The following is a 71,664-nucleotide window of genomic DNA, read 5'->3' as shown; positions in this document are numbered from 1 at the left end:
AAGCGTCAATGCACATTAACACCAGGCTGGCATTGTGTGGCAGAACAAGCCTTACACGGGTCAATGGCTCGAGGTGATAATGTTTCACGTGTATTTTAAGCCGCCTCTTCAATAGCATTTTCACACTTGTATTCTTAGATTGGATTGGATTAGCCTTTATTAGTCATGCACGGGAGAAATGTACATTTCACAGAGGCAAGGTTATATTCCATGATTGATTATTGACAAGTACATATGCAGTCTTTTTTTCTTAACTCATTCACTGCCAGACCATGTGCGAAAATGTGTCCACCCCAGTGCCAGGGTTTTTCAGGGTCATTGTCACTCAAATTGCAGGACCCACAGAATATTGGACTGCGTAAACATTCAATGCATTTTAAGAAGCATTCTTCTTTCGTCAGAAATAAGTTACTTCCTAAATGATAGGGGTCTGGAGTTATATGAGCTTGAAAGATCATGCATACATACTAATTTGAGCATAGCGCTGTATGTCATATTTTTAATTCCCGAATAAATTTCTGAATTGCAGTGAATGAGTTAAAAATATGGTGTAACGATGTTCTTTTATTGAAGATGTTTTTATTCAGGTCACATTTGATCAGCACGCCTGTCTCACTCTTCTGTCAGTGAGGAGGTTTCATGTTCTGTCCCCATGCTTCGGTAGGTTTATTGCAGGTACGCCAATTGAAGGCAAATATCATTCAACTGAAGAGTCCAAAGCTTTCTCCTCACTAACTGGAGCCTAGGCTGGGGACACCCTGAACTGGTTGACAGGCAATTGCAGAGCACACTCGAATAAGCAATCGGGGCAATTTGGAGTGTCCAATCGGCCGGCCATGCCTGTGTTTGCAATATGTGAGGTCACCGCAGTACTCAGAAAGAAATCCACACAAGCCTCGGGAGGACATGCAAACTCCACGCAGGGAAACATGAGCTAAAATTGAAGTCGGACCCTCTGCACCGTGAGGTTGACGCGCTAACCACTGGGGCATGGTGGTCCGCTACAAATATGGACATCAAAAATAATATGCCGGAAATTATTATCATTTACCCACAGAAAGGAATCAAAAATGTATCACCTAAAACTTTGTGGGGGAAATTAAATAAAACATTCTTTCAAAAAAAAAAAAAAACAAATAAAGATGATATGCAAGATTTCATATGAATGTCCAACGTGCATCCAGTCAGACCCAAATTCAGTTTTCCGTTTTCATATGAAATGTTTTGTCAATCTTATGATGTGTAGTTGCTTTGTTTTACATTTTACTGTATTGCGAACGGCTTTTGTAATGCTTTTCGGCATTACAAAAGCTGAGAGTTAGTTAATGCACCGTTAAGAAACAATGTTGGATGGGATGATTAGCATTTATTCTTTGCGGACAAGGGACTCGCTGAACAATCACTGACAGGAGCCTTAGTTTGTGTTTCTTTGGCCTTTTCTCCTTGTTGAGATTTTTCTATGCTTATCTCGGCTTGTACACTGCACACAGATTTATACACCACCCCAAAGAATTCTTTCAATGCAGCCGTCCGTTCCCGTGACAGTACAATGGGTGCCTGCCCATTCCCTATAGACACCGAACAGTTGTTTAATTCATTTCTTTTTTGGAGGAGGTTAAGGAGACCTTCTCATTGTCAGACGCCAGCAGGACTGCAAGTGTCAGCATTCTTGTCTGTCACTGCTTAATGAAAACCAGCGTGATGCGATCTTCTGCCGCTACGCAAGATCCTAAACTCAAGTGAGACAACCATACTTTTAAATTGACCCAGAAGTGGGTTGTTGGGTTTCATTTTAAAATAAGACGATCCCAACTGTGTGGGTGTTTGTGTAGGTTATCAAATATTTCTATCCATCCATCCGTCCATTTCGAATCTGCTTATCCTCCTCACAAGGTTCGGAGGGGTGCTGGAGCCTATTCCAGTTGTCTTTGAGCAGTTGGCAAAGTACACCCTGAACCGATTGGCAGTTAATCGCAGATATAAAATGTGTATAGACTCAGTTCAATCATGTCATGTATTTGCAAGAGCTGAGCTAAAAACTTCACAATGAGTAGTTCAGTACTCTGCTGGAAGAAATTGTAACTATTCAGACGGTATTCATCCCTCACTTCAGATTTCCATTTGTCAGAAGACCACATGGTTCGCATAGTAGAGTCATATCTGCGCGTGTTCACATGTCTTGGGACAGGTTGCAAATGCTTTAGAACATCTATGCACATTATCATGGCAAATTCTCAGCTATTTTCCACATTATCAATTGCTTCAGTCATCATCGCAGATGATCAAAATGCAGCAAACATTTTCGTTTTTACGTTTTTAGGCCCAGAAAAGTGAAACGTTACACCTGCCAATTCTCTTGCATACACTTTTTGACATAAACAAAGTTGCAATTTTCAACTTAGAATATTGAATCTGTAATCAAAACGTAAGCGGCAATTTACAATATTTGGATTTTGGATTGGATTTGCCTTCATTAGTCTCGCAGTGGAGAATTTTACATTTCACAGCAGCAAAGTGATGAAAGGAATGAAAGTGGAAAAACAAAATACACGAGCTGCTGGAAAGGCAGCCACTCGCGCGGCGCCGTCTTCAAGCCAAAAGAACAAAAAAATAAATAAATAACTAAATAACACATAAGATGACAACACAACACAACACCGTGTATTACAATGGCAACACGACAAAGCAAATTGACTTCCACAATGGCACAAACACTTCACATTCTGATGGCAAAGACCTGTTGCAGTGACACAAATATTTACTTTTGAGAGATGTACTCGAGGTTGGAGCCTCATGGTGGCCAAGGGTGGTGTCCAGGAAAACATGCAAACTCCACACAGGAAGAATCGCATAGTTCTGGAATGTGAGCGGATCCAGTCTCCGCTGTGTCACCCTCTTAGAGTTCTATGAAGCTCTGACGAAGGGTGGTATAGCACACGCATGCATGCACAGGGACCCCCGTGGCCACACATAAATCTCAGTATTGTACTGTATTTTTGACAAAGAAAATGACTTTTGCAGAATTGTTTTGAGAAATGCCCTTTTTTCGTGTTTGCAAATTCCCATCCTGGTACGACAAAAGCAATTGAGAGCAACTGTAACGCTCAAGAACGGAGGGCAAAGAAGCTCCTATTTTACGAACATGAAACCAAGAACTCTATTGTTTTGTGCTGGAATGTTTTCATCAAAGCTTTAATCAGTCTGAGTGACACAAATAAGTCCTGACGGAGAAAAAGAAATCCCATGTTTGATTGACAGCTTTAATGAACTAAAGCAGCGCAGGCCTTCTATATTTGATGTGACAGACCCTCGGGGCCAAGCTGTGAGGAGCGGGGAAATGCCAGTAAACAGTAGCTGACAAACAAACGGTGTGTTCTCTAAATGGTTGCATTCATGAATGTTCATATCAGATTTTTTTTTTTTTAGATTCTCTGCGGACTGATTTTAAACCTACAGTAAGTGCTCCAAATATTCACGTGGAAATCTGACACCACGGATGGAAGTTTAGAACTCTCATTGGAAGGAGCAAACGGTAAGGCTAAACAGACTTGGTTTGAAATTGAGCCAAAGTGTGTGGTAAATTGTGATACAGCGCCAGTCAAATTGTATTCCGACCAAGACTTCACTGCTTCAAATGAATGCACAGTATCGCTTACACATTATTAATTTAATTATAAAATTATGTATTACAGTGTGTTCATTATAATTGATTTCACACAGGAATTCCCACTTGGTAAATTGTTCCCTGTATTAGAATCATTATATGCAGTGTTCGGAGGTGGCAAAGAGTTGCTGATTATGGTGAGAGCGGAAACAGCAATCAGTCATTATAGCATTGAACAGATCTGTTCGTCGTGGTGACTTTTAATGAGCGATCCTACATTCGGTAAATGAATGAAACCGCAATGGTCCCACAACAAGATTGAAGAGGGGCATGCCAAAATAAAACTTTCCTTCTCTGAATAAAGAAAGGATGACTGCAAATGAGATCTATTGTGTAAAAATTGGACATTTTTTTAAACTGGAGCTATTTCACCAGCCTGTTCATGCAATTCGATTTCTATTAATCCCGAGTGGTGATAATAACACTCACCCCCTGACTTTACGAACCAGCTCCGAGTCACCACAGCTTCAACCGTCACCATGCAACGATAAGATAATACCTAATTCATTTCAGCTTTTTAATTGGTTTCGTCTTCTCCGCACCTTTTCTTTTTAAATTTGCACATGAGCATTACTAATATTCAGACGAAAACGCCCCATTCTTTCTGTAAAGATTATGCCTTCTAATCTTATTGCGGCTGTGCTGTGAGACTTGGCTTGATGAAATAAAAATGTTTTCTAGCGCATGTGCAACGCTAAAGTAAATCAACACTCTGGCATTACCAGCAGACTTTCACACTGCTACCAGATGTACATTAACAGACAATCGATGAAAAGGTTTCTTCAGTCGTCATCTGTACTTTTTTGAAGGTGTCGGATGTTTCGCTTCTTATCCAAAATGCTTCTTCAGCGAACTAAAGTCTTACTGGTAGTTTAGGCCATATATATATAACCCTACTGTCCAGACATGGCGGTGCCGGACTCTGCTATGATAGGTCCTTGCTCTCAGGTTGGGGGAGCAGAGGACTATTCCACCGATTGTTTCTATTGCCCTGAGTAACGACTGGCCTGATTGCCCTATTTGCTCTGGTATCATTTCATTGGCATTATTAATCCTATGTTGCCTAAGCAGGCTGTTGTATGAACGGTCCAAATTGAACCTCACACCACCATATCGGTTTAGTGAAGGATTTAGCTGTATTATGAAAAGCGCTTCTTTTACTCCCCTTTCAAAGCATCTATGTTATTTCGCTGAGATTTTAACCTCATTGTCGTCAAATGAGTGGTTGCTAGCTTTTAGGTGCAAATGTACTGCCGATTGAGGCCCACTAGTATTATCCCTGCGATGTTGATAAAGTCTTTTTTTGAGAATTTGTTGAGTCTCCCCAATGTACTGCTATTTACAATTTTCATTCTTACAATGTATTGAATAAACTACATGACTTTGTTTTTCATTTGGCAGCCTATCTTTTGGATGCACAAATTTTTGCAGAAAGTGTTTATCGGTTTGAAATAAGTAGGAATTTTGTGTTGCCAAAGGACTCCTGCAATGTAAGGTACTGCTACTCCTCTCCTTTTTGTATCTTCAGAATTTTTGGTTTCATTCCCTATTCAAAGAAGTACAGATGACGGCTGAAGAAACCTTTTCATCGATGGACCACTCCTGTACGAGTGAGAGCTTCCACAGAAGTAACGGACAATGATTCACTTTCATAAACTGTACTAGCAATTTAGAGTCAACAGTAAACCAGACATAGAATACAGTTCAGTTTTTGAAATGTGAGAAGAAGCTCGCATACGCTGAGAGAATCATCTTGCCGACAACATACAAACACAACGTAGGCCAGACCCAGAACAGATTCAATGAACTTTTTTTCTGTGAGGCTACTTTGACAACTATTGAAATGAGTATCCCGTGCCATCAAGGATCTTTATGAAGGCATAAGATTCCCCACATTGGAGAAAATGTGTCCAATACTTTGAAGTTCAATATATTTATTTATTTCGTTCCGAAAAAATATGGTGGGGCTGTTGTCTGGTGCACAATACAATACACGTGCTCATCTACAGATGTTAGAAGCTATAACTTTGAAATCCTTTTGAATGAAATAGCTCCACGGTGCACGAATGCGATCTTTCCCTCATGAGCCAGCGCCACGTTAACATTCTCAAGTCACAACATCTTTGAAAAAGTCATGAGTGTAGTCGCCGTGAAGCCTCATTGACTGTGACAGCTTTGTGATTTCAAATGGAAGATCTGTGTACCTGTGACGTTTTACCAACATCAAATATAAAACAAAACAAAACCTCATTCCAGCGAGACCATTTCACCACTAAATATTTATAAACAAAGAAAGAAAAGAAATATTCCCTTTCTTTCCTCTTGCCGGCAATCAGGAAACAATCTCTCCTTGTCTGCGCCCACCATCTTCGGGGACTCGGGGAACAGAGTGTGAGGGAAGACAACTGAATGTAAAATGACTGCTCCAGATCCGATGGCAGAGAGCCGGGGTCGTTGGAGGGAGTATAATTGGACATGTGGCTGCCTTCGTCTGCTAAGGTGCAATTGGAATACGAGTGGCTCCCAGTGGCGCAGCGCATCGCATAACCATTGACCTAGAAAGGGAACACTGATCACTCCGTGGAGTTGACGGCAAAGGAGTATTGCTCCGAATCAACGTGCACGGCTGACGGCTTCTCTTGCTCAGAGAAAGAAAAGGCTTTGTGACGATGTGTGATTTGTGGCAGGTCATTTGACCCTGGCTTCTTAGAGATGTACTGCGTTTATTCAAAATGAGTATTTAAACTTTGCTCGCTCTGATTAAAGAACTATAAAAATAAATGCCTGCATGTTTGTATTCATTCATTTCTACATTTAGAGGTGGCAAAGAGTTGCTGATTATGTGAGAGCGGAAACAGCAATCAGTCATTATAGCATTGAACAGATCTGTTCGTCGTGGTGACTTTTAATGAGCGATCCTGCATTCGGTAAATGAATGAAACCGCAATGGTCCCACAACAAGATTGAAGAGGGGCATGCAAAAACAAAACTTTACTTCTCTGAATAAAGAAAGGATGACTGCAAATGAGATCTATTGTGTAAAAATTGGACATTTTTTTTAAACTGGAGCTATTTCACCAGCCTGTTCATGCAATTTGATTTCTATTAATCCCGAGTGGTGATAATAACACTCACCCCCTGACTTTACGAACCAGCTCCGAGTCACCACAGCTTCAACCGTCACCATGCAACGATAAGATAATACCTAATTCATTTCAGCTTTTTAATTGGTTTCGTCTTCTCCGCACCTTTTCTTTTTAAATTTGCACATGAGCATTACTAATATTCAGACGAAAACGCCCCGTTCTTTCTGTAAAGATTATGCCTTCTAATCTTATTGCGGCTGTGCTGTGAGACTTGGCTTGATGAAATAAAAATGTTTTCTAGCGCATGTGCAACGCTAAAGTAAATCAACACTCTGGCATTACCAGCAGACTTTCACACTGCTACCAGATGTACATTAACAGACAATCGATGAAAAGGTTTCTTCAGTCGTCATCTGTACTTTTTTGAAGGTGTCGGATGTTTCGCTTCTTATCCAAAATGCTTCTTCAGCGAACTAAAGTCTTACTGGTAGTTTAGGCCATATATATATAACCCTACTGTCCAGACATGGCGGTGCCGGACTCTGCTATGATAGGTCCCTGCTCTCAGGTTGGGGGAGCAGAGGACTATTTCACCGATTGTTTCTATTGCCCTGACTAACGACTGGCCTGATTGCCCTATTTGCTCTGGTATCATTTCATTGGCATTACTAATCCTATGTTGCCTAAGCAGGCTGTTGTATGAACGGTCCAAATTGAACCACACACCACCATATCGGTTTAGTGAAGGATTTAGCTGTATTATGAAAAGTGCTTCTTTTACTCCCCTTTCAAAGCATCTATGTTCTTTCGCTGAGATTTTAACCTCATTGTCGTCAAATGAGTGGTTGTTAGCTTTTAGGTGCAAATGTACTGCCGATTGAGGCCCACTAGTATTATCCCTGTGATGTTGATAAAGTCTTTTTTTGAGAATTTGTTGAGTCTCCCCAATGTACTGCTATTTACAATTTTCATTCTTACAATGTATTGAATAAACTACATGACTTTGTTTTTCATTTGGCAGTCTGTCTTTTGGATGCACACATTTTTGCAGAAAGTATTTATCGGTTTGAAATAAGTAGGAATTTTGTGTTGCCAAAGGACTCCTGCAATGTAAGGTACTGCTACTCCTCTCCTTTTTGTATCTTCAGAATTTTTGGTTTCATTCCCTATTCAAAGAAGTACAGATGACGGCTGAAGAAACCTTTTCATCGATGGACCACTCCTGTACCACTGAGAGCTTCCACAGAAGTAACGGACAATGATTCACTTTCATAAACTGTACTAGCAATTTAGAGTCAACAGTAAACCAGACATAGAATACAGTTCAGTTTTTGAAATGTGAGAAGAAGCTCGCATACGCTGAGAGAATCATCTTGCCGACAACATACAAACACAACGTAGGCCAGACCCAGAACAGATTCAATGAACTTTTTTTCTGTGAGGCAACTTTGACAACTATTGAAATGAGTATCCCGTGCCATCAAGGATCTTTATGAAGGCATAAGATTCCCCACATTGGAGAAAATGTGTCCAATACTTTGAAGTTCAATATATTTATTTATTTCTTTCCGAAAAAATATGGTGGGGCTGTTGTCTGGTGCACAATACAATACACATGCTCATCTACAGATGTTAGAAGCTACAACTTTGAAATCCTTTTGAATGAAATAGCTCCACGGTGCACGAATGCGATCTTTCCCTCATGAGCCAGCGCCACGTTAACATTCTCAAGTCACAACATCTTTGAAAAAGTCATGAGTGTAGTCGCCGTGAAGTCTCATTGACTGTGACAGCTTTGTGATTTCAAATGGAAGATCTGTGTACCTGTGACGTTTTACCAACATCAAATATAAAACAAAACAAAACCTCATTCCAGCGAGACCATTTCACCACTAAATATTTATAAACAAAGAAAGAAAAGAAATATTCCCTTTTTTTCCTCTTGCCGGCAATCAGGAAACAATCTCTCCTTGTCTGCGCCCACCATCTTCGGGGACTCGGGGAACAGAGTGTGAGGGAAGACAACTGAATGTAAAATGACTGCTCCAGATCCGATGGCAGAGAGCCGGGGTCGTTGGAGGGAGTATAATTGGACATGTGGCTGCCTTCGTCTGCTAAGGTGCAATTGGAATACGAGTGGCTCCCAGTGGCGCAGCGCATCGCATAACCATTGACCTAGAAAGGGAACACTGATCACTCCGTGGAGTTGACGGCAAAGGAGTATTGCTCCGAATCAACGTGCACGGCTGACGGCTTCTCTTGCTCAGAGAAAGAAAAGGCTTTGTGACGATGTGTGATTTGTGGCAGGTCGTTTGACCCTGGCTTCTTAGAGATGTACTGAGTTTATTCCGAATGAGTATTTAAACTTTGCTCGCTCTGATTAAAGAACTATAAAAATAAATGCCTGCATGTTTGTATTCATTCATTTCTACATTTAGTACGGTTTGTGTACAGATTCTTCTTCAAAATGTTAACGTTAGCTATATGGGCACTCAAATTGAAAGATAGCTGGAAAGAAATCAGGACCACTGTACACATATTTCCCCTGCAGAGCGACCCACTCTTTCATTTTGATTTCGTGAACATTGTGGTGTGTGAATGGGTGTGATGTGTTCTTGAACTAGGAGTGGTCCTCTTGTTTGGAAGGTCAATTGGACAAGAGTGTCGAGGATACAACAAAACCTCTGAAGACAACCAAGCGTGCAATACGGTTTATTCATATCTCCGTTGTGCCTCATTCTGTCCCTAATAATTAGGTGAATCAGAGTGAAAGAAAGAGGCTAGCCATTTGCGAGTGGGGGCTGGAGGCGGCATGCTTTCACTCCATCAATTAATGCCGGAGCCAATCCAGAAGTGCACTGCTGCTTCCTGAGAGAGCAGCGGGCTGTCAGAAGGCAAAATACAGAATCTTCAGCCTTTAACTGGATTTTCCTTTTCTTTTTTTGTATTTGGGTGAAATGTGGCTCTGATACGGTTCAAGTAGAAACATTGCTCAATCTCGCCATCTTTTTCTCATGGAAGAGATCAAGAAATGATTCCTATCCCTTTCAGTTGGTTGATGTGCATCACAGCCTGCACATTCATCACCAGTCTGTCACTGCTTTCTCTCCTCTCTTTGCCCTTCCTTCCTTTAACGTGTATCACGCCTAATTAGGCGCACTCTTCATCTGATTTTCATAAAAGGCTTGGGGGAAGGGTACATTGCGTCATGACAATTATGTGGAACAGGGACAATGGACAATATGTATTAGTATTCCGACTACTGCCTTCAAAGGAAATGGCTGATTTAAAAAAACTGCTGCAATGATGTAGCACTTTTGAATGGGATACATGTTGCCACTGGCCAATCACGAGTATAGACACTGCATCGTGTGCCTTGTATTGAATTATCCAATTTGTGGTAAACAGTGTTGGAACTACTTTCTCCGTTAGAAAACAAATCACACCATGCGAATATTCTCCTTTTGGGACAAAACTAAGTCACACATCCTCTCCATACTTTGTTACCGGTGAGGAAAACATTCTTATTTTCACCACAGACACCCACCACCCCACCCCGATTCCTCATCGTACCAAATAACCTGCAGGTGAATTCAGGATAATGAGAAAATATTCATTTAAGTTGCAGATGATCCACTGTTATATTAACAAGCACGCACACACTTGCACTTGCGCTCTATTGCCATATTGAGTGGGTTCTATTGTTTACGGCCCCCTGGACAGGATCTCCAGATGGCAGGATGCCTATTACTGCGGCCCTGACAGTGAGGGCCCCACTGAGCGCACGTGCGTATGTATTTATCGAGCAATGTGTGAACATGCAAATATTCGGAGACGTTCACCCCTGTAATTGTGCACATTTGTTTTTTTCTTTTGGTCTGCAGGGCAGGCTGCGAGTGTGTGCGGGTTGTTGTTTCTCCGTATCTGAAGTAAGTAAGGACAAGCCCGAGACAGCGGCGTGACATTCCTTTAAAGGCAATCCTCATCAGAGCGTCTCCTGACAAAGGAAAGCGCAGCTCGAGGCTCGGGAGGATTAGCTGGTCCTCGGTCATTAGGCCTCACCCATATAGCCCTGAGGAGAAGCTGCTGGCTCCGTAGCATGAAACGCATACAACATCCTCACAGCCGTATGCTGGGCGCAGCTCATGAATATCATTACATAGTAATGGAGAGAAGCTACGAGGGAATAAAGCACTGTTACCCCACAATGGGAAAAGAAACATGGGATAAGTGTCTTCAAGATTTAATTTCTTGTCAAATTCATTCTTTGATCCCAAACAAGTTGAGTTGACGTTTTGTCTCTCTCAGTGGAAGTTTCAGACAAAAGCAGACCATCGTATGTTTGTTTAAGAATAACTGTGGGCCGTGAAAAGCTTGTTGGATCATATTCATGACAACCGTGTTCCTTTTAAAAAACATTGAACAGATGAGGAAAAGCGATGCAATACAGTCATCAATCTCCATCGGTCACTGTGGTTGAGTAAAGATGGATGGGCTCGATTTAAAAGCATGTTATGAATTGGGGATTCATCAAAATTGAAGTCAAAGTCTGTGAAAGTACTATCTCGCTACATTATAGTTATGGTTTCCTCTCAGGGGCCGTTACGAATTTGGAGAAGCCATTAGATTGTTTCATCCTCTTCACATATAACATATAGAGTGTACAACAAATGAATGAAGAATTCGTTTTGTCAATTTGAAATCAGAAATAATGGCTCTTATTGTGGTTTCGGTGGGACAATTTGACATTTTAGTTTGGGCTTTAGCAAGCATCATGGATTTGCTTTGCTTTCCTAGGCCGAATAAAATGATGTAGTGGGCCCGATTTAGCCCCAGGGCCTTGACTTGGATACCCGTGCACTATATTTTGTTCTTATCATGCATTATTTACAATATCGACACACTTTAAAGCCACTTAGCCAATCATGTTGAATAATTTCAGTCCTAGCTCATGAGGAAGGTGGGGAAACAATGTAAGAGTAGTCTTAAAAATCTTTAGGTCTTATCAATGGATAAAAAATTCTCAAAATGGAAAATGATACAATAAATGTAGATGGAGCGACTAAACCCTTGACAGAATTATAGAAATTAGGAATCCCGCATTACACAAATACTGCTGGTCATAAGGATGATTATTTTATTGAAATTACGTATTTATTTATTTGTTTATTTGTCTGTTTTTCATACGGTGAAAGGTGGGCCACTAGCTGCAGAAGCATTGACAGGACATGCGGTGCTACTCTATGTATTACCACAGTGACATGTTGACATTTGAACATAATGGTGCCAATAATGCATTCATCTGTCTCCGTTTATGGAGCAGCAGTCGGGAGTGACAGCAGAGATAACATCATTCAGAAACCACCTCACCGCTTGTGCATTCACAGAGAACATTTGGATAGGCCGCAGGGCGGAAAATGGTATTTCTCCAAGGAACTTCAACATTTTCGAACATTGACTGTAAGCAGCAATGTTGTGTCTCCAGATGACACATTTTCACATATTGGATGTTAATACTCTTGACAGATCCTAAGAGACATTTAGGAGTTTTGTGGTCTTGGTTTAGGACCACCGTATGTCTTCCCAACAGACTTCAATTTCTGCGCCGTGACGATAACACTCCTTCGCCTTGCCCCCTTTGCAGTCGGGAATGAATTATTTACACTGTGTATGGCTGTACAAGCTTTTAGGGCGTTGCAGTTGCTGAGCCACAATGCCCAGGAGCAAAGGAAGGAGAAAACGAGCGGGCAAGTGAGGTGACGATGCTGCCATCGCCAAAGGTCAATGCGACCCGAAGGGTCTCTTAATTGTGATATTTTCACGACTGCTGGGAACGCCCACTTGGGTTTGTTCAACGACCGTGGATGTGCACCACCTTCAGGCTTGCCGTAGCTACATATGTTGAAGAAAAACATGGGCATGCTTATGAATAGGAATGTATATTTTGTAATGAGGAGAGGCACGTTTTAGGGAGAGTCAAGTGTTGGTTCGGACTTGGACTAAAAAGAGTGACGTTATTTGAGGAAGAACAGAAGTTGAAGACGATGCGAAGATAAAATATTGGAAAGTAAAATAAATGATGAGGGAAAAGATGAAATGCAATGAATAGAAGGAGATAAAAACAAAGAAGAGGAATGTGGCAAGAAGTCGCAACTTCATGGCGTAGACGCATCCTGGCAAAGCAGGCGAATCAGATAGGCTCTGATTGTTTTTTCTTAGATACGCTTATCTCACTGATCTCCAAACAGTGCTGTAATTGGATTCCCCTGGGAAGATCAAGAAAACAAGTTCTATTAACTGTTGTCCTTTTGTCCTCAAACATCAGGGCCGGTGGGAGGATGACCTGTTCTTCACGTTATTGGGGTAAAAAAACATAACAGGATTAGCTCAGATTCGGTTATGGCCCCTCGTCCAAATCGTCCTGAGAAAAAGCTGCTGCTTCGATAGCGTGAAACACATCCTCGCAGCCGTGTAGATACTCATATATATATATATATATATATACCGATATATTATGTACCGAAAGACCTTTGAAAATGATCTTAAAATGACAATTGAAATGTAGACGTTTTTTTGTATGTCTAGATTTGTGTTTTCTTCTCATTCACTGTGTGATTCTGCTGGCAAAGAGATCACACAGGCGCACTGCATGTTCATTGTTCTCATTGTTCTCTGCGTCGCCTTTTTTCCTCACTTGTCAATTAATGCCTGCACTGCGCTGCTCTGTGATTAGCACACTACACAGGTCCTCTCCTCTGGCTCTCCCACAAATTACACAAAAATAACTCTATATGTCTGCTATCACGCTGCTCAGTATGGCTTACAAATGTTCTGCCAAAACTGTTCAATTCATGGAAATTTACTCCTTTAGGCATCTGGTCTCCCAGCCTTCATTTTTACCCTATTTGGACAACGGAATGTACTCGACATGTTTTCCCACCAAAGTAATTGACATTGATATTGCATTGAAAAAAAGACTGTCATTCAATACATTTTTACTCCCTTGATAACAACAAAATATAAATATACAGAATACTTTACACACAATGACCAACAACAGTGTGTACACTGCTCTTGATACATTTTGACAAAAATAATCAATAAATACAGGCGGCCCGGTAGTCAAGTGGTTTGCACGCCGGCTTCACGGTGCACAGGTCGTGAGTTCAAGACCTGGTTTGTTTGCATGTTGCCTGAGTGGGTTTTCTCCGGGTCCTCCAGTTTCCTCCCAGGTTCCAAAAAACATGCATGGCAGGCTGATTAAAAACTCTAAATTACCCCGAGGTGTGAATGTGACTGGTTGTTTGTCTCTGTGTGCCCTGCGATAGGCTGGCAACCAATTCGGGGTACAGTGCCCAAAGACAACGGGGATAGGCTCGAGCACCCCCAGCAACATTAATAAGGAATCAGCAGTCCGGAAAATGGGTGCATTGATAAATAATACTTTTTAAAATAGCTATAGCGGTTCACGTCAATATGAACAAATAATATATTAACGGAGAAGTCGAACCAGCAAAACATGTTTTTTTTGTGTGTCTGATCCTCATCTATTAATAAGAAAACCATATCTCTTAAGGGACAACCGACACCATTTTTTGTTTCCTAAGTGACATCAGAAAAACGTTTTATAGCATCTAAAAGACCCAAAACACGCAGGATGATATTTTTTGTCAAACGCAAAACACCAATAAAAATGACTTAAAGTGTTGCACAACTACTTCACTTTCAGAAGGTCCCGCCCCTACATCTGCAATGGATTTGATGGAGTCAAAATGTATGGAGGAGGATTGAAGCCAATGAAGAAAATCAAATAGAGATGGTAGGATTCTCACTTTTATCTCAGAATTCAGACTTTAAAGTGACAATCTTCATTTTAATGGCAACATTTTGAGATTAAAGTATAATAATAATAATAATAATAATAATAATAATAATAATAATAATAATAATAATAATACATTTCATTTAGAAGCACCTCTCAAAACTCAGACTTCTGAGATAAAACTGATAATCGTGCCAACGTTATTTTTTTTTTCGTTGCGAGCCCGAATCCTCTTGCGTAAAAATGGCAATGATGTAAATGAATGTGCGTGTGTTACATGAAAGAATAAATGCTTTACTTTAGACATTGACACACATACAAGGAACAAGACACGCCTTTCATTCGTTTTTGTTGAGGGTAAGGTGTTCATTTCTTTTGAACAAAGTTGATACTTCACCTTTCAAAATACCGGCAAGTAGAAGACATTAAAACGAAGGATACACCGCGTTGTCACAGTAGTTGACATTATATATTCACACTGGTTATTTTCATTTGCAATGTAGCCACAAGGGGGCACAAGGCAGTGTCTTATTGTGCTGGTCCCAAGCCCGGATAAATACAGAGGGTTGTGTCAGGAAGGGCATCCGACATAAAAGAATTTGCCAAAACAAATATGCGAATATAGGAATGTCTTAGAAGTAAAAAGAGTGTCAGATAGAATGATGAGTCTGAAGCGAGAAATTGAAGGTGTGATGTTCAATGTTGTTTGTGGGTATGCCCCACAAGTAGGATGTGAGCTGGCGGAGAAGGAGACATTTGGGTTGGACTTTGATGAAGTCATACAGAACATCCCGAGAAGTGAGAGGGTTGTAATTGGTGGAGACTTCAATGGACATGTTGGCGCAGGAAACAAAGATCATGAGGAGGTGATGGGCAGGTTTGGACTCCAGATGAGGAATGCTGAAGGACAGATGGTGGTTGACTTTGCTAAGAGAATGGAAATGGCTATTGTGAATACTTTCAGAAGAGACAGGAACATAGGGTGACCTATAAGAGTGGAGGCAGAAGTACACAGGTAGACTACATTTTGTGTCAACGGCGTCATCTAAAGGAAATCAGTGACTGCAAAGTAGTGGTTGGTGAGAGTGTAGCCAGACAGCATAGGTTGGTGGTGTGTAGGATGACGCTGGCAGTGAGGAAGATGAAGAAACCAAAGGCCGAAGTGAGGACAAAATGGTGGAAGTTGAAAAAGGAAGTGTGTTGCATGACATTTAGGAAGGAGGTAAGACAAGCACTGGGTGGGCAAGAGGTCCTTCCAGATGACTGGCAAACTACAGCAAACATAATCAGAGACACAGGTCGGAAAGTACTTGGTGTATCGAGTGGAAGAAAGGTAGATGAGGAGACTTGGTGGTGGAATGGGGATGTGCAGGAGTGTATACAGAGAAAGAGGTTCGCAAAGAAGAAGTGGGACACTGAGAGGACGGACGAGAGTAGACGGCAGTACAAGGAGATGCGGCGCACGGTTAAAGTAAAGGTGGCAAAGGCCAAACAAGAGGCCTATGATGACTTGTATGCTCGGCTGGACAGCAAGGAAGGTGAGGCTGATCTTTACAGGCTGGCGAGACAGAGAGACAAAGATGGTAAGGACCTGCAGCAGGTTCGGCTGATTAAGGATAGAGATGGCAATGTATTAACAGGTGCCAGTAGTGTGATGGCAAGATGGAAAGAGTACTTTGAAGAATTGATGAATGAGGAAAATGAGAAGGAGCAAAGAGTAGAAGACGTGACTGTTGTGGACCAAGAATTGGCAAGGATGAAGTGAGGAGGGCGCTGAAGAAAGGCACTCGGGCCTTATGATTTACCAATCGAGGTATGGAAGTGTCTTGAAGAGGTGGCAGTGGTGTTCCTGACTTAAATACGGACAAAGTACGTGCAAGCGTACAAACCATGAGCTTTTAATAAATGTCATTTTTGATAGTACATTTTTAAATGGATAAAATATGCAAACTGAACAACAAAAGCTTTGAAGCAAACAGCAAAATAGATGGATTATTTGTTCCCTATCCAAAGGTATCTCGTACAAAATTTAGCATTCAATGATGGAGCAAAACTGCTGAACAAAAACGGTTAAAAACATGTTGAGAGCGCAAATTTATTTTGAAGATTTTTTCCTCACTCATTATTTTTATTTTGTTCTAACTACGCAGATCCTTTAAAACATATTAGGCCAACTCGGGTAGTAAAGGGAAGTATAAAACAACAAATAAATGGACGTCATCTAGTGGTTATTTGTGATATTACAAGTTGCAATGACAGCCAATGCGGGGATATTCAGTTCCACAGACCCACAAATTCATTACTTTTTTCTTTTCCTTTTAATATTTTGAATGTTTGACAAATTTGCCAAGATACACACAACAAAATTGTTCTTGTTTTGTTTTTTTGGGGGGGTAAATTCACCAAGGAGCCAGTTAAGAGTGAAGTTTTGCATGGGCCGCCATCCCTGCGCTGTTTCATTTTACGATGTTAAGTCAATGTTATGAGACATGTGAATTTTATTTGATAGAGTCAGCCCACTTTTGAAGAAGAAAAAATGTAACTGATGGCGGCGCAGTTTGTATTCAGACTTTCTTCTCTTGCATCCAACAATAAGCTCATTGTATTGCATGCAAAGTGACATTTCCACCTGACTTTGACCTCTCGCTCTCATTAAGTGGCAGCGTCAGGCTCAAAGGTAAGCAGGCTCATTCTTTGAGGGCGATGCGACGCCTGCCTGGAAGGCGAGTGTTTTGATGAGCTCGTCACTCCCTCACCCCAAACATGCCTCATTAGTAGTTGATTCCAAACGCCTACCTGCACCCTACCTCCCTCCATTGCACACATACGGGGTCTTTCTCATTCCGTTTATCCCACCCTCCCATCTATCTCCCTCTCTACCCCACCCCCACCCTGTTTTTCCAGCACTAATTAGCTGGCTTCTCCTTCTCCTGTGCTTCCCCAGTCACATCTCAAAGGGAGATGGAGATGCTTTTTCCTTAACCCAAAGGCCAACTTAATCAGCTGAATTAATGACTTTATTACTAGTTAGGCCCCGGGCCTCGCAATGCCTTTCTTTCCAGAGCCCACTGCTAAGAGGATGGAAGTGAAGGGCTGAGATGTCTACGGTATTCAATGCCAGAGACCATTTTAAACAAGGGAGAGAGTTGAAGCGAGATAATACATATGAACTTGGAAAAATACACAAAGTGACTTTTAAGAATGCTAAGCAAAAAAGAGAGAAGATGTTTGCTTTAGATCTGGAAAGTAGAAGGTCAGAATGCTGGCTTGAGATCTGAAGTGAGAAGGTCCAGAGAGCGTGCAAGAAGTTCATGATGAAAAGTTGTGAGTGCAGCTGTACAGATTAAGGTGGGACCGGGTGCGAGGATCAGTGAGTGGACCAGGGCAGCTTAGCCTCTTTGCATGTATGCAGTGACAGGATTAGCAGAACCTGACAGTTGCGAAATGGATGTGGAGAACGGAAAGGGGGAGAAATAGGAGGAATACGAAAGGAAGAATAAGAGTCCGAAAGAATCGTAAACCGTATATCGATATTCAAGGATCAAAAAATTCGTATACGGTTGATAACGATCATTAAGAGTTATGTAAGGGGAAGAGAAGCAAGTCAGAGGAGTCAGGGAGAGAGAAAAGGTGAGACTGTCCAGGCATGGAGGTGGGAAAAGAGGTGAGAAGTGTCAGAGGTGCGTGAGAAAAACAGGTTATGTGAGGTTCAGCTAGTGAAGGAAAGTGATAAAAAGAGGAAGCAGAGTTGGATGAGAGTGCATGAGAAACGGAGGCGAGGTGCAAGTAGATGAGCTTTTTGGAACCAGTTAAGTGGAAGAGTAGAGGGCAACTAATTGAGCTTGAGAGAAGTCAAGGCAGGAGTGGTTTGATGTCAGAGGAAAGAGACGGAAGAGGTTGATGTCGCAGAGACGAAGGAGCGAGGGAGGTTAGATGCTCAAAAGAATGAGGAGTGTGTGGGAGGAGCCAAACGGAAGAGGAGGATTTGTTGCACCCTGGGAAAGCGAAGAAAGAGAGTTTTTTTTTCACTTTGAGTGGTCCAAGGAGACCTCTTTTTATGGAGGTGCGTCAGCACAACTCATTAGGCGTTGGTGCTGTACCGACTCATGTCGCTGTGCTTGAATCCGAATCTCGAGTGGGGCCGTGGATCCGCTTGCGAACATGGAAGCCACTGTCGGCTTGGCGTCACAGGAATCGCCACGCCTCGAAGCCTCGCAATGTTCACCTTTCGACGCTGAAGCTCGGAGCTGCACAATTCAATCTGCAGTGTAGCAGGGCTCTTATACAAGCAGTCTGGGTTGTCGCTCCGTTTTGCTTGGAATTATGATAAGGCACTTATCTGACTTGGGACGGGGCACTGAGACACTCCCATTATCTTTAAAGCCTAAAACTCTTCGTCATATGATAATAAAAATTTATGGGAACGCCTGTTCTGGACCAAAGAAAAAAATTGAACAATGTGTTGCAGAATGAAAATGAAACATTTTTAGAAACTGAAAGAAGGCCGTCTCTTTCATCACAATGTTTTTCACGATCAATGGAAAAAAAGGCATTATTAAGGGGGGGATTTTGCTAATGGAGGGACCACACGGGACCAGCCAAGGGTATGAATCTTGAAGAGGTGGCAGTGGTGTTCCTGACTTAAATACGGACAAAGTACGTGCAAGCGTACAAACCATGAGCTTTTAATAAATGTCATTTTTGATAGTACATTTTTAAATGGATAAAATATGCAAACTGAACAACAAAAGCTTTGAAGCAAACAGCAAAATAGATGAATTATTTGTTCCCTATCCAAAGGTATCTCGTATAAAATTTAGCATTCAATGATGGAGCAAAACTGCTGAACAAAAACGGTTAAAAAAATATTGAGAGCGCAAATTTATTTTGAAGATTTTTTCCTCACTCATTATTTTTATTTTGTTCTAACTACGCAGATCCTTTAAAACATATTAGGCCAACTCGGGTAGTAAAGGGAAGTATAAAACAACAAATAAATGTACGTCATCTAGTGGTTATTTGTGATATTACAAGTTGCAATGACAGCCAACGCGGGGATATTCAGTTGCACAGACCCACAAATTCATTATTTTTTTCTTTTCCTTTTAATATTTTGAATGTTTGACAAATTTGCCAAGATACACACAACAAAATTGTTCTTGTTTTGTTTTTTTTGGGGGGTAAATTCACCAAGGAGCCAGTTAAGAGTGAAGTTTTGCATGGGCCGCCATCCCTGCGCTGTTTCATTTTACGATGTTAAGTCAATGTTATGAGACATGTGAATTTTATTTGATAGAGTCAGCCCACTTTTGAAGAAGAAAAAATGTAACTGATGGCGGCGCAGTTTGTATTCAGACTTTCTTCTCTTGCATCCAACAATAAGCTCATTGTATTGCATGCAAAGTGACATTTCCACCTGACTTTGACCTCTCGCTCTCATTAAGTGGCAGCGTCAGGCTCAAAGGTAAGCAGGCTCATTCTTTGAGGGCGATGCGACGCCTGCCTGGAAGGCGAGTGTTTTGATGAGCTCGTCACTCCCTCACCCCAAACATGCCTCATTAGTAGTTGATTCCAAACGCCTACCTGCACCCTACCTCCCTCCATTGCACACATACGGGGTCTTTCTCATTCCGTTTATCCCACCCTCCCATCTATCTCCCTCTCTACCCCACCCCCACCCTGTTTTTCCAGCACTAATTAGCTGGCTTCTCCTTCTCCTGTGCTTCCCCAGTCACATCTCAAAGGGAGATGGAGATGCTTTTTCCTTAACCCAAAGGCCAACTTAATCAGCTGAATTAATGACTTTATTACTAGTTAGGCCCCGGGCCTCGCAATGCCTTTCTTTCCAGAGCCCACTGCTCCTCCCTTCGTCTGTCACCAGCTCTTTCATTGACCCCCTGCAGGAATTCTTACGCGACAAAAATACACAGAGAATAAATAAAAAGCAATGCAAAGACCTGGCGGGTGGTGGGAAGACAGGAAGGAATATAAAACTTGACTTGATATGGCATTACAGTTACAGCCTAATTATTACTTTGAAAATGAGTTCTGGCTTCTGGTGTTTCTCGGGAAAAGGATGACGAGATGATTAATTTGAATAACCACGTGTTCACTCTATATCTGGAGGTAAAATTCAGAATATTTTGTCACCACGTCATAAGAGAATGCTCATTCAGACGCTGTTAAATAAAATGGTAATATGTACACAACACATAGTTTACTCAATGACAATGCGGACAGCCCATTGTGATGTTCTGGTACTCGGCTTGAGGAATTTGACCTATTTCAGCTTTCGAAAAGGGCCATAAGCCTTGGATCCATTTTATCGTCAGCACCAATGTACATCGTCAATGGCATAAAGATGTCTCACAGGAACGCACGTGCTGAATGCCAACAGAACTGCTGTTGATGTAAGGTGTGAGTGACGGTTAATGAGAGAAAAGGCCATACCGCCTTCTTCCCATTTTAGCTGCGATCCCACGGGCCCCATTAGACAATTACACCTCAGCACTGCTGATTTATATGAGCTGAAAAGGAACCTGCGTTTGCAGCATCAAACAATTACAGAGCTACGTACATATACTTCCTGTGGAGCTTAGGTGTGTTTGTGACTAATTCAGGACATGTCAAATTATTCATGAGCTCTCTGTTTTTTTTTTCTTTGTTTCAGCCTCCCAACTGATCCATGTGTTCAACAACTCAAGAGCACAGGCAGAACCAACCGCGAGTTAGAAAGTGGAATTGAAAATTAACCGGGCACCCTGACAGACATTTGGCCGAAGCCGTCAGGAACTCCCCTTGAACATACAAAAATCCATGTGCAATTAAAAAAGTATGTAATTGAAAGCCACACAAGTCACACATTTACACAATAGTGTACTTTTTGAAAGTGCCAGTACTTTCACATTCATGTGAACACGTGAAGGTAGTCTGTAATGTCAATCATTCCAGACCACGCGTGTGACATCGCAGCCTGACTAAAAGCTCGACGACGAGCATCACGTACAGGTAGAGCCGCTTTGTTGATCTTTTATCATTATCAACTTTAGCCTACAGCGTCATCTAGTGGAAGTAGCAGGTACTATAAATGTTCACGTTTTGCATTGCGCAATAGAAATGTGTGAATTTGGTGGAGTGGGGGACGAAAGTCTGTTGAAGGTCTGCTCATTAATTAGCTGTCGTCTGCTCTTTATTGTTAACTCAAATTCACCAACGCACTTGCACTGACGGGATCATGTCTGCGTAAGCTCTCAGTCGTAAAGGAGTGGTCCATCGATGAAAAGGTTTCTTCAGCCGTCATCTGTACAAGTACAAGATGACGACTGAAGAAACCTTTTCATCGACTGTTGTGATAGTGTCGCTGTACTGCGTTCTTATATGTCTTGTTAACAGCTGCTGCTATAAATCAGGATGTATAGTATTGTATTGTAGTAGATGTTTTAATACTTAACTAATTTTGGATTTCTGTTTTGCATCTCACACTGAACACCAATGTTCACAGAAAAGCCTCTGTAGTGGTTTAAATACATTGAGAAATCTCATTCGTAAATATAAAGTCTAATAACACCGGTATGTATAGGGGTACTAAGTAATCATACGGTCTCTTTCAAATGTCTCATAAAACGTATAAAGCTTTATTTACCATAAAAGTATATCAATACAGCCACGAAAGTCAGCTCCGGATTGACAAAACCCTCTCAAGGTGACGTCAGAAACAGTTATCATCAAACATACGTGTGAGTTTCTCCATTCTCATATCGGATGGAATAAAATCCAGAATAAAGCTTCAATGCGCACTAGTCCGTGTTGTAATGTCATAATTTTGACATCATAGTAGACATTAATCAACCTGAGGCTGTCAGAGCACAGAGCGATACTTACAAGCAAACATGAACCAAACGGCACAAACAATGGAGCAAAACTGCTGAACAAAAACGGTTAAAAAAATATTGAGAGCGCAAATTTATTTTGAAGATTTTTTCCTCACTCATTATTTTTATTTTGTTCTAACTACGCAGATCCTTTAAAACATATTAGGCCAACTCGGGTAGTAAAGGGAAGTATAAAACAACAAATAAATGTACGTCATCTAGTGGTTATTTGTGATATTACAAGTTGCAATGACAGCCAACGCGGGGATATTCAGTTGCACAGACCCACAAATTCATTATTTTTTTCTTTTCCTTTTAATATTTTGAATGTTTGACAAATTTGCCAAGATACACACAACAAAATTGTTCTTGTTTTGTTTTTTTTGGGGGGTAAATTCACCAAGGAGCCAGTTAAGAGTGAAGTTTTGCATGGGCCGCCATCCCTGCGCTGTTTCATTTTATGATGTTAAGTCAATGTTATGAGTCATGTGAATTTTATTTGATAGAGTCAGCCCACTTTTGAAGAAGAAAAAATGTAAATGATGGCGGCGCAGTTTGTATTCAGACTTTCTTCTCTTGCATCCAACAATAAGCTCATTGTATTGCATGCAAAGTGACATTTCCACCTGACTTTGACCTCTCGCTCTCATTAAGTGGCAGCGTCAGGCTCAAAGGTAAGCAGGCTCATTCTTTGAGGGCGATGCGACGCCTGCCTGGAAGGCGAGTGTTTTGATGAGCTCGTCACTCCCTCACCCCAAACATGCCTCATTAGTAGTTGATTCCAAACGCCTACCTGCACCCTCCCTCCCTCCATTGCACACATACGGGGTCTTTCTCATTCCGTTTATCCCACCCTCCCATCTATCTCCCTCCCTACCCCACACCCACCCTGTTTTTCCAGCACTAATGAGCTGGCTTCTCCTTCTCCTGTGCTTCCCCAGTCACATCTCAAAGGGAGATGGAGATGCTTTTTCCTTAACCCAAAGGCCAACTTAATCAGCTGAATTAATGACTTTATTACTAGTTAGGCCCCGGGCCTCGCAATGCCTTTCTTTCCAGAGCCCACTGCTCCTCCCTTCGTCTGTCACCAGCTCTTTCATTGACCCCCTGCAGGAATTCTTACGCGACAAAAATACACAGAGAATAAATAAAAAGCAATGCAAAGACCTGGCGGGTGGTGGGAAGACAGGAAGGAATATAAAACTTGACCTGATATGGCCATATTACAGTTACAGCCTAATTATTACTTTGAAAATGAGTTCTGGCTTCTGGTGTTTCTCGGGAAAAGGATGACAAGATGATTAATTTGAATAACCACGTGTTCACTCTATATCTGGAGGTAAAATTCAGAATATTTTGTCACCACGTCATAAGAGAATGCTCATTCAGACGCTGTTAAATAAAATGGTAATATGTACACATAGTTTACTCAATGACAATGCGGACAGCCCATTGTGATGTTCTGGTACTCGGCTTGAGGAATTTGACCTATTTCAGCTTTCGAAAAGGGCCATAAGCCTTGGATCCATTTTATCGTCAGCACCAATGTACATCGTCAATGGCATAAAGATGTCTCACAGGAACGCACGTGCTGAATGCCAACAGAACTGCTGTTGATGTAAGGTGTGAGTGACGGTTAATGAGAGAAAAGGCCATACCGCCTTCTTCCCATTTTAGCTGCTATCCCACGGGCCCCATTAGACAATTACACCTCAGCACTGCTGATTTATATGAGCTGAAAAGGAACCTGCGTTTGCAGCATCAAACAATGACAGAGCTACGTACATATACTTCCTGTGGAGCTTAGGTGTGTTTGTGACTAATTCAGGACATGTCAAATTATTCATGAGCTCTCTGGTTTTTTTTTTTTCTTTGTTTCAGCCTCCCAACTGATCCATGTGTTCAACAACTCAAGAGCACAGGCAGAACCAACCGCGAGTTAGAAAGTGGAATTGAAAATTAACCGGGCACCCTGACAGACATTTGGCCGAAGCCGTCAGGAACTCCCCTTGAACATACAAAAATCCATGTGCAATTAAAAAAGTATGTAATTGAAAGCCACACAAGTCACACATTTACACAATAGTGTACTTTTTGAAAGTGCCAGTACTTTCACATTCATGTGAACACGTGAAGGTAGTCTGTAATGTCAATCATTCCAGGCCACGCGTGTGACATCGCAGCCTGACTAAAAGCTCGACGACGAGCATCACGTACAGGTAGAGCCGCTTTGTTGATCTTTTATCATTATCAACTTTAGTCTACAGCGTCATCTAGTGGAGGTAGCAGGTACTATAAATGTTCACGTTTTGCATTGCGCAATAGAAATGTGTGAATTTGGTGGAGTGGGGGACGAAAGTCTGTTGAAGGTTTGCTCATTAATTAGCTGTCGTCTGCTCTTTATTGTTAACTCAAATTCACCAACGCACTTGCACTGACGCGATCATGTCTGCGTAAGCTCTCAGTCGTAAAGGAGTGGTCCATCGATGAAAAGGTTTCTTCAGCCGTCATCTGTACAAGTACAGATGACGGCTGAAGAAACCTTTTCATCGACTGTTGTGATAGTGTCGCTGTACTGCGTTCTTATATGTCTTGTTAACAGCTGCTGCTATAAATCAGGATGTATAGTATTGTATTGTAGTAGATGTTTTAATACTTAACTAATTTTGGATTTCTGTTTTGCATCTCACACTGAACACCAATATTCACAGAAAAGCCTCTGTAGTGGTTTAAATACATTGAGAAATCTCATTCGTAAATATAAAGTCTAATAACACCGGTATGTATGGGGGTACTAAGTAATCATACGGTCTTTTTCAAATGTCTCATAAAATGTATAAAGCTTTATTTACTATAAAAGTATATAAATACAGCCACGAAAGTCAGCTCCGGATTGACAAAACCCTCTCAAGGTGACGTCAGAAACAGTCATCATCAAACATACGTGTGAGTTTCTCCATTCTCATATCGGATGGAATAAAATCCAGAATAAAGTTTCAATGCGCACTAGTCCGTGTTGTAATGTCATAATTTTGACATCATAGTAGACATTAATCAACCTGAGGCTGTCAGAGCACAGAGCGATACTTACAAGCAAACATGAACCAAACGGCACAAACATTCTCTGGATAAATAAAGACCCGAACACGAAGGGCGAGCCTCACGTGGTCACCGCGACAACACACTACCTCCTCGCAGAACCGCGACCTGCACAGCAACACAAGACGCGTAACTGACTGTGAATAACTGACTTGGTATGCATTAAACAAAGTTTCAAGCTTACTTGAGGCATGTGGAAAAAGCTCTTCTGGCATTGCGGTGCAGGAAGTGGATGGGGAAGCCTTTAAAGGTGTGCCCGTCTGGGACAGCTCTCCTCACTGCATCCTGAAATTCTTCATTTCCACATGAGACCCCGGTGCAGCGCTCCATCTCATAGGCTGACAAGGCCGACGACAGCAGGTAAGACATGTGGTCGTCCCAGACCGTTGTCAAGTTCAAGTCCTGGAGGAGAAAGACGATCCATAAGCACATGAGGCAGAACAGCGGCTCATCTGTGATAGAACGTTTTTTTTATAAACATCCAATGTTATTTCATTTCGAGTTTAGTCTATAAGGATGTACGTATGAAGTTTATTAGATAACTTTGTGTATCTGTAGGGTGTACTGTAACATCTTCATTTTCAGTGACACAGTATGTCACTTGTGCCACCAGAGACAATAACGTATTGGACTTATTCTACTCAAATGCCAAGGATGCATACAAACCCCCCCCCCCCCCTCTCGGAAGAGCAGACCACAATATGGTTCATCTCCAGCCTGTGTACAATCCCCTTGTCCAGAGGCAACCAGCTGTGACCCGCACGGTCAGAAGATGGTCCACAGAAGCTGAGGAAGCTCTGCGGGACTGTTTTGACTCAACCAGGTGGGAGCTCTTCACTGAGATTCACGGGGAGGACATTGATTCACTCACAGAGGACCCACCAGGACTGTGCGGTGTTTTTCCAACAACAAACCATGGATTAATCCCAACATAAAAGTCCTCCTGAAGGAGAAGAAAAGGGCTTTTGTGTCGGGCACAGAGAGGAACTGAAGGCCGTGCAGATCCAACTGAGGAAGAAGATCAGAGATGGAAAGAAGGCCTACAGGATGAAAATGGAGCAGCAGCTGCAAGCCAGCAATGTCGCTGGTGTTTGCAAGGGCCTGAAAAACATCTCAGGCCACAAAAGCCCAGTGACATTGAACGAAAAAGACAAGGACTGGGCAGATGAACTCAACCGCTTTTTCAATCGGTTTGACAAGACGCCTGCCGCCCCCGGCCCACCGTCAACTTCACCTGCAGCTGCACCTGCACCAACTCTCACTGTGGCCTTACCCTCCCTGCCCCCTCTCACGACCAGCTTTCCGCAACCAACAACTGCCCTCCCAACCGTTGCCACACCCTCAGCCGCCACTCGGCCTCCACGTTCCTGCCTGTCTGTCACAACTGCGCAGGTGAGGAACCAACTGAGGAGGATGGAAGTGAGGAAGGCAGCAGGTCCGGACGACATCAGTTCCCGACTCCTCAAGACCTGCTCCGACCAGCTGTATGACATTGTCCAGCACTTGTTCAACCTGAGCCTGAAGCTGGGCAGAGTTCCACAGCTGTGGAAAACGTCATGCCTGGTCCCAGTGCCCAAGATTGCCAACCCCAAAGAGCTCAACAGCTACAGACCGGTGGCGCTGACGTCTCACCTGATGAAGACGCTGGAGAGACTCGTCCTCGCCCACCTGCGACCGCTGGCAAGCTCATCGCTGGACCCGCTACAGTTTGCCTACCAGCCCAGCATCAGTGCGGAGGATGCCATCATCTACCTCCTGCATACGGCGTTGCTGCACCTGGAGAATGCTGGGAGCACGGTGAGGATCACGTTCTTCGATTTCTCCAGTGCCTTCAACACCATCCAGCCAAATCTACTGGGGGACAAGCTGCAGCAAGCCGGAGTCGACCAGCAACTCACATCCTGGATTACAGATTACCTCACAAACGGGCCACAGTACGTGAGGGTAAAGAACTGTGAGTCGGACAGGCTTCTCTGCAGCACCGGAGCGCCGCAGGGGACTGTCCTGGCTGCATTCCTGTTCACCCTCTACACCTCGGACTTCAACTACAACACCCCAACCTGCCACCTTCAGAAGTTCTCTGACGACTCAGCTATTGTCGGCCTCATTACAGAGGGAGACGATAGGGAGTACAGGGGACTGGCAAAGGACTTTGTGGACTGGTGCCAGCAGAATCACCTCCAGATCAACACCGGGAAAACCAAGGAGCTGGTGGTGGACTTCTGCAGGAAACAATCCTCACCGGCACCGTTGAACATCCAGGGTTCGGACATTGAGAGGGTGACCTCCTACAAGTACCTGGGTGTTACTCTCAACAATAAACTGGACTGGACAACAAACACGGACGCCCTAATCAAAAAGGGACAGAGTCGCCTCTTCCTACTCAGGAAACTGAGGTCTTTTGGAGTTCAGGGGTCACAGGTGAAAGGGGCGGCCCTTTCTCTTTTGGCTTTCCCACCTCGACTAGACATGTCCCTCCGTTGTCTACAAGAATAAAGTAGTCTTTTTTGTACACCACTTTGGTCCCCGCTGATGTTTCATCATAAATGATCCAAGATGGCGCTGCGGATGGCAGCCTCGGTCACACGCTCCCTAGTATTGTTCCTGGTTTTGTCATTTTCATTTGTTTTTTGTGATCCTACGCTTGGAGTGTCCCCTACGATCTGCCAGTGGGTCCTCAGCTTCCTGACAGGACGGACACAACAGGTCAGACTGGGAAATATATCATCCACAACACGAACCACGAGCACTGGAGCCCCGCAGGGATGCGTCCTCTCTCCATTGCTCTTCTCTCTCTACACGAACGACTGCACCTCAACGCACCCAGCTGTCAAATTCATAAAGTTCGCAGACGACACCATGGTCATCGGTCTCATCAAAGACGGCGACGAGTCTGCGTACCGACAACAAGTGGAGCAGCTGGAGCTCCGGTGCAGCCGTCACAACCTGGAGCTGAACACGCTCAAGACAGTTGAGATGATCGTGGACTTCAGGAAACATCCATCACCACAGCTACCTCTCACACTATCCAACTGCCTGGTGTCAACCGTTGAGACCTTCAAGTTCCTGGGAATCACAGTCTCCCAGGACATGAAGTGGGAGGTCAACACCAACTCTATCCTGAAAAAGGCCCAACAGAGAATGTACTTCCTGAGGCTGCTAAAGAAGCATGGCCTGCCACAGGAGGTGCTGCAACATTTCTACACGGCTGTCATCGAATCCATCCTGTGTTCTTCCATCACCGTTTGGTTCGGGGCCGCCGCAAAAATGGACAAAATCGGACTTCAACGGACAGTTAGGACGGCGGAAGAAATCATTGGCACCGCCCTACCCACTCTCGAGGACTTGCACACTGCAAGAATCCAAACTAGGGCGCGGAAAATCCTACTGGACCCTCCGCACCCTGCCCACCACCTTTTCCAGCTACTCCCCTCAGGCAGGCGCTACCGATCCATGCGCACCAAATCCAGCCGACATTTAAACAGCTTCTTCCCCCAAGCCATTAACTCTTTGAACTCTTTCAACAGTAGCCAAAATGGAACTGTATAGTGCCACTTAGCAGTTTTTTTTGACGACGATACTAGTGCAGCGTGTTCTACCGGAAACAAATTCCTTGTGTGTTCTACATACTTGGCAATAAAGATGATTCTGATTCTGATAAAACTCCGTAGAGCCCAGAACCAGAAAGAGATCCATCATTTTTTCCAACAATCTGAGATTGGCGAGTTCAATGTGTGCATACCATTTGATACATGAAAGAAAAATTCCAACATGGCACGTGTGGCGTTTTTGGGAGTTTTAATTTGCAACATTGTGTGGAGAAGCGAGCTGCTAAAATGGGTTGAAACTTCTCCATGCAAGATGGAATCTATTGATCCACTCTAGCGCTAAGTCGTACCTTCCTGTGCTCGGAGATCAAGTACCTCATCTCCTGCTCCAGCTGATTGCTGCCAGCAACAGCATCGAGAGATGATGAGCTGAGCGGAGGAAGAGGGGGCAGCGAGGTGGTCGAGCCAAAGTCACACACTGACTTCAGAGCCTCTTCGCTCATTGCTTTCCACCGAGATTGATTCTAGGAGGGAAATGATACATTTCTTGCAAGTCAAAATGCCAAATTTTCTACCTCCAAGGATAACTCAATGTTTAGAATATATTAACCTCCCCCTTGCCCCTTAAAATAATGATTCTCAAGTACGCTCCAGAAGAAACAGATACCGCCTTACCTGGAGGTCAAATATACACAGCTCCACAGCGTCAGAGGGCTGACAGTTAGCTAGAAAGCTCTGGTGGTTGAAGACGCAACCCACAGTGCGGTAGGGGTATGAAGGTTTTGGTTGGGGGCCCAAAGGTGGGTCTATGGCTTGATGAAGGTATCTGGCCAGACAGACAGTTGTAATGGGAAAGGTTTTGGTGAGAACATGCCGATTGGCACAAGTGAACACAGGAGAACTTTCTGTTCGAAAAGACAATAAAAATCATGATAATCACACTTATGGATAATTTTGACTTTCGAAAGCAGTTTATCTTCCCCACGGCGCATTCCAAATCGATTAAAGAGAAGTCGAAACACAATATTGTAGTCTGAGTAGAAACGAACCTGTGTGCATTCAGGCTCTCCCAGAAAGTGATACTTCCATCAGTACCTCGGGTCAGGACCCAAGTATGGGGCACCCCCTTTGCTTTGGTGCCCACGCACACGTAAGCGTCGAGGCCAAAGCCCAGCAAGAGGCTGCACAGAAGGGTAGAGTGGTCCTCGCAGTCCCCCTGTGGGTGACGCAAACGAGTTTCAAATGCATTCTTGACATTCTCCTTGTCTTTCGACATCAATCTGAGGATTATTCCACCATAAAGACCCTCGGCAAGAGAAAAATATCAATGAATCCAGTGGCCTGAGGGACAAACCTCAATTAATGTCAACATAGTGCGACAAGACGTCACCAATGAAACGACCACAAAAGCACTCAAGACAGCCGGTGAGTTATTGAGTGCGTGACAGCGGTTTTGGTTTCAAAGAAATTCCAAGAAGAGGCAAATTCACAATTGCTGCGCCATGGACAAGTAGGGCTTTCACTCGATCCATTTGTTGTTTGACTTTCACAATTGAAGTGTTAAACCGACGTCGCCGGACATGTTGCGTCCATAATTTGTCAAATGACTTCTACTGAGCGTATTTGACAAAGATTCCACCGCATACAGCTAGATTTTACGCTTTTTAAGACTCGCGCTGAATATTCAGCTAGTCTTGTTTTTGAGTTGGTGACCAGTCCTCACGTCAGTCACTGAAGGAACGCCCCTGAGCGAGAAAGGACATACCTTGCATCACCTCAATGCATTTTGCGCTACTTTGTTTGGTCTGAAAACTTTGTGTTGATGGCGAAATTAGAAGGAAAACACATCAATAACGCAATGGTGAATCGTTGTATGTTACACCGAGAGAGACAACTATTTGATATTCTCAGATGAAAATTCCAAGCTGAAAAATCTATCACTTTCCAACTGAGCTCTGGCGCCATCTTCTACATTTTCTGTGATGCTACACATCATCCCTCAAAATGACCCGGATGACCTTCTTTAATCGATTGCAAAGATGTATGCTTTCTTCTTCAGAACTATTTGAATCATATTCATAACTGGATAAGGAACAAGAAAGCATCTTCTCCGAATCTGAAACCATTGTATTGATTCTTGAGCAATGCAAGACGTCCTGGCGTGACGTCACAAACTGGGGGCGGGACTTTCTGAAAATCCCCTGTTTCGAGCTGATTTGTGGCCGTTTTAGGACACTTTCAGTCATTTGTATTGGTGTTTTGCATTTGACTAAAAATATCAGCCTGCGTGTTTTGGGTATTTTCGATGCTATAAAACGTTTTTCTGATGTCAGTTAAAAAACAAAAAAGTGACGTCGGTTGTCCTTTAAATGTCCGCCTGCTGCATGCTCAGCAGCAGTGACAGCAAGCAACTATGTTTTTGTTCCCTGCAAAGAACTGTGACGCAAGCTGAATGCTCCTGCGGTACGCAAGCTGAAGCGCATGACAGAATGATAGATGCTAATATGGGCGACATCATCATCTGAAGAGTTTGGGGAGAGATTAGGCACAATTAATTTTGCTTCGAATGAAAGTCATAAATCATAGCTGACAACCGCTACTTTGTGAGAGCCGCGTTGTGTTTGTCCGGCCGGGTACAAACAGAAAAGCAGTGCGAAACAAATGTTCCTGTTCCTGCACAAAAGTACAGATGACGGCTGCAGACACCTTTTCATCAGTCACTAACTGCTCGCTTTCTCGCCAATCTTTGCAAATAGATTTTGTGTAAAGCATCACCAGATTGTGCAAATCAAAGAGATTATCTGAAGGCTTGGTCCTCAAAAGGTTGATGGCTTGATTTGTTTTTTTGCCGAAGCAATAAACATCAAGGTTACCTTTCCTCGACAGAGGAAGGCCAATAATGTGCACCACTGCTCACGCTTCTCCCCTCCTCCCACCATTGGGGCCTTCTCGTGCGCCAGGAGGCTGACAAAGCGGGCCGCTCGCCGAGGACTCTCCAGCAGCCGGCCGGCCCGCAGGATATGCACATAGGAGCACACTGGTCTGCTGATGCCATTTTCATCCTGCGGATTATGCAGAAAGCCAGCCAACCAGTGAAACAATCTTCCTTTTTTATTATTCAAGTGTAAAAACGTGATCAAACCTGTGCAAAGATTTTGACCATTTTAGACCGGTTTGATGTTCGGATCTCGAGAAACTCCCTCCACCATTGTTTGGCATAAGCCAGGAAGATTCTCTCCTTTTCCGCGGCCCTCTGCCTTTCCAGTGATCGCTGAATAACAAACATGTCATCAATTTGCCTTGCAGTAAAAATATCTGTCGTGAGAGATCCTTACACACACGTAGAATTGACACCTGTCTCAGGGAAGTTTACCTGCGTGCCGATGATGTCAGCGCTCAGTGTGTCTGTGAGAGGAGGGTAGAGCTCTAGACCGATTGTCAAAACACCAGCCGGCAACTTGCTTTCACTTCCTGATGACACAACACAATGTTGCCATGTCATATAAGGCCAAAATATAGATCTTTTTACAGCGGTTTTAGTTTGCGGTTGTAATGGAATGCACTCCATCCTACTCAGGGTTGATTAAAATGCAAAGCCGACAAAAGGTGTTATAAATGTTGTCGGGAAAAAACATGTAAAGTCTAATTTGAAAATAATAAAAAGACAGATTTGCGACTAAACTGTCACGTTGACTTCAATTTTATGCAAGCCATTTTCAAACACTCATTTATACTTTGTGAAGAAAAACACATCAGACAAACCTGGGATCGAAAAAAAACACCACTTGTAATAGTTGGGTTTGCCAACAACACCCGGCCGGGCTAGCGCGCATGCTCAGGCGAGAGATGAAAATCTTCATAGACGACCCCAACAGTCCAGTTGTGAATGATTAATTATTCTGACAATATTGCACAATGCTTTAAAGTACTTTTTCAAAAGAAAAAAATGTTTTCTCACCCACTCCCATCAGTTCCACAGCCAAACATGTCTTCCCACGAGGTGAACTAAGAACTGTCCTCCAGTCCAGGAAGTAGGATGAGAGCAGAGCCGTCTCACCGGAGGTGTCAGTCTTGATCAGCACTAAGTGAACCGGATCACATATGGACAGCATACTGGTAGCATCTGCCATCTTTCCTCCTTCTCCTGCGGAAGCAAAAGAAATGTTGTCACTCTTGAAGGAGGATTTGAAGTCTTATCTAGAATACACTGGAGCCCAACATGCAATCACGGCTCGATTGCAGTTAGTTCCATTTCCATGTAGCCGTACCGTCTATGTGGATTTGGAAGACGAAGCCCTCCTGCAGGTCAGGGTCACAGGCACAGGGCACCGGCTTTGAGTGAAACCTTTGATTTCGGAAGTGGAGGAATAACTTGAACGTGGAGCACACCTGACCGGGTAAAGGTTCTGGCTCCTGCAGATGCTCCAAGAAGGCCTTACCACCAAGTACTTGCAAAAACAGGTGACGTCTGGATGGGTCGATATTGGCTATAAAGTCAAACAACAGCTTCAGTATTTAATATGTCATCGGCGATGAAACTGATGTGAACTGATTTTGTACTTTTTGTTGGCTGAATATTTTCTTCGTTTGTCGCGTGAGGGATGGATTTTTGAGGCGATCTTCCTTCCATATGTGCGGCAGCTGCCTAGCGAAGCAAAATGTTTGAAAAGAAAATGAACACAACGACAAAGTACGCAAACAGAAAACCAAGAGATTGTTTTTTTCAACTAATCCTGGATTACAGTAAGAATGTGGAGCAACCTGATTAAAGTGAAGGTCCTTCATCACATCGTCAATGATGCCTCTGCGCTGCAATGCATGGAGGAAGTCTGCCTCAGATAACATTTGATGAGTTGTCCCTTGATCGTCCCTCAAAGTCTCAGACAACACTTCTCGGATCTTCCCGTGAATATCCATCTAACGGAAAAGGAAAAAGGTCATTTTGCATATTCAGTTCAAAATGAAAGTCACAAACAAGCCTCACCGCAAATACGAACTTCTACAATATGACTAATATCCCAAACTATGTAGAGCAGAATTTGCATCGTATCCAGTCATTTATTATAGTACGTCTAGCAGTCCCCAAAGATCACATAAGCCATCCTCAATCCTGTTCTAACCATTAGGCATCACCCGAGTGAGTAATCATTTTTAACACTGACAGAGATTTGTCAACATAATGTTTGATTACGTATCGAGTACGTATCTCCTAATTATTCGGACAAACCATTAACATGATCATTTTGCTCACAAAAATAAAATAATCCTTAAGAATAACAATAATAACGTGACTAAAACTAATGTGAGCAAATTTCAGATGTATTCATCAGCAGCCACAAACGCTCTCATTTCCGAAAAGGATGGTCAGCTGTAGTTATTTGTTTTTTGGGGGAGGCGGGGGGTAACAATTTCACAACGATGCTCAAGAAGCGTGTAGTTCCTGATGGGCCAGACGTGTTTGACAATAAACTCTAAATTGTGTAACGGACATTCCACAATCAATTGACCGAGCACATTGGGTAAATATTAACAATATTTCTCTTCATTATTTGCTTTAGCAACTTCCGTACACTTTTTTTACGTGCGTTCAGGCTAAATTGTGCAGACGCGCAACCCTTGTCATTTCAAATGTCCATATCGAGTTGTTTGGGGCTTCACCTTCATCAGATGGTTGTGAATAATTTGCTTCAGCTCGGAGACCTTCTCCGGACGAACAGCCATTACAGCAGCCGGGCTCCCGGCGACTTTCAATTCAACGGACAACGACGGTCCAATTGTGAGTAAAAAGTAGATTATCTGTCTGACAACGATCGCGATCTTGGTAAACAACGCGCACACAATTGTTGCGTCGGCCGCGGGAAGCGAGCGGGAAAGGGGCTTTGCCTGTGCCTGAAGGCGCCCAGGCATACATTAAAGTTTTATTATTTTTTTTTTACGTAAATACGAAGTCAACAACTTCCGCGCGGTAATTTAATTTGTTCAAAATATATTTAACGAGTATATACTGGAAAGATCAAACTATTCGATGCGCAGGTAAGTTGTCTGCTACGTCATAGTCTGCGACCTGAGGTTAAGAAAGACCCTCTTGAAGCAGCGAATAAAAATCAGAGATGTATTTGTACACACCACATTGAAGGTGTCATCCAAAGAAAAGCGACGTTGTCGCCATTTTGAATGTGGCAAAGTGGGCTCCACTTTGTGTAACAGTGGATGAAGTTACTTTGATTCTGTTGATGCTTTTAAAACGGTAAAACGGTTGGTAACTCGGTACGTTTTATAATCAAAGGCAAATTTTAGACAGAACCAAGATTTGCTTCTGATTATATTAGGCCACTGTAACAACATTTTGCAAACGGAATAATCTTCTTTTCCTTTGGGCTTTTCCCTTCAAGGGGTCGCCACAGCGAATCAGTGTCCTCCATCTTCAGAGGTTTGGCTTGCATGTTTGTTTTGGCCAAGCTTTTACGTCGGATGCCCTTCTTGACACAAACATCTGTATTTGTCCGGGCTTGGGACCGGCACAAGAAGATTTATGTCCCCCTTGTGGCTACAGAACAAGCAACTCGCTCAGTAAAAGGCTCCCAAACACAAAATGGTCATCGGCACAGCAACATTAAAAAAGCAAAAAACTATACTCACCATCTGAAGATAATGTTCTGATCTTACCGGTGAAATAACTGAATAATAATAATAATAATAATAATAATAATGATGATGATGATTATTATTGTTGTTTATTTTTTTCTCAATTTAATAATACATTTTATTTCAAGTGCCTTTCAAAGCCCTCAAGGACAGTCACAGACAAGCATAGATACAATAATAAATAAAATACAATTATAAATAGAATACAATAAATGAAATGCAATTGTAAATAGAAGCAAGAGATAGAGCTACACAGAAAATGCAATTTTAAATTGGTGAGTTTTGAGATGGGATTTGAAGGTGGGAAGAGCACGATTTAGTCACTGAAAACCGATATGATTACTATGATGATTATGATTATATTAATTTGATTTTTATATTATCATTATTGAAAGGTCAATCCATCAAGTCATTATACATTGAAATAGTAATCAAGCGAATAAAACTTGATTTATGCTCTTTTCTCCATTTTGTTCTTTAAAATTCCTGCTTGCTTCTGTTTTTGTTTCGTCTTGTATAAATCATTTTGCAATTAATGTGTGTGTGTAGCGGAAGATTGATCGATTTCAAGTAACATTACGGGGAAGGGAAAAATACAATGCCAGACGATGGCACTGCTGCGCACATTTATGCTTGCGGGCCTCCAATATGATTAGAAGAAGAAATCAAGTCTGTTGTTGACGGATGTTGAGTGCTCTGCTACATTTCGTCGTCAAGGCGAATATTTTGTCATTTCACAGTGACATTTATTGATATGTTTGCGGACGAAGCACACGTGTCAGTGAGTGTCCAGTCATCCTGGAGAAAATCTCAGCAGTCGTCGCAGGAGTCGGTACGTTGAAGCGACGACGTTATATTTCAATCCATCAAGTCGTGATTTGTATGAACAATCAAGCTACAGTTAGTCAGCTTGGAAATTGGATGTCATAGTGAGAGATGACAACACACAATGTGTATCAAAAAAAGAAGTCATTGGCTGTTATCAAACAACAACAAAAACAATCATTCCCATTCAAAATACGTCATATGAATCTGTTCGAGGTATTCATACATTCAAATTTGTAAAAAAAAAAATGTATAATTGTCGTTTAACATGCAGAAAATTGAATGAAGTAATACACGATTAAACACCACTTTTACCTTATGATGAAAATAACATGAACAATATTGGCAATGTAGATGATCTCTGTGCAATTTAGTTTCTGAGCATCCCATATTAATAAACGTTTATAGTCCAGCTAAACTGTGAGTGTCATATTTCAGTAAGCCCGTAGTTGAGAAGGTGCTTTTCACCACTGTTGTTTCCCGTTAATTTGATCACGTCTCGAAGCATGAAACATCACACGGAAGTCTCCCGATGCAGGATGAAAGACAGTCAAGAGGGTGAGGAGAAGAAGAGGAATGTTATGCTCTTCATCATTTTCTCAGTGGACTGGCACTTAGAGCTTTCTTTGGCTCGTGGTGGCTTGCGACACTCTGTTGGGTTTTTTTTTTCTTCTCACTGATCAGAGCAATTGCTGCACCTCATCACACAACAATGTCAGTCCACACACAATTCAGATGACCTTAATAGAAATGCAGACACAGTCAGCGGATACACATAAAGGGCATGACCTATTAGCAGAACATAGCTAATATGTCCATGATGCAACGTAGCAGGATAACGCATTTACAAGACCCAAAAGAAAATGCCGAGTAAAGTAATGAATGTGCACGGAATGCTTTGTGTCTTCTTCTTTTCCTTTGGGCTTTTCCCTTCGCGGGGTCGGCACGGCGAATCAGTGTCCTCCATCTTCAGAGGTTTGTTTTGTGTGAACCTTCAGTTTCAGAAAGTAAGCAGTTGTACAAAATTCCACATGTCTTAAATTAGCCTCACCTGCTGCAAATTCTTCCAAGTGTGATCCCTCTGCCTGAGCAGTTTGAGGAACTTCTTTCCAACGAAATAGATTTAACAAAGTCGCCCGTGTTTTTATTTTTAACTGAAATGAAACTCTCCAGATCAGAGTCATCGGCGGACGCACCATCGTAACATTCGTTAAAGGATAAAAGGAAACTGGTTGAATATGTGTCCCATCCAGCCACCTGTCCATTCTCCATACTTTCTTTTGTTTTGTTTGTCTTCCCCCTGTGTGGTGGGTCTTATCTTATCAGAGAGACTGCCAGACCACGGCCATTCACAGTGCTGAAAGAGGAGTACAGACTGGCTCCAGCGTCATCGGCAGTACTCAAACAGAACTCCAAGATCCCGTCCCAACACAATTTCTCCAAGCCCCCCACGATGTGCTCCATTTGCCCGGCTTGGGTGACTTTCTACGTCAAGTCGAGGGCCCGGTTATCCGCGAGTTGGTCAGGAATGCCAAGAGTCACGCTTTTGATGGCTATCGGGTGAACTGGGAAGAACACAATCAAATGGTAAGTAAGCAGTAAACCGATGAATATAAAAGGCATTAATATTTGACCTTGTCTTTCTTTCTTTCTTTTCTTTTTTTTGCTGACTTGTGCCATTTTGAAAGGTTTTCCGCCTTCACCAACTTCAACATCCCAGAGCCCTAGAGCGAGATCTTCATATCACAAGTGTGTCTTGGAGTTGTACCGGTGCAGTTATAGCCTGCGCTTATGGCCGGTACGTCACTTCCCGTTATATTATTCGGAATGTGCCAAACACAAACCTGTTTGAAAAGGTTCTCTTGCAGCGAGTGACTTTCTGTCAAGATTGTTTCATTCGCTCAGCGAGCCTCTTTGATGATGGCAGGATGGCGGGAGGCGATTGGAGCAACGATAAGTCCTATGTTTGCACATGGAACATAGATCATGGAGGTCTGAACCCCAAACAAGCCGATCTGGTCATCGATGTTCCTACTCCAGTGACGGCTCTGTGTTGTCACCCCAAGCACCCCGCCCTCATGACCGGTATACGTTCATCTTTGTGACGTGCTCCGTCGTCACCATTGGACAGATGTCTCACTCAGTCATCTGCGCCTGCAGGTGGTTTATACGGCGGGGAAGTGATCGTCTGGGACACCAGTCAGTCGACAGATCCAGTGGTGGCCCAAACTGGCATGTCTGCAGATAGCCACACAGAGCCCGTTTGTCAGGTGGGAAAGACCGCAGGAGCGATGTCGCCTTTTTGCCTTATGCAACCTGATAAAGGCCACGTCAAGTGTACGTTTCATTCAACCTTCCGACCATCAATTCCTACGCGCGCCCATCTTTACCACTTTATTCAGGTACACACTACTAGAGCAAAGTCAAGCCGCGGTTGTCATGAGGGCCAATGTAGCAGGCCCGTCAGCCATGATTGAAAAGCCACCACATAGAGTAATCAGATAAAAACATTTGGAACATTGCAGTTTCAACATTCCCACATTTAAACATATTAAAGTACAGCGATACCTCAGCTTACGAACTTAATTGGTTCCCAGAAATGTGTGTCTTCCAAACATTCATTTCCCATAAGAAACCATTAAAAATGAGAATAATCTGTTTGCAGGTCCCCATAAAACATCATTTTCAACTAAATAAGCCTTAAAACTACACAAAACATACCTTATTTACTGTATAATAAATGTGCCATTGTATTGTAATTAAAGAAATCAACAGTACAGTATAATAAAGTCATGTTATTTACCTTTATGATGGTGGTTGATGTAGTTGCCCTGCTTCCTCGGCGACAATACCCTCACTCCCACTGTCCCCTGCTAGCTGCTTTTTGTTAATCCAAATCAGCCAAAGTTTTTCAACCTTTTCTATTGCCTGAGACCGTTGCGAAAACAACACAGAAAGACCCTTCGCCACACGTAGCGATGGTCGACTTAGCATACCGGTACTGGGACGCTGAGTCACACAAACGTGCACCTTGTTCGTGTTTTTCGACAATCTCCTTCTTCTGCTCGACCGTCATTTTCTTTTGTGTCCTGTTCGGCTTCACATTATCCTGGGGTGGGGTCTTTTTCGGTGCCAAAAAAGCATCCACTCGATAACTAACCACGTCTGCACGAATTGCACTGAAATAAAGTGGGTGTGGGAAACGAGTCCGCCAGCTACGGTGGCGCTGTTCGACCGTATGGTTTGGTGTTGTTTAGCCGAAAACTAGTCAGCCGGCCATTGTGGCGCTCCGTGTGTTTCCTGAAAACGGGTTGGTATGCCACGATTATATTCTCGCAAATTTAATGTTCAGAAGGAGAAAAAAAAATGTTGTTTTATTTTGAAAGTTGTGCTTTTATTTATGTGCACGCATGTGGATGCCAGTACAGTATAAACAAAGTTGCAACAAAGAGCTACCACTTGGATGTCGTTTTTACAATATTTTGTGACTTTGATGAGCCAGAGCAACTGTTATTCCATATAAGAAACAATCAAATATGTCAACAACGGTTTTCTTTTCAAATAGCATTTATATCAGATGCATTCGAAGCCATCATCACTGTGGGAATTGTGACTAAGAATGGTTATTTATCGTCATTTTTTTTCGATAAGAATCGAACGTGGCTGCCACTGCTCACCCGCACAAAAAATGTACGTGACTGTATAGTGTCCTTGAGAGTTTTGAAAGGTGCTTATAAATGAAATGTATTATTATTATTTGTGAGTAGCTCTTGAAGTTTCATATGAAACTGACACATGAAGAAAGAGACAATGAAATAGTCTATCATTGAACACCAAACAGCTCAACTAAACCATATCATTATGCCGAGCCAAAGTCCGCTCGATTCATGTGATGTGTAGCCATAGATAGAACGAAAGAGAATTCTAAATCTTTAAAAAAAAAACCTGCCACATTGACACACACACACACACACACACACAGAGCAGCAACCCATCCCCCAAATGTCAAATATTACTGCTGCGTAGTGATTATCTTCTTGCTTTTCTTCATCCAGCGGACCTCGGTGTTCCGTTGGAGATGCACACCTCCTGATTCTGACCTGCTTGTAGCCAGTACTATTAAAAAACAACAACAACCAAATAATGTCAATGTTTCGATGATACAGTTGGGGTTACATTGATTTCATGTTATATTCCTTGAATTTTCCAATCCCACTAATGCGTAACTTTTAAGAATGTTCAACTGGTTGAATCGTTTTCCCTTGGAAAAGCTCAATCAGAAATGCTGGCGTGTATGCAGTACTTTGCACGAGTCACGGCCTTTTGGCTATCAAACAAAACGATTGCACCGAGTACACAAACCGGCCGGTCTGTCTGTCACACGGTTAATGGAAGGGAATGCAACGCTGCTCACCGTCAACCGCAACTTACAGTTTTACTGAAATTAGCTTTGTTGACAAGTGACATTTCATATCTTGGTTTGGGCTTTGTTGGAGTTTTTGGGGGAATTCTTACTGGCATGATTTACATACATTCAAATGGATGTAAAAGACCAGAAGGACACATGATTCGTGTTCCCTGTAATCGCGGATCTCGGTCAACTGCAGTACAGTGACCTCTCACCTTACGAACGCTTTAGCTTACAAACTTGTTGCCTTACCGACATTAAATTTGCGAGAATATCATCTTGGCGTACAAAGTAGTTTTCAGCAAACGAACCAAACCACACGGAGCGCCACGGTGGCTGGCGGACTACTTTTCTTCACCCTCTTCCTTTGAGTGCAGATGTGGTTTGTTATCGAGTGGAGTACTTTTGCTATTATGGGAGCGAAAAAGACCCCACCGCAGGCTAGTGTTTAGCCGAAGAGAGCACAAAAGAAAATGAGCAGAAGAAGACCAACGAGGTGCGCGTTTGTGTGACTTAGCGTCCCACGACCAGTAGGCTAAGTCGACCATTGCTACGTGAGGCTAAGGGTGTTTCTGTGTTGTCTAAGCAACGGTCTCTGGCAATAGAAGAGGTTGAAAACCCTCTGTTGCTTTGGATCAACGAAAAGCAGCTTGACGGGGACAGTAATAATAATAATAATGCATTTGTAGACGGGGACAGTGTGAGTGAGGGTATTATCGCAGAGAAAGCACAGCAACGTCACTCAGATATCATCAAGAGGCAACCTGGAAGTTCATCATCCATTGACAACTACCATTGCAAAGGTCAATAAAACGACTTTATTATACAGTACAGTTTATTTCTTAATTACAATACAATAGCACATTTATCATACATAAAATAAGGTATATTTTGTGTAGTTTTAAGACCTATTTAGTAGAAAATTATGTTTCATGGGGATCTGGGAACGAATTATTCTCATTTTTAATGGTTTCTTATGGGAAATTAATGTTTGGCAGACAAACTTTTCGCCTTACACACACTTTCTGGGAACCAATTAAGTTCGCGAGCTGAGGTATCGCTGTACGTACTTAATTATAGCCGGATAAGAAAATGTTAAGGACATGATGAAGAACATGGCTGTGTGTTTGTATGTACATGTTACTGTAGGTTACCTGGGTGCCCCTACGGACTAAAGGAGAGTTTGGTGTTCTTAGTGCATGCTCTGGAGGGAGGATTCTGCTGTGGACAGTGAGTGCGGAGCAAGGAAAATGTGTCCTGAAAGTGGCCTTTGCCCTCGTCCAACAGCAAGTTCTTTCCAGGGGGACCGGCTTCAAGGTAAGACTCACTGTTCTAAGACAGTGTTTTTCAAAGCAACAACCCAAAAGTTCATTGCCTGACAAGGACATGCGACTGACTTCTTCATATCAACGCCCTCCGCCCCACATACCCAAAGTCCGATGTTGTGGTTATTCTTGTTTGATCCACGATTCATTGAAAAAATAGCCATAATGTCTGTTGTCCGGCACGGTAATTTGCTTTTAGGGTCAAGGCAACAGCCCCGTGGGTGTCACCTCCTTGGATTTGTCTCCATGGGACCGAGACACCTATTTAGTAGGCTCCGAGGGTGGCCTACTACTGAGATGCTCCCTCTCCTCACAGACACCAGCAGCGGTCCCGTCTGAATGTCTCAGCGTGCCGCTGAGAGCCCCGGCCGTCTTCTCTTTTAGGCCCGCCGGCGGCCCTGTCCACTCCATTCACTGCTCGCCTTTTCACAGGTACGGGTTTAAGGTCGTACCAGGGACTTCATCGATGTCGAAATAGAACTGGTGACGGATGTGTTTTCTTCAGGAACCTGTTTTTGAGCGCAGGAACTGATGGTCTGGCTCACCTCCATTCTCTGCTGCAGACCAACCCACTGCGTTCGATACGAGTGTCGGACACTTATGTTTTTAAAGTGCAATGGTCTCCAACCAGGCCCCTGCTTTTTGCCGCGGCCACCGGACAAGGTACACTATCAAAAATAGTGAACATCTCACGGCGTGTATCAATATGTATTATTATTCTGACATTGTCTGCAATCTGAAATTCCTTCTTGTGTTTGCTGAGAAACTGATGAAAAGATTACTTGGCTGAGGGCCTACTCGTTTGTGTTGTACCATCTAAGGCAAAGGCACTCTTTTTTTTCCCACCAGGTGAGGTGCAAATATTCGATCTCAGTCGCAGGTCGCCGAAACCAGCAGCCACGATTGACCCAGGAGGTGGTGGACATGCTGCAACCTGTTTGGCCTTCAACCGTCAAAACCCAGGCCTCCTTGCAGTGGGAAAAACCGATGGGACAGTTGGTGTTTGGAAGCTCAGCACTGATTTGACAGAGCAGATCCCCACAGAGAGCAATCTCCTGGAGAAAATAGCCAATCAAGGAGCAGAATGACACTGTTGGCTGGATGGAGACTACCGCAATTGTAGCCACGGTTGCCATTTCGGCCACGTGTCATATGGAACTGTAGTTACATTTCAAAGGACAAGCCAAAAGCTCACGGAATGAACATTGTCCCTCCCATCATGTTTTACACAAACACAGTCTCATGTTACCTGTCACCAAAGAGCGCCTGGTCTCTCAATGAACTCGGAATTGGGACGTCATTGTCGTTTCTGATTGTGGATTTGCAAAACTGTTGATCGTCGCACATTTAGGATCATCATGATTGATATGGGGACAACAATACCTGCAGCAAATATCATAGAGAGAAAGGTCATTCCTCACTTTACTCGTCGTGTATTCATTTCACATTTACGATGTGAGGTTATATTTAAAAGTCAATGTAATTTATTACGATTGGCTGGCAACCAGTCCAGGGTGTCCACCGCCGACTGCCTGAAGACAGTTGGAATAGGTTTCGGCATCCTCCTGCAACCTTAATGAGGATAAAGCGGTACGGAAAATGGATAAAATGATGAAAATCTTTTGGACTTCAATGTTTTTTTTAATATTGTTTGCTGCGCTTGTAATGTTGGTAGTTGCTTCGATTGAACACAATAAAATAGCAATAGATTTTTCAAGTCAAATTCCTTGCAGGTTTTAGGACATTTATAGAACCCATGTTTCTTTCAGCTGTTGTGGTGGAATTCCAATAATTACATCAGTGTTATATAATGTGCATGTAATTTGATTATTTGTTTAAATACAAATTCCCCCAGTTCCCCCATGGCTATTGTAGGCAGGAGGCAAGATAACATCGGGAATTTTGGCAGCTTTAAAAAAAATAAAAATTATACATTTAAAGGACAACCGACGTCACTTTTTTTGTTTCCTGACATCAGAAAAACGTTTTATAGCATCTAAAATACCCAAAACACGCAGTATGATATTTTTAGTCAAATGCAAAAACACCAATAAAAATGACTTAAAGTGTGCTAAAACGGCAAAAAATTGAGCTGGGAATTGGGCATTATCAGAAAGTCTCACCCCTAGTCCGTGACGTCACGCCAAGACGTCTTGCCTTGCTGGAGAATCAAAACAATGGCTTCAGATTCGGAGAATCTGCTTTCTTGTTACTCGTCCAATTATGAATATGATTCAAATAGTTCTAAAGAGGAAGGCATACATGTTTGCAATTGATTAAAGAATTTATTCCGTGCCATTATGAGGCAACATTGAGGGAAAATGTCTCACCGAAATAGAGGCACAAAATGGTGACCTCCTGTGGCCACCTCAGTTTCCACAGGCTGATAAATTCCTTATATGGAGCTTGGACGCCCTCTTCTGGCAGCTTTTGGGTGCAACAAGTACAGCAAAATACATTGACGTGATGGAAGGACCGCTACAATGTGTGTTTTTTTTTTTCGTTCAGGGGCGTTCCTTTAGTGACGTCACGTGAGGATGCCTATACATATATATACTGTATCTCATTTTTTCTTTCCCTGAATAATTTACGAAGAAAAGCCCCCCCCCCCGCAAGCACATCAGATAACGGCATATGAAACTATGGTGCTTAATCGAGGTCAGGACTTCTCGAAATGCTGAATCCCTTCCTGGAATCCATGAGGGGAACATTGCCAATCTGCCAAGAGTTATTAAACTGAATGAAATCACGGCAACAGTATAGCAAATGCTAAGCAGAAAAGTTGAAAGCTGTCATGAATACCATCAAATCCACAATGCAAGATGTTGGTAAAAAAAGGATATTGTTTTATTCAGAAGTATTTCATGTTGTTTTGTTCAAACAACAAATGTTGTCAATGTGGCTTGATGTGGTACCAAAATTAAAAGATTGAATCTGGAGAGCAAAAACAAATGGAATGCCACGAATAAACATGTTTATGGGTTCAATGAAAAATTGATAAATGCCAGACCGTGCACGATTGGGTCAATGTGAACGAACACATACAAGTCAAATTAAACTGCGTAATGCTAATGACATCAATGACAAAAACATTGGGCACCTGTATCTTTGTTTTGGCTCGAGGTGGCGAGACACGGGGAGATAAAAGCTCGTGAAGTAAGATCTCGAGATTGCAGTACGCATGGTCGCACACGTTTGTTCCATCTAAAATCACACAAAGGCACATCCTCAAACTGCAAACACGCATTTACATTTGCTCAGAGGAATTTCAACTCACTGTGCACTTTCAACTAATACAGCTTGGTCCCAGTTGGGTGCAAACCAATGAGATTCTTCCAGGCGTCAGTTGTGTCACAGATCAGTCTACAATCCACCACTCGGGTAACAAAAATTGAGTAAAGGAACAAGTAAAGGAAGCGGAATGACTTGTTCAGTGGGTCGATATGTGCACCACGAGGTGGAACGCTCCGGCCATTTGTCAGATCCAAACAAAGGACATGAAAGCTAAACGCTCACTTCTATACTGAAAAACAAAACCTTTCTTTTTTTACCGGGGTGAAAAATATACAGTGAATACATTTTGGGATGTCACACTGAATGTGAATGGAAGAACGAGTGGTGCCTTTCAGAAACTCAAATTGCGTGAATTCAACAGGTGATGGGAGTAAAAGCCACATTTCAACGGCTCGAGAAATCAAATTGCCCAACAGTAAATGTCAAAATGTGACAGAACGTGTTGAACCTATCGGGCCATTCTAAATAATAAAAATAAAATAAAATACATTTTTATTTGCACTGAACCTTTCATACATTTTTTTTTCCATGAAATGATACAGTACATTCAGAGACAATGAGAAAAGGAAATCCTCATGCTGGCACCGAGATCCTGAGATGTAACTAATTTTGTTTAGATCTATTAAAAATATACACAGTCGTTTGATCTAGCATTCCTGCATTGTGACCTTAAGAAATAAATACCCTCTAAATCTACTTTGAGAAGTACCTAATCTCAGGTACTGGTGCAAAATAAGAGTCAGTTCTTGCGTGACTGCGAGATGCTCAATGAGCGTACATCCAGCACACCAGCAGACCAAAAGCCAAAGCAGCACCAGCGCCAGCACCGACGTTGAGCAAAATAGGTCTCCAGTACTGCCACTTCTCTTTTTTTCTCTCTGAGTCGCTCAGTCTCTGTTTCATCCGCTGGACTTTCTGTGAGGTGCTGGAAATCCTCTCTTCACGGTGTCGCTTCTTCACACTATAAGGAAGGGAAGCAATGAGTCATCGACAAACCAGATGCTTACGCTGTGAGTCAAATGAGATTGCCCGTGATTCTTTGATGCAAAAGCAAGTCAGTCTAGTTCTCTTATGGCCCCAAACAAAGACTACTAGCAATTAGATACAGATGACCGCCACCAGAAATAACTTTATATAGCATTAGGCACTCGGCGCTACATTTCCCACAGTCCCAATTCCGGTATGATAAAAACACATAGCCTGCCCGTGAGACATTAGCTGTGGATGAGAAAGCCACACATTTCAATTTGAAGACGACAAACCGACAGTTATCAATACAGAAGGCGTATGGCACTACAAAGAGCATAAAGCATTTTAAGTGCGGCTCATGGCCCGAAATGTATACGACCTAACAAGGACACAAAGTACCGTAGTAGTATGTTCAGTATCCCGATTAATGAATGAAAAAACAATCGCAAGTTCAATGTTTTTGATGAGTCAATGTTTCTTTCAAAAACGGCAGGCAAAAACCACTCCGGAGAGACAACATGAAATAAAGAAGGCAATAAACGATGAGGATGCAGTTAAAACCTTAAAGGACAACCGACGTCTCCGCGCAAGTTGCGTCCATAATTTGTAAAATGGCTTCAAATGACTTCTACTGAGCGTATTTTACAAAGATTCCACCGCATAGAGCTAGATTTTACGTTTTAAGACTCGCTCTGAATATTCAAGAAGTCGTTTTTGAGTTGGTGACGAGTCCGTACGTGACGTCACTAAAGGACCGCCCCTGACCGAAAAAAGACACATTGTAGCGGTCCTTCCATCACGTCAATGTATTTTGCTGTACTTGTTTGGTCTGGGGACCTCGTGTTGCACCCAAAAGCCGCCAGAAGAGGGCATCCAAGCGCCATATAAGGAATTTATCAGCCTGTGGAAGCGGAGGTGGCCACTGGAGGTCGCCATTTTGTGCCTCTTTTTTTTAGGGTGAGAGATTTCCCCCCAATGTTGCCTCAAAATGGCACGGAATAAATTCTTTAATCGATTGCAAACATGTATGCTTTCCTCTTCAGAACTATTTGAATCATATTCATCACTGGATGTGTAACAAGAAAGCATATTCTCCGAATCTGGAGCCATTGTTTGGATTCACAAGCAATGCACGACGTCTTGGCGTGACGTCACGAACAAAGGGGCGGGACTTTCTGAAAATGCCCAATTCGCAGCTCAATTTTTTGCAGATTTTGGACACTAAGTCACTTTTATGAGTGTTTTGCATTTGACTACAAATATCATACTGTGTGTTTTGGGTATATTAGATGCTATAAAACGTTTTTCTGATGTCAGTTAAAAAACAAAAAAGTGACGTCGGTTGTCCTTTAAATGACCATCATTTTTATTTATTATTCGATTTTTTTTACATTATGCGTCAGTCTTAATTTTTGTGCAATAATTTTTCAGTTATTTGTATTTGTTCTGTATTTTGATAGACTTTTATGCTTTAGGAAACGCTTATTTCTCAATGTTCCAGTTAAAAAAGGTACCACTGTAATTATCTACATATGCCTCTCTCTATTTTTCCCTCTGAATTACATTTCAAGTCGGAATTATTTTTTTGGGCAGATAAAAGCGACAAAAAAAAAAAAAAATGTTTTCCTTACTGTCCAGTGCTCTCTGCCTCACTGTGGTCTTGGTACTGTGGCTTCTCCACCAGAAAGGGCATGTGGTCTTTGGAGGTGAGCTGGGACTCCATGCAAGATCTGCTGTTGTTTAAGTGAGGTCTCGGTGGGGGGAGAGGTGGAGGCATCTCTGTCTCCAACTCATCTCTGGACATCAGCAACGGTTTCACCTGATATCGAGCAAAGTACACAAATAACATGATTTAAGCATATATTTAACAATACGAAATCCATCTGAAAATCAACTATCTACACGTTTTATTAAAGATGATCACATCTCTTCCTCCTAACTGTGTCTTAACTATTCATTCATTTTCTGCTTCATGTCACACAGAGGGTACAGCAAGTGGTGAAGAATGAATGACTCTATGTCACAGGGGTGTCCAAAGTGTGTCCTGGAGGGCCGCCGTCCTGCCTGTTTTCCAGCTCTCCCAGGAGCAACGCACCTGATTCAAATCATCGGGAGCATTTTGATGCTGCTTCGATGAGCTGATCATTTGAATCAGATGCGTTGCCGATCGGAGAGCTGGAAAACAGGCAGGACAGCGGCCCTCCAGGACCCACTTTGGACACCCCTGCTCTATGTCTTTGTGTTGTCATATTATTTGTTATTTAGTTTTTCTTTTGGCTTCAAGATCGCACTGCCAGAGTGGCTGCCTTTCAAGCAGCTCCTGTATTTTGTTTTTCTACTTCTTTCTTTCCTTTCCTCACTTTGCCGCTGTGAAATGTAAATGTCTCCACTGCGAGACGAATAAAGGTACTTCCAATCCAATCCAATCTTCCGGATTGCTTCATCCCCGCTGGGGTCGCGGGGAGTACTGCAGCCTATCCCAGCTGTCTTCGGACACCCTAACATGTTTGCCAGCCAGTTGCAGGCCACACACAGAAATACAACCATTCACTCTCACACCTCGGCACGACTTGAGAGTGTTCAATCAGTATGCCATGCATGTTTTTGGAATGTGGGAAGAAATGGGCGGACCCGGAGAAAACCCACACGAGCATGGGGAGATCATGCAACACAGCTAGAATTGAACCCAGTACTGTGAACTCGGCGTGGTAACCAATTGTCTACCGGACCGCCCCGTCATTTCAATCATTTAAAATAAATATGAACAATTTAAATGCCGATGATCAATCATGACTTTACCAGCTCACTAACCATTTTTTTTCCAACTACATTTACTAATGTGGATTAAAACAATAACGCTCGCTGTCCCCGTTAGTCAAAGCACAGGTAGCGCACCTGTGCTGAACTGTTGGTCCCAAGGAGTTTGGCGCCCTCGATGACGGCCATGTACGAGAAGCGAAGCTGATCAGGAGTCTGGATAAGGCCCATGCGGTATTCCCTCATGTCCAGAAGGACCTTCTGTATGTCCACCGAGGACGGATTATTCCTCCGATCCATCTGTAAAAAAACACATGTTCCCTATTTGATTCAAAGGACTGAATAAATTCATGCTTTGGAAAGCAGTTGACGCGGCTGAATTATTTGGCAATCATGGAACTATGTATATTTGATAAGACACATATGTGTGTAGTTACACAACACACATATTCAAATTCCCTCTTAGTGAACTTGACATCTAATTTAAATTTCACAAACCAAACTAACCGCAGACACACCTGAAATCCTCGCACATGTACATAGTACAACACGTGCACATGTTTTTACTTTTCTTAATTCCTATTCCTTCATTATAGACCGACACCAGATCTCGTTTATTTCTGTATGTACAGTATGCTTATTTGTATCTGTGAATGTACAATAGGCAAGATTCATTTTATAGATCCAACAAGGATTTTCTGAGCTCACCTGCAGCAAGTTATTATGATTAGATGGGATTAATTTTTGAAGTGTGATTGATTGATTGATTGATTGATGACTCTCTGTGAACTCATGTCAACATTTCGTTGGTTATTATCTACACTGGCCAGGTTTAAAAAACAAAAATCGCTGTTCTCACCAAGACCAGGCAGGTGTCCACCAAGGCAAAGGTTCCAGAACGCCCAATCCCAGCACTGCAGTGCACAACTGAGGGCCCATGCTCTGGGCCCAGTGAACCAGACTCCCGAACCTTGAAAAGGAAGTTGAGGAAGGAGGCGGGAGATTCTGGCACACCAAAATCCGGCCAGGCTGTGTAGTGAAAGTGATAAATCGATCTCCACTCCCCTGCCTGCGACACACAATGTGGGACCTTAATAGTGATCTGAGTGTCGTGTGAACAGATTTCTGCACAAACAGACTCATTTGACAACACAACTCAAGGGGAAAAAAGTTGAGATGCTGCAGCTGGCCAAACGACTGCCCAAAACCCCCTCTTATCAAAACCTCATGTGGAAATCTTACCTTGATACAGATGAGATCTTACCTTTATATTTTGTAATTTTAGCACACGGATTGTGAAATAGGAATGATCCTCTTCAGACAGCAGCCTGACAACAAAACCCGTGTCGGTGAAAGACATTTGTTGTTCCGTTGTAGTTGGCCAGTACTGCGCACACTTTTCCTGGAAAAATAAATCGGCATTCATCAAGAAAGGTATAAATGCAAGGATGAGCCCAGTGAAATAAAGGCTTGCATAGAATAAATAAAAAGGAGGTGATGCGATGTGAAGCCTTTTAACTGGCAAGCTAGCTTGTGGCTAGTGACTTTCATCAGAGTGTGGGAAGCCCTGCGACGCCTCGGTGGGATATACTACTGGCAACTTTAATCTTGTATAATTTTGCGGCACATATATGTAGGGATGTTAAAGGCATGAGAGCGATGCGAGATATACTTGTGTGTATTTGATTTACAGCTGAGCAAGGTGTGGTTTCAGTAAATTCAGCACACGGCATTCAAGAGCAGAAACATTTGCTTCCTTTTTAAAACATTTTGAAATTTGCCACTTTTTTAATTATTCCAATTTGGCAGTGTTGTCAATGACGCTCTTCTATGGCAAATGTCACATTTACAATATTACGTATTACCCATGACAAAACTCTTTTCAATTCTGCATTTTTGTGCTTTTTTCCAGGTGGACGATCCACAAGTTTTAAAGGCGTCGCTATGAAGGGCAGACACATACCGCAACATCAAATTGCTACACACCGGGGGTTGACTTAAACAAATCACAGCGTGACTTTTATGTGGTCGCGACTTTCCCCAACATTATCAGAAACATCACTTTATTTTCCGTATTTCTCTTCCACGAATAATCGCCTCTTAAAAAAATTGCTAAATCCTCGATTAAATACAAGTCACGAGTTGTTGAAATGTTTTGCGTGCAAATCCATCACCACAAAGACGAAACGGCAGGCCGCAATGCTCCACACGTACAATTCCGCAATAATCTTATTTTCAGGGTTGTTACAGTCGGCAATATCTGGAACTTGATAGCCTAAGCCCGGTTTCCAAGAAGCAGTAAAGTTCTGTTCTTCAAACTGTACTCTATTTTTATTTCAGATTTTATTTAGAGTGGCGGAGTGTCGCATAACACATTGTGAGGTTTCACAAAAAAGGCAAAGCTAGACATGCAGCAATCAATGCAATGGCCAAGCGAGAATGGTCACAACAACAAAAGAATGAAACACAAACTGGTCCTCGAGATATTGCAGTTTAAAGTCAGCACAGTGCCGCTGCCTGGCAAAATACAAGCATGAAAATAAGGCCACTTCACAAAATAAAGCAGGGCTGTTAATAATACATTTATTTTATGCCGAATTCCAAGTAAACATCAGCTTTATACTATGGTTATTTAACATTAACACCTAATTTTTTTTTCTACAGCAGTCACTCACACGTTCTGCCTTGATTTTAATCATCCGTGCTCTTCAAGCTCTAGGGGGAACTTTGTTTTTTGATTTTTAATGAGTTCAAAATTAACTCAGTCATCAAGATGCCCCAAAAGAAGATGTGAATCGGTCTGACTGCATTCCATACATTAATAAATCCTGTGTGAGCATGGAGACTCAACGGTAAAAAATGCAGGTACACCGAAATGAAATCTCAACAGAAACAATACGGTGGAATGGACAACCAAGACGATTGCGGTTATCATCAAAACACGGCTTCATGTTTTGGTAATGTGTGGGTGGAGCAAAATCTGCCGGATGTTTTGGGTCATGACTGCACCTCTTTACTGAGTGGAAACTGAATGATGACTTCTGTTAACAACTGTTCCATCTGTTAAAATTTGCACTCATAGGCTACTTTTTTTTTTTTTTTTTTGTTTTACATAAAATGTGAGTGGCACATTCGGCTCACATCTAAACTACACTTAAAGGTAGTCTCTGCCCTCCTGAGAGTGAGGTGTGGTTCTGTTAGGTTTAACTTGCGACAGCTCGATGGACCCAAAGGAAAAAGAAAACCATGGAAATCACAAATATTGACCCTCTAAATCTAGTCATCGGAAGCACCCTGAAGTCATGAAAGAATGAGCTGATGCGACCACACATAAAGTCTTACAGTTTGCAACGTTTGAGTTTTACCACACACACGAACATGACATGAATCAATTTTTGGGTTACCGGTGTAAACGTAAACCGAAACTTGGACGTAAATGTGAATGCTTGACTCAAAACTTGGGTCTGGACTACAGAAGAATGAAAAAAATTGAGCGTGACTTGACTTTTTTTGGCTTGCAGAATTATAATATATCGATATTCTCGGGAGTCGGAAATAGTATCGATATAACCGGACTATCGATAAATCCGATCCTGCGGCATGTAAATTTTCTTCTTGCGTTCATAGAAATAGTATCGTAATAAGCAGTACTATCGATATAACCGATATCAATATAACGAGACTTTACTATATATATATATATATATATATATATATATATGGGTGCACATGCGATGCTGAACCAAGCAGTCTATGCATCAACTTAAGCGTGGCGCAGTGACTTTGAGTTGGGCATTAACATGACAGTTCTCATCACCAACTGAGTTGAAATGTTGAAATGTACTTACAGATCCCTTTTCAATGATTCTGTTCAGCATTATAACAGCTTTGGAACACTGCTCCCAAATCATTAGCCAGAAGTGACCACAAGTGTTCCTTAAAGGACCCTGTAAAGCACATAGAAAATGAATGTAGACACGTTTGTCATAACAGATGAAAAAAAATAAAGAATCAATTTTCCTCTCTAAATGAGCACTGTTAAATAATCAGATCGGCTGCTCTCAAAAATGTGAGTGAATTAAGTATGACACACATGTTTAGTTCGTAGCAAACCTCACCTGAGAAAGAATGTAAGCTCTATGGGCTTCTTCCACTGAGACTAAGCTTGCATTGATGTAGTCATTTTCAGAACTTTCAAGCTTTACCCGGCTGTGATCATCTAAAGTCAGGACAGACAGAATAGCGACAAAGACAACGTAGACAACAATTCATATTTCAAGAAAGGTGAACAATATCATAATGTTCCAATGAATCTCAAAAGCCTTTTTTATAAAAGGGAAAAGTGAAGATCTTAGTCGACACTGATCCCTTTTTAAATTCAGAGCATGTAAAAGCAGGCAATAACAAAACCTCACTCACTTTTTCAACCTTCATTGTTGTTGCTTGATACAGTATATTACCGCATTTTTCCGATTATAAATCGCAGTTTTTTTTTCATAGTTTGGTCGGGGGTGCAACTTATATATCGGAGCGACTTATATATGCTTTTTTTATTACTGTATATCATTTCACATGTTATTTTCACATTAAACCGCAAGAGCGCAGAGAAGACGAAGGGGCGCCTTGTCTACCTGCCGAGTTGGAGGACTTATTTAAAAGTGACACAGAGGATGAAGATTTCCTTGGATTTGGTGATTTGGAGTAAAACCTGATATTTTGGTCAACTTGTTAGCATGTTCTTTGTAAAAGACCGTTGTGGGTTACCAAAAAGGAGGTGTGTCCATCGGAGTTGCGTAGAGCGAGAGCTGCGGTGCTATGTTGGAAAAAAAAGAAGTGAAACGGAGCCTGATGTTCTCAATTTTATTTTAATTTAATGAATTTATTATGAATTGCTTTTCAAGATGACATGTATGTTGTTTGGTGTTGGATTTTATCAAATACATTTTCCCCCAAAAATACGACTTATCCCCCAGTGCGACCTATATGTTTTTTTCTTCTTAATTATGCATTTTTTGGCTGGTGCGACCTATAATCCGGAGCGACGTATGATCCAAAAAATACGGTATGTACACATTTACGAATATTGTTGTTATTGTTCAAAGTGATCCTGCACTGCATTAAAGGTACTCTCGTCTTTACTCTGTGTTGATATTTCAACACAACATTACCTTTCCAATTGTTCCATATCATGTTCATCACAACATACACGTGTGTCAGGCAGACTTACACGGACTAACATCTCTGTAGCGATTCAAATTACGATTCACAGCCAGTTTTGCCACATTGTAGGGATATTCGTTGGCCTGGTTCCGGATTTCCTGTCGAAGGAAAGAATGAGACAAAGATGGTTACCGTTGCATTAAAAGCGATTATTTGTTGGGAAATTGTCATTTGTGTAATGTGCTGTTTTATTTAGCATGGCCCACAATCTATTTTTGTGATGTGCCGCTCAATCGAGTCCACACGTCATCAATCATACTCGATCCAATCACTATTGTCCACCAAGATGACAATGTGATTTTCACAAGACGAGCTGCGAGGTTGAACTCTGAAAGTAATGTAATGCAATGCATGCTGCATTTGTTTCAGTGTGATTGGGTCCTTTTTTACTGCTTGACAGTTCTTTTGCCATAAATCCTGCTTCGTTGTGAATGGATTTTACTACTTTACTGCTTCAGCAAAAAAAAAAAAAAAAAAAAAAAAAAAAAAAAAACATGACCATTGTTTAAGTACTATAAAAATAATTTGATTACAAAAACAAGCCAGAGACCATTACAATTGAAATGGCACTTCTCATGATATGCAAATTGAAACTTTGGTAATACAATAAACTGTGTGTGGAACAGTGTTTCGCCGCTAAATAGCAAATACAGTGGGGCCTCGGTTTACGAACACCTTACCTTACAAACCTTTCGGTTTACGAATGTTAAATGTATGAAAATTAAACCTTGGCAAAAGATACACCTAAAGATACACCAAAAGATACATGTTGCTGTTACGGGACCGAAAAAGACAACACCACAGGCTCGTGTTCAGCCGAAGAAGATGCAAAACAAGATTACAGTCGAGGAGAAGGATATAATTGAAAAACACGAACGAGGTGTGCGTTTGTGTCATTTAGCGGCCCAGTACGGATATGCTAAGTCAACCATTGCTACCATCCTCCGCAACAGAGAAGCCATCAAAGGTGCGTCTGTTGCATAAGGTGTTTCCGTGCTGTCAAAGCAATGGTCTCTGGCAATCGAAGAAGTTGAAAAACTTCTGTTAATTTGGATTAACGAAAAGCAGCTATCCGGCGACAGCGTGAGTAAAGCAATTTTATGCGATAAAGCACGGCTAATTCACTCCAATATCGCCATGCGGCAACCTGGAAGTTCGGCGCTTATTGAGGATTTTAAAGCCAGCAACGGATGTTGGTTCGAGAACATCTGAGGAGGAGGAGATGCTGCAGCATCAAGTGAGCGCATCAAGGCAATGTTGGCAAAGTGGAATGGTGTGCAGGCTTTTATCGAACAGTTCCATTCAGAAAAGACTGTGGCTATGACAATCATCAACATGATGAACGGTAATGTGATGCCTCAGCTTCGTAAGACCTTACAAGTCAGAAAGCAACAGGTGTCAATTAAGAGGTTTTTAGCCAAAGAGGCAAAGAAGAGAAGCCACACCAGAGGTTACGTTACCAACAGTCCTTATGGAAGGTGACTCTCCTTCCATAAGCCATCAACGACCATCACAAAGGTAAATGAACTTTATTTTACAGCACGGTTTATTTCTTTAATTACAGTCCTCATGTGATGTGCCTCTCTTTCCAAACAGCAATTCCCTCTGACCTCCCACGCCATTCCATCAAGCCATCAATCTTCTACTTTCTTCTTCTTTTCCTTTCGGCTTTTCCCTTCAAGGGGTCGCCACAGCAAATCAGTGTCCTCCATCTTTATAGGTTTGATCCGCATGTTTGTTTTGGCCAAGCTTTTACGTCGGATGCCTTTCCTGACACAACCCTCTGTATTTATCCGAGCTTGGGACCGGCACAAGAAGACTTGTGTCCCTTTGTGGCAATGACCATCACAAATATAAAGTGACTTTATTATACAGTGCAGTGTATTTCTTTCATTCCAATACAATAGCACATTTATTATACATAGAATAAGGTATGGTGTGTGTAGTTTTAAGGCTTATTTAGTTGAAAATTATATTTTATGGAGACCTGGGAATGGATTATTCTCATTTTAATGGTTTCCTATGGGAAATTAATTTTTGGGATACACACTTTTCACCTTACACACTCTGTCTGGGAACCAATTAAGTTCGTAAGCCAAGGTATCACTGTAATGCCATTACAGTGAAACGCAAAACTATTTAAATTCAGCAATACTCACAAAATGCAAACATCTGATTCTGAAAATATAAGAGGTGAAAACGTTGGGACGCACTGTGAAATTAAGTGTAAACACATTATCTAATAATAATCTTGTTCTTTTCATTTCGGCTTTTCCCTTCTTGGGGGGTTGCTACAACGAATCAGTGTACTCCAAAGGTTTGATTCGCATGTTTGTTTTGGCCAAGCTTTTACATCGGATGCCCTTACTGACACTACCTTCTGAATCTACCCGGGCTTGGGACCGGCATAATAAGACACTGGCTTTTGTCCCCTTGTGACTACAGAACAAGCAACTCTATGAACTTAATAAAGATGAAGAATGCTCGAATAAAAGGCAATGACAGCAAGGATAAAAAATATGTCAATAGCACTGGAGATTGAGGAATGTCTAATAATAATAAATTGTATTTATAAGCACCTCCAGTATTAATCTACCATACCGTCCTGGGAAAATGTTATGGCAGCAACTCGATTCAACAACATGGCTAACCCTGCTACTTACCCACCTATTTAAAATCGCATTTTCTGTGTAGCTGTATCACTAGTTATAATTGTATTGTATTTATTGTATTCTATTTATAATTGTATTTTATTTATTATTGTATCTATGCTTGTCTGTGACTGTAAAGCGTCCTTGAGCGCTTTGAAAGGTGCTTGAAATAAAATGTATTATGATTACATTTTAAAGGACATCTAGGCGTTGATCTTATCCTGCAATTTAAGACAGCTTCCAGGTGTCTTAAGACAGCATTCCAAGCATTAAGCAGTACAAGACATTTAACACCTTTTCAAATCCACAGAATTCAGCCTTAGGCCGTCTTGTCACATCCAAACGACCCACGTCCACTCTGCACACTATTGAAAGCCTAACTGTAAGTCTTCTTCTTTTCCTTCCGGCTTTTCCCTTCAAGGGGTCGCCACAGCAAATCAGTAACCTCCATCTTCAGAGGTATGATACGCATGTTTGTTTTGGCCAAGCTTTTACGTCGGATGCCCTTCCTGACACAACCCTCTGGATTTATCCGGCCTTGGGACCGGCACAAGAAGACTTATGTCCCTTTGTGGCTACAGAACAAGCAACTCGCTCAGTAAAAGACTCCCAAACACAAAATGGTCATCAGCACAGCAACAATCAAAAAAGCAAAAACTTTAATTGCAATGATGACCCGAGGCAGAGCTCAGGTGTTGATGGGACATTCATTCCAATCCCATCTGCAAGAAAGCACAATGACAGAAATCGTTTGATTCATTTTCCAAACCGCTTTATCCTCACAAAGGTCGCAGGGGTTGCTGGAGACTAGGCCAGCTATCTCCGAGCATTGGACAAGGGACACCCAATCGCCGTTCAGATGTCGTCTGTACTTCTTTGAAGGTGTTGGACGTTTCGCTTCTTATCAAATAAAGTCTTACTTACCTCCCACCACCATATCGGTTTAGTTTTTTGGTTAATGCTGCTTTTTATTTAAGGTTGATTCATGCTTGTGTTTATAAATGCTTTGAGCAAGGTTCTGGAAATAGGTGAATTTTATTTCATGAAACCATGATAAATAATGACTTGTCAGCCATGATATTTGCTTGCTATGGTGTGAAAATACTGGACATAAAGGACACTGACGTCAAGATGCACACCTTCCATTCTAAAGACAAGTTGTAGTCAAAACTGTATTGACACATGGCTTCTGACTACCTTTCACTACCATCGTTTAATGGTTCCTTCCGTTTGCTCTCCATATTGCAAATGGATTCATGGGTTGCTCCCTCTAAATTGTGGGCTGGTCTTTTGGGGAAAACGAAAAAAAATGATTGGCTGGCAACCACTTCAGGTTGTCCCCCGCCTAGTGCCCGAAGACGGCTGGGATAGGCTGCAGCACCCCCCTCGACCCTAATGAGGAATACGCTGTATGTATGGAAAAAAAAAATGTTTAAATAGCACCAGCGTGGCCCCAGAAGATGTCGATTCAGGGCCCATCTGCCTAGTAAGACAGACGGCCAGCAGAGCCCGAGCTCAGTTAATGGAAAAAAACAAACATGTGGGCACGCCTGAGCACACAGTATGTAGTACGGTACATTTACAACCCCCAAAAGCCGTACAGTGGAAAAGTGAAAAACGAACAGAAAGGAACATACTAAATATAAATCAGTGGCAAAAACATTTCGTCTTAATTTTCGCACTGTCAGTTATTTTATTGTACACGTCGGACACAGCACGATGGCTGTACGAGTACCAACAGGAAACAAACAACCGTTTTCGACGATAACAGTTGTCGTTTGTTTTCACTGACAATGCTGCTCTTTGAGTTCTTACGTTCGCGTTGGTTTTGGAAAACCGACGTAGCTTTTATCTGACGTGGTCACAGCTCGGTTTAAAGCGGAACTTAAGCGTGATTATGGAAGGAACGGCCGCCTCGGAGATGGCGGTACAACACGTGCCTTCTTTGGAAGTCCCGACGATGACGACTTCTCAGAAACCGACGCGAGCGTCGACGGCTGCCGCGGTCAAATGGCATTAGCTAACTGAGCTCAACTTGGAACGCTCTATGTATTTGCACGTTTTCTGGCTACGGAAGTCGAAGACAACTAGCACAGAAAGCTACTTCTCCTTCGTCTTTCAACAAAAGTGGGTCTAGTTTAACAAAAATAGATTAAATACCCACGCGACTGACATTAGACGGCTCGCTTGGGACGACGTCCAAAGTTTAAAAAAAAATAGCGTAATAGTTGAATGAGCAAACGCGCGTCATAAAAACACCGGAGGCCCAGTACATGTCGAACAAAAACTTACGTTGTAAATGTTTTGCCATCCCCCGGAGAAATCAATGTCTTCAAATTCTTGCTCCATTGTAAAGTAAATAGTGCCCCGGATACTTTCTGGATAGCTAAAAGATGTTTTCGGCAGCCTTCACCAAGTTACTCCCCTCGAGCGGCCATCGACACGGTTTACAGCGGTGTGGGACCGTGGGGATCCCTGCGGGGAGTCTGTCTGTCTGTCTGTCTGTCTGTCAGTTTGCCTGTCTCTGTCCGTCTGCCTGTCCGTCCGTCTGTCTGCTACTCCACTCCAACCGGAAGCTGATGACGTTTGCTTGCCAGCTCTCCCCCTCCCCTCTCGACTTCAGGCTTTGTGCATATTCGTGATGGGAATTCCAGCTGTTTTTAGAGAGCCGGTTGGTTGTTTTGAAGAAAAAAAAAATATATATACGTATATACAGTGAGACCTCAACTTACAAACACCTTAACTTACAAACTTTTCTTCATACAAACGTCAAATTTATGAAAATTAAACCTTATAATAAGCACTATTTTCATAATACACACCCACCACGGCTGGCGGAGTGATCTTCGGCGGAAGCACACGACATAACATGCAGTTGAGATAGAGATAGAGTCAGGCATGTTAGAACTTCATAAAAAAGGAGGAATTCTAGCCGGGGGTCAAGGGGGCGAAACCCTCCGAGCTTTTCAGCTTTTTCAAGGTGTTAGAATCAGTAAAAATGAATAAAAAGTTATGTTTGAATCAAGTATATTAACACAATTCTTAATAACACGTAGTATTGAAATAGGTCAGCAACACATCACACCAAATGTCAAAGTTACAAATTGTCTTGAAGCCCATCTGAACTAAAGTCAAAGTCAGCTTTATTGTCAAATATGCTAATACGCATGACATACAGCACAGATGACATTAATGTCCTCTCGGACCTAGCGTGCAAGGCACTTATAATGTGGCTAAAAGAGACATACGATTGACAAGACAATAAATGTAATTTCTGAATGTAAAGTGAGGTAGTGTCGTATGGAAAGTGAGGTAGTTTTGTATGTAAAGTGACGTAATGTAATAATGCAAAAACAAACAACAACAAAAGGGTTGAAGTGAGGTCTTGCAGAAAAAAACGAGAAAGAAAAAATATAGAGTTCAGGATGATAGTACAGCATGTAGCGTGTACTCAGAGTTTGGTGAGTGTGGCAGTGGGAAGGGGCAGGGCTGGGAAGGAGTTAAGTCTCCGGACTGCCTGGTGGCAGAAACTGTCCTTGAGCCTGCTGGTCTTGGCTCGGAGACACCGCAGTATCCTACCCGATGGCAGCAGGCTGAAGAGGCTGTGGGAGGGGTGTGTGGGATCGCCAGCAATCCTGATGGCTCTGCGGGTGAGGCGGGTGTTGTAAATGTCCTGAAGGGGGGGGGGGGGGGAGACACCGATGATCTTCTCAGCTGTCCTCACAATGCGCTGCAGAGTCTTACGGCAGGACACGGTGCAGGCGCCGTACCACACGGTGATACAGCTGGTCAGGATGCTCTCGATGGTACCGCGGTAGAAGGAGGTCGTGATGGGGGTTGGTGCTCCAACTCTTTTGAGCTTGCGGAGGAAGTACAGGCGCTGGTCGGATCTGTTGGCCAGTGATGCCGTGTTGTGGCTCGAGGACAGGTCTTCGGATATGTGCACTCCCAGGAACTTGGTGCTGCTCACTCTCTCCACTGCAGCACCGTCGATGGATAGTGGAGCATGCTAGGGGTGCAATCTCCCGAAGTCCACAACAATCTCCTTCGTCTTCTCCACATTCATACGGAGATTGTTCTCCTTGCACCACGTGGCCAGGCGGCTGACCTCGTCCCTGTAGACTGTCTCCTCATCGTTGTTGATGAGCCCCACCACAGTTGTGTCATCCGCAAACTTTATGAAGAGGATGGACCTGGGTGATGATGGTGAGAAGTTTTACTATTAACTATATACATGTATACAATGTTTGATCAGTGTAATAACATTCACTTCTTGGCAACTTTGGCCTTCAAAGCCCTCATGTAGGCCTCCCGGTTCTCTCATCATCATCTTGTAAGAAGCAGATGTCCAATGCATCGACAACTGCCAAAGCCTTGGGGTCTCTTGCCAGTTTTTTTCCATATTCAATTAGTCTTGGGACGATTGTGAATGGTAGAGAATCCTCAACCATGAAAGCCAGAGTCATTGCTTGAAATTGAGATATTGCTAGTTAAGTATTTGATAATTTCTCATTTGCATGTTTACCGGTACGTGTATGCTGGATGACAAATTGTGATTGATTAGGTTACAACTTGACAAATCATGAAGATGAGATTTGACAACCACACATTTTACAGAACATTCTTATGACAATTATTTAACGAAATATTTATTTTCAGGATAATGTAGGTCTTCTAGAAATGTTTGTGTATAACTGGTAAAATAACACATGCCTGCAGTTATACCAGTTAAATCCAAGCAAAGTACTGCAACAATGCAATTAGTCTGAAAACAAAGAAAAGGAACAAAAACAAATAATCAGGATTGATAAAGATCATTTTTGAAAACAAACAAAACAAATTAAAATATTTTTACAGTGTTACATCCATTCTCGACCATCTTTGGAGGTGTTTCCCATTTTGACCTTGGGGTTTCCACCCCATACTCCGCACAGATGATTCGGTAGACTATGCCAGCCACCTGGTTATGGCGCTCCATGTAGGCTTTCCTTGCCAGCATCTTACATCCTGCAGTTATGTGTTGGATTGTCTCAGGTGCCTCTTTGCACAACCTACACCTCTGGTGTAGTATTCTGTGGCTCTACGGCTCTGGTGCTCAGGGCCTGTTCTTGAGCAGCCAGGATGAGTGCCTCTGCGCTGTCCTTTAGGCCAGCCCTCTCTAGCCACTGATAGGACTTCTTGAGATCAGCCACTTAAATTATGGTTTGGTGGTACATCCCGTGTAAGGGCTTTTTCTCCCATGATGGTCCCTCTTCCAGCACCTCAACCTCTGTTCCCCATTGTCTGAGACATTCTCTGAGAACATCATCCGTTGGAGCCTTCTCTTTGATGTATTCATCGAGCTTGGATGTCTCATTCTGGACAGTGGCTCTCACACTCAATAGTCTTCGGCTTCCTTCCTTACGGCTTGTGTGCAGTCTCAGGTTGCTGGATTTGGGATGGAACCCTCCATGCATGGTACGGAGCTTTCGGGTCTGAACATCCGTAGTCTGAATCTCTTCCTTTGGCCACCTTATTATTCCTGCAGGGTATCTGATCATTGGCAGGGCATAGCTGTTTATTGCTGGATTGATTACAAGAAAGCCTATGACTTGTTCTTACCACTGAGCTGGCTTCTTAGGACTTGCCTCACTCTCTGGGGGTTTTTGGCCGTAGCTGCTTTCCTTGTTGCCAGTTCGAGGTTGCCATTGGCTTGTGGTATACCGATGTACTTGTAGCTGTTTTCAATGTCTGCCATTGTTATTTCAGGGAATGAGACCCCTTCAGTGTGGACTACCTTGCCCCTCTTAGTCACCATCCGACTACATTTCTCCAGCCCGAATGACATCACGATGCCACTGCCGTAGATCCTGGTTGTGTGGATCAGGGAGTCTATGTCCCTTTCACTCTTAGCATACAGCTTTATGTCATCCATGTAGAGGAGGTGACTGATCGTAGCTCCTTTTCTGAGGCGGTGTCATAGTAGGTCGGCAACCAGAACGCGACAGTCTGCCACGGATTGGAACGACCAACACCTATGCAGGTGCTGGCAGGGCCGACAGTGCCACCCGTTGGTTGCCATGCAGATTGTGACAATATCAGATCATTGGTTTCTAGGATCGTTACGGTATGGATTGCCATCAGTGCAGAATTCAGTTTCCATGAGACTTTAAGATGGTACTTCACATAGCTGTATTACTCGGTTTCTAGGTTTCACAGGTTTCATCTCTCTCTCTCTCTCTCTCTCTCTCTCTCTCTCTCTCTCTCTCTCTCTCTCTCTCTCTCTCTCTCTCTCTCTCTCTCTCTCTCTCTCTCTCTCTCTCTCTTCTCTCTCTCTCTCTCTCTCTCTGTTTTTAATGTATTTTTTCTATCTATTTTTTTCTCTTGCACATTCAATTAATTTGAGTTATCATTTTCACAAAAAAGGGGAAAGGGAAGTATGCTTTTTTGTGCGTGTGTACGTGTGTTTGTGTGTGTGCGTGCAAGAGTACGTGTTTGTGTGCTCGTGCAAGAGTACGTGTTTGTGTGCTTGTGTATGCTTGTGTGTGTGTTTGTGTGTGTGTGTGCAAGAGTACGTGTTTGTGTGCCTGTGCGTGTGCTTGTGTGTGTGTGTGTGTGTGTGTGTGTGTGTGTGTGTGTGTGTGCGTGCATGTTCTCGTTTGCGCGCACCAGTGTACCCGTGGGGACCTCATATTTGGTCCCCACGAGCAAATTGCTCTGAGAGACTTCAAAATCAGGTCCCTACGGGCAAATTACTCTGAGAGACTTCAAACCATGTTTTAAAGACGTTTCATGGCATTTCCTAAAGTGTCCCCACGGGGGCATTCCAGACCAAAAAACTGTGTGAGTCTATGCGACCCTAATGTGGCAGACTGGTGTACGCCAGGGATGTCTCCTCGCACCAGTCCTGTTCAACATCTTCCTCCTGTGTGTGACACTGTTGCTCCATGAGAGGATCGAGAAGAACAGTGGGGTTACCATAGATTTCCGGCTTGATGGAAATCTATTCAACATCAGGAAGCTCCAGGCAGTCACAAAAGTAAGATCAGAGCAAGTCATCGAACTCCAATATGCAGATGACTGTGCAGTTGTGGCCCACACACCAGAAGCACTAGAACCTAGTCTCTCAGCTGCTGCAGATGCCTATGGTAGACTGGGCCTCTCTGTCAATGTGTGTCATCTTTCAGTGGGCATCCATTCCTCCAGTTCATTCACCAACATTCACATTCTCCAGTAAGCCACTAGCAATTGTGGACTATTTCAAATACCTGCGCAGCTTTCTCTCTGACGAATGCAGCATCGACAGAGAGATACAAAACCGGATCAAACAGACATCAGCATCTTTTGGCAGACTTAGGAGGAGAGTCTTTCAAAACAAAGATCTCAAACTCCACACCAAGACTGCAGTTTATCGGGCTGTTGTTTTGTCAACCCTCCTCTACAGCTGCGAAGCATGGACCCTGTACAGTCGCCACCTCAGGATGCTCGAGGCCTTCCACATCAAGTGCCTACAATGCATCCTTGGGCTACCCTGGAGAGACAGAGTCCCCCACACTGAAATACTCTGCAAAACCAACTGCACCAGTGTGGAAGCTGCAGTCACCCAGCACCAACTTCGCTGGCTAGGCCATGTGATCAGGATGCCAGAAGAGCGCTTGCCACGTAAGGTGCTTTATGGCCAGCTCCATCTTGGCCGTCGCCTGGCAGGAGGCGCCAAAAAACGCTATAAAAACCAGGTGAAGACTGCCATGAAAAAATGCGGCCTGAACCCGACTGACCTAGCTGAAGGACATTGCAGCTCAACGCTCCATCTGGCGGCAGCTCCTCCAACAAGGCATACAGAAACTTGAGGAAGACCGAGGTGACCGACGGACCAGGAAACGTCAAAGGAGACATCATGCCAGTGCCATACCCACAACCCCAGTCAATGCCTTCACCTGATCTGCCTGTGGCAAGCAGTGCGGATCACGGATTGGGCTATACAGTCACATAAAATGGTCCCACAAGAAGAAGTAGAGCTGGACTGTCATCTTCGGACACGATGGACAATCTTAAGCAAGTAAGACATTGTAGCAGTAGAGGAAGGAGCATGCCCGCCACAACATATTTAGATGTGAAAATACGTATAAGTAACACGAGGCCGACAATTGGTGCGTTGCATGTAGCATTCGATGTCACGGTCTTATGCCAACAACGTGGCACACTAGCATCCTGCTGATTTTGTAGAACTCAATATATTTATTCTGTGTTTAGTACTAATAGGTAAATTGGATGGTAGTGCGCAGCTGGTGAAGATCTCTGAAGGTAAACTGTTATCTAGTGGCTTGTGAATGTGTTATCATAAAAACTACAAAACTGTTACAAAACAGACCAATGATAACTTTTGGAGGAATATTAATTTACTGTCCCATTTTATATAGGGAAGGAAGACGTAAAAATGAAAGTAAAACAATGGACAGAAGAAGAAATCCACGCCGTGGAGAAAACCTTGATGGACTCCATCAGGTCTCTCAAGTTTCCAGGCAAAGACCAATGCATGAACTGCATTAAGGCTTCACCAGAAGAATTGAAAGGGAGAACTTGGAAGGAAGTTAAATATTTAGTGAAAAAAAACGCATTGATAAATTCATGAGAATGTCCGCAAAACGCAGGTCAGGTTAGGTTAGAAACTAAGGTAAGGTTAGGTTTGGCAGCTGGAACTATGCATTGTTTTTATGTACGTGTCATGTGCACTTGTTTCTGGCACATTTCAATACAACACAGAGACAATAGCTTTTATTTCAACATATTGAATATTTGTCTACTTAACTTCTGGACACGCCAATTTTGTCCAGCACTTTTATTTCAGTCTTGAACGTTTTACACGCAGTTGTTAATATGAAAGCAATTTGTATTTATTTTCTTTCCACAATGTCTTGAATGTTTTGAATTTCAGGTTGATGTATTTCAATTATTACAAAGATCGGAGGCTGCCATTGAAATTGGTACCTGAGCAGTGTTAATTTATTTGATTCTCTTCAATCTATTTCATAAGATGGCGCCCGAGTAGGCAACCGTCAGCAAGTGCTCTCATGAGACTTGCGTTTTTTGTTGTGTTATTGGTGTTTTCTTTTGTCACTATGTGTTGTTGTGCGTCGTGTGGAACGGATACGGATTGTTTTTCAGCATTTTTGACCACGACATTCATCTTGGAGGAGAATGTGCTGAGCGGTTGTGCCTTTTCGGCAGCATGGATATGCCAGTACTGTTTTTGACTGTGAGGAAAGTCTGTGCCAATTGACTGTCATTGCTGGACACCGAAGGGGCCATTGTGCTTTTTTTGCGCAGCATCTTCACAGACCCGCTTTGTTCAGCGGAAAGGTCGGCGCTGTTGGTCAGTCTGCGGCTGGATGGATGCATGGCTAGAGGAGCCCAAGATAACAAGGAGCGTCAGCGCAGAGCACAGATGCGTATGTGGAACTGTCGCGGCTTGGAATTGAAGCGGATTTATGTGGGACAGGAGATGTGAGACAATCTCTTTTCGTCAATGGATGCTACAGCTGCGTGTTTGATTTCACATTTAGCTTGTAGTCGACGTGCTTGTAGTCGACGTGCGCATTCCACTATGATGTCCCTGATCCACTGGTGAAGAGACACTTTGATCTCCCACCATACCTGTCAACCTGTACGTTTTTGCCATAAAAAGTACGTTTATTATGCATTTTAAGAGGTGCACGACGTACAAGAAAATCTGTGCGGAAAAAAGGCAAATGTGTCCATTATGGGTACCATCCGGCATACACCGACTATCGCGAAACGGCAAATCAATCAAGTCTAACGAGTTCGCCTTCTATCTCAGTCTCGTTTTTTTTCCTTGCAAACGAAGCGAGCCGTTTGGCGCTACTGATGCCGCCCGTGAATTTCCCATTGCACCATTCATCATGTAATGTTATCATTTATTAAGAATATGTACAGAATGATATTAACGAAACACACGGACAATGTAACATGTTAAACTACGCGTCTGCGTAAGCTCTCAGTCGTACAGGAGTGGTCCATCGAGGAAAAGGTTTCTTCAGCCGTCATCTGTACAGATGTCACACTCACACAAGAGACGATTTGGAGCTTTCAATCACCTTGACGTGCATGTGTTTGGAATGTGGGAAGAACCTCACAAGCACGGGAGAACATGCAAACTCCACACAGGGAGGACAGCGTGGTGATTGAACCCACGACCTATGCACTGTGATGCCGACGTTCTAACCACTAGAATCCAGTGAAAACGAAGGGCTTCCGAAAAATTAATGAACAATGTCGCAACATCATTTTAATGCGTTTTGTAAAATTGAGCAATTCAAAGATCGGTACGCTATAAAGGGAATTTTAATATCAGCACAACATACAAAGCATTAGCAATGTTTTCATTCAGATTTGTTTCGGACAAGATGATTGATAAAATGCTTCAAAAGTAATGCTAATACGGGATTCACTGCTGATCGCTGGGGGGCGGTCATGCACTATTCCGGTTTGCAAACACCCTAGAAGAAGAAGAAGAAGAAGAAGAAGAAGAAGAAGAAGAAGAAGAAGAAGAAGAAGAAGAAGAAGAAGAAGAAGAAGAAGAAGAAGAAGAAGAAGAAGAAGAAGAAGAAGAAGAAGAAGAAGAAGAAGAAGAAGAAGAAGAAGAAGAAGAAGAAGAAGAAGAAGAAGAAGAAGAAGAAGAAGAAGAGAGACAATAATAATAATAATAAGACATTTCATTTAAAAGCGTAGTGTACAGTAGAGTCGGCATATTAACGTTACTTTTACTATTTACCTACCTTGACTTTATGGCCAAGTCAAACATTACAAAGCGACATGAAAGGAGCGTTCCCCGAGCACGGTAGCGCAGGGCTCGCCTTTTCCAATTTTCTTCAGGCGCCCCACTGTGGTCATGAGTAGTGATTACGTAGCGAAGTCATTGGCGGCGACTGCCCGCCAACAAATGCACCACGTCCTGGCGCTCTCGTTCGCGGCTCGAGTCGTGCGTTGTGACTTCATTTGCAGACATGTTTGTCGCACGCGGCATCGCAGCGGATCACAAAGATCTCATTCATGACGTGTCGTATGATTTTCATGGCCGGAGAATGGCGACTTGTTCCAGTGACCAAAGTGTCAAAGTAAGTCACATTCCAGTTAGCCTCGGTAGCCTCACTTGATTGGAGCCACATTGTCCAACGCGTTCAGAATCAGAATCAGAATCAGAATACCTTTATTCGTCCCGCAATGGGGAAATTTGCAGTCCACAGCAGCAATTGAAGAGGGATGGGGTTGGGGTGGGAGTGAAAGGATAGAAAACAAGATATTCTAAGCATAACAAAATAAAAATGTCAACGGCGCCCGAGTAGGCAACCGTCAGCAAGTGCTCTCATGAGACTTGCGTTTTTTGTTGTGTTATTGGTGTTTTCTTTTGTCACTATGTGTTGTTGTGCGTCGTGTGGAACGGATACGGATTGTTTTTCAGCATTTTTGACCACGACATTCATCTTGGAGGAGAATGTGCTGAGCGGTTGTGCCTTTTCGGCAGCATGGATATGCCAGTACTGTTTTTGACTGTGAGGAAAGTCTGTGCCAATTGACTGTCATTGCTGGACACCGAAGGGGCCATTGTGCTTTTTTTGCGCAGCATCTTCACAGACCCGCTTTGTTCAGCGGAAAGGTCGGCGCTGTTGGTCAGTCTGCGGCTGGATGGATGCATGGCTAGAGGAGCCCAAGATAACAAGGAGCGTCAGCGCAGAGCACAGATGCGTATGTGGAACTGTCGCGGCTTGGAATTGAAGCGGATTTATGTGGGACAGGAGATGTGAGACAATCTCTTTTCGTCAATGGATGCTACAGCTGCGTGTTTGATTTCACATTTAGCTTGTAGTCGACGTGCTTGTAGTCGACGTGCGCATTCCACTATGATGTCCCTGATCCACTGGTGAAGAGACACTTTGATCTCCCACCATACCTGTCAACCTGTACGTTTTTGCCATAAAAAGTACATTTATTATGCATTTTAAGAGGTGCACGACGTACAAGAAAATCTGTGCGGAAAAAAGGCAAATGTGTCCATTATGGGTACCATCCGGCATACACCGACTATCGCGAAACGGCAAATCAAAAAAAAAAAAAAAAAAAAAAAAAAAAAAAAAAAAAAAAAAAAACCCCCCCCCCCCCCCCCCCCCCCCCCCCCCCCCCCCCCCCCCATCTGTACAGATGTCACACTCACACAAGAGACGATTTGGAGCTTTCAATCACCTTGACGTGCATGTGTTTGGAATGTGGGAAGAACCTCACAAGCACGGGAGAACATGCAAACTCCACACAGGGAGGACAGCGTGGTGATTGAACCCACGACCTATGCACTGTGATGCCGACGTTCTAACCACTAGAATCCAGTGAAAACGAAGGGCTTCCGAAAAATTAATGAACAATGTCGCAACATCATTTTAATGCGTTTTGTAAAATTGAGCAATTCAAAGATCGGTACGCTATAAAGGGAATTTTAATATCAGCACAACATACAAAGCATTAGCAATGTTTTCATTCAGATTTGTTTCGGACAAGATGATTGATAAAATGCTTCAAAAGTAATGCTAATACGGGATTCACTGCTGATCGCTGGGGGGCGGTCATGCACTATTCCGGTTTGCAAACACCCTAAAAAGAAGAAGAAGAAGAAGAAGAAGAAGAAGAAGAAGAAGAAGAAGAAGAAGAAGAAGAAGAAGAAGAAGAAGAAGAAGAAGAAGAAGAAGAAGAAGAAGAAGAAGAAGAAGAAGAAGAAGAAGAAGAAGAAGAAGAAGAAGAAGAAGAAGAAGAAGAAGAAGAAGAAGAAGAAGAAGAAGAAGAAGAAGAAGAAGAAGAAGAGAGACAATAATAATAATAATAAGACATTTCATTTAAAAGCGTAGTGTACAGTAGAGTCGGCATATTAACGTTACTTTTACTATTTACCTACCTTGACTTTATGGCCAAGTCAAACATTACAAAGCGACATGAAAGGAGCGTTCCCCGAGCACGGTAGCGCAGGGCTCGCCTTTTCCAATTTTCTTCAGGCGCCCCACTGTGGTCATGAGTAGTGATTACGTAGCGAAGTCATTGGCGGCGACTGCCCGCCAACAAATGCACCACGTCCTGGCGCTCTCGTTCGCGGCTCGAGTCGTGCGTTGTGACTTCATTTGCAGACATGTTTGTCGCACGCGGCATCGCAGCGGATCACAAAGATCTCATTCATGACGTGTCGTATGATTTTCATGGCCGGAGAATGGCGACTTGTTCCAGTGACCAAAGTGTCAAAGTAAGTCACATTCCAGTTAGCCTCGGTAGCCTCACTTGATTGGAGCCACATTGTCCAACGCGTTCAGAATCAGAATCAGAATCAGAATACCTTTATTCGTCCCGCAATGGGGAAATTTGCAGTCCACAGCAGCAATTGAAGAGGGATGGGGTTGGGGTGGGAGTGAAAGTGATAGAAAATCAAGATATTCTAAGCATAACAAAATAAAAATGTCAACTAGTATACTGTGCAAGGATGTAGATGTGCAAAATACCGTTCTATAAACAAGACTGTACATAGTGCAGAATCAAGTTAAATGCATTTAGATATATTGTCAACAACCCATATTTACGAAGTGTCCAGTTTTTATTTTAATTTGGGTTTTTCTTTTTTCACATAAAGTGAAACATGCGCCTACTATTTCATGTGCTAATTTGTCGACACATCAAGTTAAGGTAATTATTGTCCTGCGAGTATGTGACGTTGTCGAATAATTCATTAATTTAAGTAAAAAACATTAAAATAATTAATAAATATACTGTACAAGTAGGGATGTGACGCATTTTTTTCAATAATTCACACATTTTCTGATAACATACTAAAGTGCATTTACATAGCTTTCAAATGATGTATAGATTATTGTTCTATGAACTAAATGAATACGGAAATAATGGAATTTTTACATTTTAGTAAAATATTAGGGGACTTTTAACTGCCAGTAAAAATGACACAGTTAATAAATGAAAATCTGTAGACCCACTTCTTTATTGAACAGTTTAAAGCATCATAACTTTCTTGAAATTTTTGAAATCAGATCTTAGCAAGAGTAAGGTTCCATTGGAAAGCTGTTTGAAATGCTAAACAGGGACAGAAAACACAAGAAAAGATTCAAAATATAAATTAGCAAATATCAACGATCATATGCAGGCAGATTTTTGTCAGAAATCAAAAATGTCTGTCACTGAATACTAGGAAAGAAAATTGCGAGCTCTAGAACTAGATATGCTCATGCTTCTTTTTGCTTGAAACTCTTGAAAGTTGGCAGCTATGGAGAAAAATATATATATTCTACCACTTCTATGAGTTATAAAAATACAACTTACTCACCTTTATAAACTGTAGTGTAAGCAAAAAGAGCCTAAACTTCAATTGAATTGAAGAAGACATTTCAAGAACCAGCATGGAGGGAAACATGTGTAATATGTCATCATAAGCTGCATAGCTT

At 42.6% G+C, this 71,664-nt stretch overlaps 3 protein-coding genes and 1 long non-coding RNA gene across 5 annotated transcripts in view; 2 read left to right on the top strand and 2 right to left on the bottom strand.

The window, feature by feature from the left end:
- Positions 1–25,250: 25,250 nt before the first annotated feature.
- Positions 25,251–35,113, bottom strand: cep76 (centrosomal protein 76). Of its 2 annotated transcripts, XM_088999153.1 has the most exons (13): positions 34,749–35,110; positions 33,852–34,007; positions 33,651–33,735; positions 33,359–33,577; positions 33,049–33,234; positions 32,464–32,561; positions 32,233–32,361; positions 31,964–32,152; positions 30,140–30,306; positions 29,766–29,916; positions 29,441–29,614; positions 25,727–25,944; positions 25,251–25,650 (listed from the first exon to the last, which is right to left on the bottom strand). In XM_088999153.1, the coding sequence occupies exons 1-13, from the start codon at positions 34,995–34,997 to the stop codon at positions 25,512–25,514; spliced, it is 2,160 nt and encodes a 719-aa protein (XP_088855279.1). In that variant the 5' UTR covers positions 34,998–35,110; the 3' UTR covers positions 25,251–25,511. The 2 variants fall into 2 exon arrangements, with proteins under 2 accessions (XP_088855279.1, XP_088855280.1); XM_088999154.1 differs by lacking the exon at positions 25,251–25,650 and having other exon boundaries at positions 25,809–25,944; positions 29,466–29,614; positions 34,749–35,113.
- Positions 35,114–36,389: 1,276 nt separating this feature from the next.
- Positions 36,390–44,221, top strand: dync2i2 (dynein 2 intermediate chain 2). Its single transcript, XM_088999155.1, has 9 exons — positions 36,390–36,567; positions 37,887–38,147; positions 38,249–38,358; positions 38,488–38,645; positions 38,721–38,830; positions 42,118–42,285; positions 42,493–42,725; positions 42,799–42,956; positions 43,143–44,221. Exons 1-9 carry the CDS (start codon positions 36,490–36,492, stop codon positions 43,379–43,381), a joined length of 1,515 nt encoding a protein of 504 aa, XP_088855281.1. The 5' UTR covers positions 36,390–36,489; the 3' UTR covers positions 43,382–44,221.
- A 1,509-nt stretch (positions 44,222–45,730) lies between these two features.
- LOC148896133 (tyrosine-protein phosphatase non-receptor type 2-like) lies at positions 45,731–59,740 on the bottom strand. The gene is made up of 9 exons (XM_088999406.1): positions 59,477–59,740; positions 54,541–54,631; positions 53,432–53,532; positions 53,162–53,260; positions 50,578–50,715; positions 50,173–50,382; positions 49,452–49,613; positions 48,188–48,375; positions 45,731–46,548 (listed from the first exon to the last, which is right to left on the bottom strand). Exons 1-9 carry the CDS (start codon positions 59,531–59,533, stop codon positions 46,353–46,355), a joined length of 1,242 nt encoding a protein of 413 aa, XP_088855532.1. The 5' UTR covers positions 59,534–59,740; the 3' UTR covers positions 45,731–46,352.
- Positions 59,741–70,032: 10,292 nt separating this feature from the next.
- The window catches only part of LOC148896132 (uncharacterized), a 2,228-nt gene continuing 596 nt past the window's right edge, over positions 70,033–71,664 (top strand). Inside the window, exon 1 of the long non-coding RNA XR_016115333.1 lies at positions 70,033–70,460. This is a non-coding gene — a long non-coding RNA (uncharacterized LOC148896132). The remainder of the gene's footprint in view (positions 70,461–71,664) is intronic.

The sequence above is a fragment of the Hippocampus bargibanti genome, linkage group LG06 (genome assembly GCF_051943395.1).
Source record: "Hippocampus bargibanti isolate YZ-2025 linkage group LG06, ASM5194339v1, whole genome shotgun sequence".
Lineage (NCBI taxonomy): Eukaryota > Metazoa > Chordata > Actinopteri > Syngnathiformes > Syngnathidae > Hippocampus > Hippocampus bargibanti.
This window is presented reverse-complemented; position numbering and strand designations above follow the sequence as displayed.

Excerpts from the sequence above, each read along its gene's own strand:
- cep76 (XM_088999153.1), bottom strand. The coding sequence starts at position 34,997 with ATGCCTGGGCGCCTTCAGGCACAGGCAAAGCCCCTTTCCCGCTCGCTT. Across the intron at positions 32,153-32,232 it reads TGGTCAAAATCTTTGCACAG|GATGAAAATGGCATCAGCAG; the intron begins GTTTGATCACGT and ends CATAATCCGCAG. Across the intron at positions 29,917-30,139 it reads GAGAGCCTGAATGCACACAG|ATACCTTCATCAAGCCATAG; the intron begins GTTCGTTTCTAC and ends CTGTCTGGCCAG.
- dync2i2 (XM_088999155.1), top strand. The coding sequence starts at position 36,490 with ATGTTTGCGGACGAAGCACACGTGTCAGTGAGTGTCCAGTCATCCTGG. Across the intron at positions 38,359-38,487 it reads ATAGCCTGCGCTTATGGCCG|GATGGCGGGAGGCGATTGGA; the intron begins GTACGTCACTTC and ends TGATGATGGCAG. Across the intron at positions 42,726-42,798 it reads CACTGCTCGCCTTTTCACAG|GAACCTGTTTTTGAGCGCAG; the intron begins GTACGGGTTTAA and ends TGTTTTCTTCAG.
- LOC148896133 (XM_088999406.1), bottom strand. The coding sequence starts at position 59,533 with ATGGAGCAAGAATTTGAAGACATTGATTTCTCCGGGGGATGGCAAAAC. Across the intron at positions 53,261-53,431 it reads GAGCTTACATTCTTTCTCAG|GGTCCTTTAAGGAACACTTG; the intron begins GTGAGGTTTGCT and ends TGTGCTTTACAG. Across the intron at positions 49,614-50,172 it reads TGGACACCTGCCTGGTCTTG|ATGGATCGGAGGAATAATCC; the intron begins GTGAGAACAGCG and ends GTTTTTTTACAG.